Source organism: Pyrus communis, chromosome 2, assembly GCF_963583255.1.
Source record: "Pyrus communis chromosome 2, drPyrComm1.1, whole genome shotgun sequence".
In the NCBI taxonomy this organism is placed as follows: domain Eukaryota; kingdom Viridiplantae; phylum Streptophyta; class Magnoliopsida; order Rosales; family Rosaceae; genus Pyrus; species Pyrus communis.
Window position 1 is genome coordinate 33021723 of NC_084804.1, and position 72089 is coordinate 33093811.

General features: G+C 36.1%; 2 protein-coding genes and 1 non-coding gene across 4 annotated transcripts; 1 reads left to right on the top strand and 2 right to left on the bottom strand.

The window, feature by feature from the left end:
- Positions 1-4204: 4204 nt before the first annotated feature.
- Positions 4205-15327, top strand: LOC137725078 (uncharacterized). Its single transcript, XM_068463682.1, has 17 exons — positions 4205-4386; positions 4500-4619; positions 4968-6960; positions 7039-7326; positions 7581-8048; positions 8144-8203; positions 8655-9662; positions 9862-10035; positions 10502-11377; positions 11701-11799; positions 12047-12358; positions 12655-13071; positions 13189-13347; positions 13553-13651; positions 13928-14236; positions 14449-14784; positions 14899-15327. The coding sequence occupies exons 2-17, from the start codon at positions 4506-4508 to the stop codon at positions 15135-15137; spliced, it is 6951 nt and encodes a 2316-aa protein (XP_068319783.1). The 5' UTR covers positions 4205-4386; positions 4500-4505; the 3' UTR covers positions 15138-15327.
- Positions 15328-16098: 771 nt separating this feature from the next.
- Positions 16099-22974, bottom strand: LOC137725596 (cellulose synthase A catalytic subunit 2 [UDP-forming]-like). Of its 2 annotated transcripts, none has more exons than XM_068464336.1 (15): positions 22688-22974; positions 22198-22465; positions 21526-21721; positions 21200-21435; positions 21005-21107; positions 20725-20908; positions 19985-20251; positions 19510-19855; positions 19145-19282; positions 18912-19037; positions 18563-18775; positions 18179-18446; positions 17817-18013; positions 17365-17715; positions 16099-17217 (listed from the first exon to the last, which is right to left on the bottom strand). In XM_068464336.1, the coding sequence occupies exons 2-15, from the start codon at positions 22276-22278 to the stop codon at positions 16636-16638; spliced, it is 3288 nt and encodes a 1095-aa protein (XP_068320437.1). In that variant the 5' UTR covers positions 22279-22465; positions 22688-22974; the 3' UTR covers positions 16099-16635. The 2 variants fall into 2 exon arrangements, with proteins under 2 accessions (XP_068320437.1, XP_068320436.1); XM_068464335.1 differs by having other exon boundaries at positions 22676-22974.
- Positions 22975-42981: 20007 nt separating this feature from the next.
- TRNAH-GUG (transfer RNA histidin (anticodon GUG)) lies at positions 42982-43053 on the bottom strand. Its single transcript has one exon. It is a non-coding gene; the product is annotated as a tRNA-His (tRNA).
- Between the last annotated feature and the right edge of the window lie 29036 nt (positions 43054-72089).

Consider the following 72089-nt stretch of genomic DNA (forward strand, 5'->3'; position numbering starts at 1 on the left):
ACCACTACTGATGGACCAATGGTCTATTAGTCTCACTTATTTACTCTCAAACTTAAACCACTTTTGCAATCGATAGATCATATATGGTTTTATCACAAAGGCTACGGGAAAATTAGAAGTGAGACCATTTAATATAAATTGTGTTTTGTTATGTAAGATGACCGATGTGAAACTTTTTTTACTTTCTTTAGCCAAAAATGTTTCACTTACCACCGCCATCATTTATCGCACCACCCCTACCATCCCCCTCCCCCATATTACCACCATATTTCCATGATTGTCAGCACCACCACTACACCCCCCTGAAGTCACCACCATCACCACCATCACCATTATCGCCACCACACCACCCTACCATCCCCTCCCTTAAGGCACAACAAAATTTCGGCAACAAATTCCATAATAATAATTTCCATTTTTTTTTTTAATTCTCTTATCTACTTAGAAGATGCGACTATAAGACAGAAGCTCAGAGCAACAACGATAGATGAATACCTATGAAGACCTTGAAAGAGACTATAAGAAAAAAAAAATTGGAATACTTGGAGCAAAACTAAGCACAATGACGTTTTAGAATTTATACAACAGACCACACTTAGTGAAATAAAGTTTAGTAGTTGTTATTTTATTTTATTTTTTTGAGTTGAGGGATATTGTCGTTAAGTTAGAATTAATTTCCCACTGATGGGGTTCAAACCCCCGTTTTTATGCAAAGTGTCATTCCTCCTCACCACTGTGGTAGAGAGCCACTTGTAAGTTTAGTTGTTATTGTTATTTAAATTTGGGTAAATTACACAAAACTACCTCAACTATGGGTCGAATGACAATATCATACCTCATCTTTTAAAAATGACAATGTCATACCTCATCTTACGAATTTGTGCCAATGTCAGACCTCCATCTGTTTTTCTGTTAATTTCTTTGTTAAGTGCTGACGTGGCTAAAGACGGGGCCACTCATTAATCCAACTAGATTTAAAAATAATTAATATATTTTTAATAATTAAATATTAAAAAATTAAAAATTAATTATTTTTATATAAAATTGTGGGATCCACCTCTACAAATCCTTCCCCACCTGTCCCCCCAACCTACCTCCACCACCCTCTCTCTCCTTTCTCTCTCTTCTCTCTCCCTGCAACCTGCATCCCTAAAATCCCAAAACCTAGAAACCCTTCCCACCCATCCCACCCCCTCTAACTTTCCTCCACCACCCACCCTCTTTGATGCCAAGGAGGCCAACGATGGCTTCACTCGTAGCTCCTCGAGCTGGTCCATGTTCATGTACAAAAAAAACCCGTTCGTCTTCCCCACCTGAGCCCACTCCCAAATCAGACACACCCTTTCTCCCCATCTGAGCGCACCCCCAAATCAGAGAAACTCATCTTTCTCTCTCTAATCCCTGCACCATCTAGATAGGAAGGGTGAGGTCGAAGTCGATCAGAGCCGCCTTCTCGAGATTTGGGAGGTTTGATGAGATTTTGGGTTTTGAGATTTGTAATTGGTTTTAGGATTTTGGGGATGCATGTTGCCCATAGAGAGAGAAGAGAGAGATGAGAGAGAGAGAGAGAGAGGGAGAGGAGAGAGAGAGGGTGGGTGGTGGAGGAAGGTTGGGGGGGGGACGGATGGGAACGGTTTCCGGTGGGGAGAATGGGATCTGGGTTTTTTGGGGAGGGGGGACATGGGTTGATAGGTGTTTTATTGGTTTTTTGTTTTTTTTTAATATTTAGTTAATATTTAATGAATTTTTTAAATATTGAATTATTATTTTTAAATAGGGATCTTTTGATATAGGTGCCTCAGTTTTGAATTTTCTAGATCAAATATCTATGCCTTTTAGTAATTTGATTAAACTTTTTTTTTTGTCATAATTTTTGTGCTATATGCACATTAGAATGTAACACATTTCCTATAATCTAGCCTTTTGATTACACTCTCCTCCGTTAGAGATAACTGTAAATAAAAAAAAAAAAAAAAAAAAAGGTTAGATTCAAGTTATTTTCACAATAATTCTACAATTTAGCAATAATTATCTACGATTTAAGATATTTTTTTTCCAAAATAGTTTAAAATATTTTTAAATCCTCCAAAATCAAACGTACTGGAATAAGTTTTTCTTTTAGTACGATAAGATAAAATAGGATTGAGAATAATATAAACGCACCAATACACAATGTGTACAAAATAAAACGTACCAAAATAAAAATAATGTACCAATATTAATAATATGTATCAAATCAAACGTACCAAAATTGCAAATAAACGTATCAATTACTGATTTTTGTAAATTCAAACGTACATGCATATAATATATACGTAATGTATTGTACCTAATAATAATTCGTCAACAACTATACTTAAAAAAAAAACAGCAAAAAAATTATAATTTCACAAAAGGAAATTGAAAAAATTACATGGATCTTTATGTCGATCACCAACTATTTGAAAAAGAAAAAACCATTTGGAAAAAGAAATAAGATTAAATGTTTGCACAACAAAAAACAAAACAGTGATCGAAAAAACATATTTGGAAGAAGAGAAAATATAGTTTAATTACTAATATCACCACTAAATAAGGAAAAGTGCATCAATACAGATAAAATGATAAATTAAAAAATTATTTTAATTTAAAAAAATAAAGGTGACTATTGTTCAAAGCGTTTTAATCAAATTTTAAAAAGGCACAGATGTTTAATCTAAATGATATAGAAAAATTGTAGAGGATTCTAATTTTCTCTTTTAAGTTTTAAATATATTATTAATTTTTTAATAGAAAGTGGGCCTCGAATCAAGTCATGTCAGCATTTAACTGAGAAATTCACGGCCAAGCTAACGGAAGGTATAACATTGGACCAAATTCTAAAAATGAGGTATGACATTGTCAATTTTAAAAAGTGAGGTATGATAATATCGTGAGTCATAATTGAGGTAGTTTTTTGTTATTTTACCCTTTAAGGGGGCGTTTGTTTCACCTTCTTAAGTGGGATTGGACTGGCTAGGATTATTGTCCCATGTTTGGTAAGCTTGGGGACTAACTTAAATGAGACTAGCTCGGACTCGTGTGGACTATCTCCCTCACTAGGTCGTCTTAGTGAAACCCCCCGAAAACCACGGGACTGCTAAGACCTGCTTCGTCTCCTTTGTGTAGCTTGGCGTCCTCCCTTTGCGAAGACTTTGCTTCGTCTGCGTTGCGCCCTCTCTCCAACGAGATCACAGCACCACACCAAGACGGGTACGCCGCGCAGGTGGAGACGTTTCCGACGGACTCGCAGGTCAAGAGCAAGCTCTGCCAGGTTATTCTGGTGGTGCAGAGGGCGCAGGGCGATCCATTTTTGAGAGACTAGTTGCAGACGGAGGCACCCAGCAGGACTCGGAGGCGTTGGGTGGGGGGAGGAAGTTGCCGGTGCGGCGGAGGTACTCGAGGTCGACGAGACGAAGGCCCTGGATGAAGTACTGGCATCTGGTGTTGAGATCGTAACGGCGGCGGTTATGGGAGACCATTCCCTCATCTCAAATCCGAGAGAACTACGACAATATTCTCGGCGGCCCAACCAAATTGCAGCTGCATAGAGCTCCAACAATGACTTTTGTGCTGCAAACCTTTGAGGAAGGTCCCGCTCTTGCCGTCGTCCGATTCCTCTGATATGTAATTGTAGGAAGTTGGTTTTGATTTGATCTCAAAGTATGGAACTGGGTTTCGAAGAAGAGGAAGAGCTTTCAGAAAAAAGAATTGGGTTTCAAAGAAGATGAAGAGCTTTCAGAAAAAAGAAGGAAAAAAATGAGAGAAGTAAGAATAAAATATTAAAAGAGATATAGATAAATTAATATAATATTAGAATTTATTAATTATCCTACTTCTTAGTCCGACACTGCACCAAACGCTTCACTAAGTTAGTCTAGCTTAGTCTAGTCTAAGCCAATCCAACTTAGTCCCTGCAGCTAGTCCAGTCCGAGACAGTCCGGTGCAACAAACGCACCCTAAATTTCTTACCCAAACCCAGAATAAGCCAGAGTCATTTGAAACTCTTGTTCAAAGCAACCTATAGCCACATGACACCTGTAATATTCACTTATCAAAATTACGATCGTTTCCCTCTTCGTGTTGGAAAGCGGGAAACTCGTTCCATTTGAATTCAAAACAGCAGAAAAAGCAAAAACCGGAATTCAAACCGATTCCTTTTTATCTAATTCGGAAAATGAAAACGTCGACATCCAAAAGGCGAATTCAATTTTCTCGACAACCAAAACACGCAGACACCTTTTAAATCCTCCGTCTTTGATTGATTGATTACATTTATCTCGCGCTTTCTTTCTTTCTTTCATTCTTTTCCTCCGAAACCTTCTGACTTTTCTGGGAGGCCAATTTCGCATTGGCAAAGAAGAATAGGTACCAGTAATTGTTCCTAATTGTTATTCCATATATTAATTTTCTGCTTTCTATGATGTGGGTTTCAATTTGTTTTTCCAATTTTGAATCCTGAATTATGAATGCGTGATTAGAGAGAGATGGATTTCCATGCGATGAAGAGGAAGCAACTTCAATCACTTTGTAAACAGCACGGGATTCCTGCAAATTTGAAGAACACTGAAATGGCCAGTAGGCTCACTTTGCTTCTCAAGGTAATCCCGTCTTAAAGAGAAAAATTTCATCTTTATTATATCCATATTGTATGTTTTCATCTTTCTGATTATTTTCTTTAGTCTTGTTTTCTGTTTGGATGCCGAGAAAATTATTGAGAGGAAAATTCTGGGCTTCATGTTATATTTTCAAGAAGCGCTCAACTCAATTGGGGAAAATGCATGTGTGTGTAGGGGTGGTTTATTGGGTTTGAAGTTATGAATATAATTTTTCAATTTGTTATTTGGAGGTGATGTCTCTCCTTTTTATGTACTTTATGATGTGGTTTTTTGTTTAATTCGGTAACATTTTTCATTTTTCAATTTTTTTTTGTTTGTTTGTATAAACAGGAAGATGAAGAACCCATTGAGCCAGTCTGTAAAGATATAGAAGAAAATGAAGGGGAAATTGATTCTGACCTTAGGACAAAGAAGGTGAAGACAGTGACCTTCAGTCCAGAAAATGAAACTTTTTACTTCGTGGGTACGGATAAAGACTCGGATTCGGATTGCAATTACAATCCAAAGAAGAAACAGCCGCGAAAGAGGAAGACAATGTCTGTCAAGCAGGTGTCAGAGAAGAATAAGCATGTTGAGGTTTTCGAAGATTCTGAAGGACTTGAATTATCGGTTGATATAAATATTGTTGAAATACGAGGTAGAGCTACAAGGTCCAGGGCGCAAAAACCAGTTGGAGGAGGTGCAGAAGCAGTTTGTTCACCTCTTCACAGAAAGAAGAAAGCAAAAACTGGGGTGGAGAAGGTTGATGTTTGTGATAAACCACCTCTGGAAGTTGAGTTAAATGAAAGACTTGATGGTAATACAGAAAATGCAAATTTGAGTCGTGGGTTGATTCAAAGACAGTTGAGAGGCAGGGTGGTGGTGAGTGAAGATGGTGGAAATTTGAAGGCTTTGAGGAAGAGTCTAGCGCCAAAGGGTTCAAAGAAAACCAAGGAAAATGAAGGCAGTCATGGGGTTCTTTTACCAAGTGAGACTTCAGAAGACACTGTTCCTGCAAGAAAAGGAAATGCAACTAAGGTCAGGGTCTCAAGTGTTTTGAATGAGGAACCAGTAAAAATTGATCTTGGTGGTAGGATCACACGCTCGCGGACTCAGGTGGAAGGGAAGAGTTCAGGAGTTGAAAGTAAAACAGATGGTCTCAAGGTTCAGGAAGTGGGTCAAGAAGTTCTTCAACTTGAAGAAACCTTTCAGGGCAAAAATCAAAAGTCACTGAGGCGGAAGTCTATGAAGAAGAGTGTGGACAGTGATAACAATGCTGGCGAATCTATTGGATCTTTTCAGAACATAAGGAGGTCAAAACAGAACTTAGCTAGGGATGGAGACTCTGTATGTGGGCAATTGACAGATACTAAATTTGTTGGTAGGAGAAAGACGCCTAAAATGGAGTTTGTGGGAAATTTGTCAGGCCAAGAAGAATGCCAAGTGGCTCCTCAACTTGAAGAACCATCAAAGGGCCCAAGTACAATGTCGAGGCGGAGATTTTCTGGGGTCCAGAAGGGCAAGGAATTGGCAAAGGTTGATACCAGAAAACGGCCAAGGAATACAGTTTTGGAAAGAGCTTCCAAAGTTGAGCAAAGTGTAGAAACAATAGAAGAAGGTGTTGTTCTCCTACTCAATGGTCCTTTAAGGAGGTCCAGACGCAAGACTACATTGTTTCCCTCTGCTGATTCTGATGATAGGGAGCTGAGAAATCATGAAGCCGTTGGAGCGGTGAAGCAATCAACAGAATTAGTTGCTGTAAAATATTCTAATGTTACTAAGCCTGTAAGGCGGTCCAGTCAAAATGCTAGTGAAAAGTTAATAACAGAAGACTTAGATGACAAGGGTGAAATTTCTGATGGAGTTAAAAATGATGGGTTTGTGAAGAAAATTCAAGAGCCAACATTGGAAAACGGAAGTTCATATATTGTAAATGAATCAACCAAGAGGAGGGAATCGTATGCAAAGGGGCAGCCTTCCTGTTTTGAAGTGTCTTCTCTATATCCTGACAAGGATAAAGTGATGGAAATCTTAGCGCATATGAAGGAAAATCATCCCTCAGAATCTGCAAGATTTCAAGGTATATCTCAAGTCCAAACGGCACAGGATGTAGCAATTAATACAGTGGGCAGTGTTATGGTGGATGATGTCATCAATGATAACACTGCTGCAGAGTATTTGGATGATCGTTCTTGTCTATCATTGAACAGAGGTGATACTGGTCATGATAACTTCGTTAAACGAAACCCAGTAGACTGTCCAGATAAGCCCAGCAATGCAGGGTCTTCCAAATTTACCTGTCTTGGTGATGGTCAATCACCTACATCTAAACCAGATTGTGAAGGTAAGGGTGTTAATGTTGTTTTTGTTGAATGGATGTTATAATTAATTTTGGTGCTTAATGAGTTCGTCTAATTTGTAGGTGAATGTTCCAAGCTGTTGGACTTGGAAACAGACAAGTCGTTGACTGTTGAGATGATAAACCAAAGAAATGATGGAGTGGATGAAAAACCCATAAGCAAATTTGAGTCATTCTCTAAAAGCTTTGAAGAAAATGAAAAACCTATAAGCGATGGGCAGCCAGTCTGTACGGATTCAGACGGCAATACTGCTGAAGCTAGTGCAGAGACAATTAGAGAATTATATCAGGGTGGAATTGTGACCAGTGATACTGCAGTAACTTTACCAGCAATTTTTTTAGTAAAGAAAGGTATTCCATGTTTCATTTTATAATGTCTTAATTCATTTTCATGCGTATGGGGATGCCTCTGTTGTTAACTGGTATTAATGAATCACACCATTTGAGCATAATTTCTCTATATCACTTTTATGCTATTGGTAATAGAAGCATTATTTACTGGATTTATACTTGCTCCAAAAGTTGTACAGCACCAAAAGATTGAATAGTTTTCAGTTGTAGTTGGTTGTGATAACTAAACCCCTTTTATGCTGCGTTGTTTTCAGCTGGAAGTGTAGATGGGAATCAGTTTGAAGCTCAAGCTACTACTGTTGGAGAAAGCAATATAAATTGTATTGGAAGGGTAGACTTTCCTAGTTATGCGACTGAACACCCTGATGAAGTAACTTCTTCCAAGCAGGTGAAGCTCCCATGTGCTCATGAGAGGGCTAATGCTTTTGTGCGGGAAGATAATGAATCTTTTAAAGCATTAGATTTTGAACAAATTGTTGTTGAAGAGTATGCTAGTGAGGGCATTGAAAGAAACTCCAAGTTGGATGATGGTGTACTTGACAAGACAGATTGTCAGGTTGCTGAGGATAAGCAGGAGGTCTTTGTTGAAAGCAATGAAAATGTTTTTGGAAACATTAGAGAGAAACATGGGCATGACCTCTTTGGTGGTGACAGAACCAGTCCAATCGCCTTAGAAGATAGCATTATGGATAAAGTTGGAAGCGACTCAAAAACTGAAGATAGTAAGGCCTTCAACAAACTCCCTTTGTTATACTTTTTCTTTGTGTCAAGGAATTTGTCTGTCATAATTTATGTACGTTTGTTTTCTTTGTTCCAGCTGCTGGTGAACTTGTTCAAAGCTTTTCTTCCTTCGAGCTCCCTCATGTAATGAGCAAGGGTCAGTACAAGAATTTTTCTCCAATACATGATATAAATGTTCTTGACCTTAGACTTCCACAACTAAGGTTCAGTTAAATTTTCTCTGTGGCCTTGATTACCAACACTAGTGCTTTTACTTTTTTTTTCTTTTTTCCCTCTGTTTATGATCATATATAACAAATTCGTTACTAAGTTGGAAACTCTATCTTTGACTTATTGGTTCATCCTTAGAACAGATAGAGGAGAAGGAGATGGAAATTCTTTCTCATTTCCTGTTAACTTTTATCTTTAGGGCATTATGGACAGTCATGTCAACTAAGTTGGAAACTCTATCTTTGATGTTATATATTGGTTAATTGTTAGAATGGATAGGCGAGACTGATATTCTTTCTCATTTCCTAAAAAATAGTGTCAATTTAGTGATAGTTATCGAAAAAGTTATGCGATACTAATGATTATTTAATCTGCAGTAGGGGATCAACTTCAAGATAAATTCAAATTACCAGTTGAAGGCATAAATCTACATGAAAGAGATGAGGCATTGGTGCATGGAGACCAAAATTTATCCTTTAATTTGGTTGGTGTTCTGGAAGAGCACACATTGCAAGCTCATACGAAAGTTTTTTCAAATCCTGAAAGTTCTATGGTTGCCATGATTGGCGAAACAGAGTCGGGGTCTATTTCTAGTTCTGACTTGGCAAAAATGCAAGATGTAAATGAGAATGAATTTGAAGTTCCTTCAAGTACAGCGGTGTCTGTAGACGGTGAAATTCTACAATCTGTTCTCCAACTGGATCAAGTGAATTGTGGTAATCCTGACATAAACAAGAAAGCTTCTGAAGTAAAGAAGAGACGTCCTTCTTTGGCTTCAGAAGACTCTATGTACACAAATGACAATGCTAATAAGGATTCTAGTGGTGTCCTTGAAGAGCATGCAGTGGCAGCAAGTGTGAGAGGTTGTTCAAATCATGAAAGTTCTATGGATTCAAAGGTGGATGAGAGACAATCAGGGTCTATTTCTGATTTTGATCTGGCAAAAATGCAAGATGTGAATGACAACAAGTCTCAAGGTCCTTCAAAAAGGTTCTTGTGTGTAGACAGTGAAGTTCTACCAAAGGATGCTTCTTTGGAGATGAAGAGATGTACATCCTTTTATTCAAATGACTGTATCCACATGGATGACAATACCAATATGGATGGTAATGCTGGAATATTGGATAGTGCTGTAAATTCTAGAAGTACGAATTCAAAAACTGAGTCTAATTTAGATAATGTTGGTGATTGCTTGGTTGGAGGTGAACCGATTCATCAGAGTAGCTGGGGTCATGGCATTATTTTGAGTAATGACGTTGAAAGTGACAGAGTGCCACAAATCGAAGCTGGCTTGGCTGGAACCAATGAGATAGCTGATACGTACAGTATTAGAAAAGTCAAACTATCTGCCGATAACGATTGTGCCAAACCTCAAATGCGTTCAGGTGGGGCCTTTGTCTCAGTGTTTATTGATTCTTCATCTTTTAGTAATTTTTTTCAAGTTTGATTTTAATGGACATGGTCTAGCACTTTGTACATAAATATGAAGTTAGGTGATAATATGACATGCCGATTTTGGTTGGGAACTGATAAAGATGAAAGTTTGTGTCTGTAATGCTTTTTGTTTATTCTTATCATTTGTAGGAAATGAGAGTCTAGATGAGGGTACAACCTTTCAAGAAGACAATGGTGCGTTAGAGAGTAAAGCAGAGGCCGGTATAGTTGATAAAGCTTTCTTGGGTACCATGAATGGCACAAATGTGGATATAAATGCAACTTTCAGAGAAAATGCTGAAGGGCTACCTTATTTCCAGAAAGGTATTGTAAGACTTGCTAATTTGACACATATCATTATTGCGTAGTCAGAAGACTCAGAACCAGCATTTATCTGATTATAGCAGACTAATGTTCTACCTAACATGTTAACATTTTATGATGCCGATTATGAGAAGTGATGAGCTTTAAAACCTGAATAAATTTTAGGAAATGCCTCTTCTTTATCCATTGTAATCACTTCCGAACATTTGTTACTCAGGTTTCTACCAGTTTCTTATTTAAATTGCCTTGATGTTGAAATAAACCTGAATATATTTTAGAAAATGCCTCTTCTTTATCCATTGTAACCAATTCCGAACATTTGTTATTCTGGTGTTTTACCAGTTTCTTATTTAAATTGCCTTGATGTTGAAATGTTAGAATGACACGCTGCTTGATGATATTAAATGAACTGGATATCATTTTAGCTTGATTTATAAGTATAAGCATGTAGATCTTGGATTTGCAGATAATAGGGCTTTAATGCATGCTGTTGAGTCTGAAATTTTCACTCACTGGGAGATGAATACAGTATTTGGGAATGCAGAACAAGATGAAGCTAAAAAACCGGATGAAAAGCAACTTGCTAATGCTCCACTCACAGAAGAGCTTATTTTGGAAGATAATGCAAGATGTAGTGAGCAAGATACTGCATCTGCTATTATCCAAGAGTATATTGATCGTGAGAAAGCTATGGATGAATATTTTCAGGTCAAGAGTTCTAATGATTCCACCCGTAAAGCAATATTCACTGAAGCTTCTAGGACTGGTGACTCTGTTTATGCTGGTTTAGATAAATGCAGAAATTCTGGAGTTGAAGAAAAGGGAGCTTGTGTAATGACCAGTGGTTCAGCAGGTTCCAATATGGCGTTTACCGAACGGGTGGTGGAGTTTTATAAGAATGTCCCTGCTTTGAGTGTTTGCATTGATGTTGCAAATGGGAGATCAAATGAGGTTTCAGAAACTCCATTGCAATTAGATGAATTCAATTTTGGAAGTGTTGGAGAGCTGGATAAACGTGCTTCTGTTGCTTCAGGTGACTCCATATCCACAGATGACAAAACTGCAGAAAGAATAGCAAATGTCGGGAAGATGGAGGTTAAATCTAGCTCCAAGGAGTGTCCTTTCAGGACTCACAATAGTGAAGTTGATGATACTGATTTCTTGTATGGCCATAGAAATGGTGAAGTTCATTCAAATGAAGTTAAAGAAGTAATTGGTATTCAGAATGTTGATGATGCTACTAAGTTAGTAGAACTTAGGTCGGATGGTGGCAATTTATCAGAAGAAAGAAACTCATTATATGTCAATTCATTTTCTGTCAGCATGGATCATTTTGGGCCAGGTAAGTGTACTTTGTGAACACACCATGTTTCACTGCCCTATGAGTGGTCTTTGCTTTGTGCTTCTGACATTCGTTTGAACCTTATCTACTGATGAGTTATCATCTAACGAACACTTTCTATGATAATAGTGGTTTTGAATTATGTACATTTAAATTATTTCTTGTAGCTATTCTACTCCTCCTGTCATTGTTTAGAGTGTATTGCAGTCAATTATCTATTCGTATTTGTATTTTCTTTATCTTTTTCTGTACTGATAATGCAAACATTTCGATATCTAAACGGCATGATGCTTAATGAGAGAAAAATATTTTACTGTCCACAGACAATGGTCCTGAAAGGAGGGATCTGCCTATGCAAGGTGAAAATTTTGGAATGGAAGAAAGAGTCTCAGTTGATTCTCCCGTTACTGCTTCTAGTCATGGTCAGTCCTTATTTGCACAAGAGTGAATAAGCGGCTGCGAGTTAATAGTTGTTTTCGTTTCTCAAGAATTGTATTTTATTATTCTTATATTCATTTCCTAAGCCAGGTAGCATAGAGTTGGGGGTTGTGGGGGTGGGAAGTGTGGTGAAGGTAGTGCCTAAGTTTGTATCCAAGGAGTTCATCTATATATGTTCTGGTTATTAAAAAGTTTCATTTCTAATTGTTTTTGTAATTTTGGGTTGAACAGAAAATACAGACTTGGAGTTAAATGTTGGCTCGCCTATGTTCACCAGTCTTGAGATCAAAGAGATTTTCCGCGATGATAAAATAGATGGCACCGTGAAATCAGAGTCAGAAATGCCAAATGTCAATTCAATGATTGAAGATGGTAGTGATGTGAAGAAAAGGAAAGAAAGTGATTTTGGTACTGCACAAGTTGTTGCAGGTCAACATGATAATCCTAAGTTTATATTTGAAGAAATTGAGGAGCTAAAGCCAGCTCGAAAAAAGGATACTCAGTGCCATGGCGGTTCTCCTATTAGCGATTTTTCAAGTTGTGGTAAGTGTTAAGTTTTAAACTTCACTATAATATTTTAAATTAATTACAATTCCAAGAGTCTAAGCTAATACAATTTTAATGAAGAGCCCAACATTTGGAAGTCTATAGTCTGGGAAGTTACATTTATTGCACGTGAACTTATATTTCCAGTTAATCTTTTTAGCTAAGCCTGGTTGTAAAATTGAAAGGAGGATCTGTTGCAATAATTATTTTTCTGTATTTTCGGTTATATAGGGCTTTGGTGTTAAAAGTTGAATCTGTTGGACTGACCAATTTTGAGATGCAAATATTGTTAGGAGATGGCACAAGAGATGAATTTCAGGACCTCAATGCAGTGCTTATAAAAGACAATAAAGGTACTGAGGATGTGAAGGAAGAAGAAGAAAAAGTTCTGGAAATTCCTCTGGTGTTTGTAGAGCAATGTGACAATCTTGATCAAACAATGGGAGAGGAAGTTCCAAAATCCACATACACTTCTGTTTCAGATGAGAACGCCTGTGTAAATGAAATACCAAAGGAGAAAGATGATGAGACCGGTAGTATTGAATACTCTAGTGTCCACAGAAGTACAGGCAAAATGTCAACTGATTTTAAGATGACTGGCATCAATTCTTGTCCTTTTGATGTGCCTGCACCAAGAAGTGATCTAAACCCTGACGTTGAAGGTACTGTGGATCAAGAACCCACATATGCAAGTTCAGCTTTGAGAGAAGGTAAACATGTTTTGCTTTTTATTTTCATTTTGTTGGCACTAATTAAGCATTTATTCACTTCATCAAATTGCATAGCAATCCTTTCTGATACAGATTCACATTCTTCTGCTGCTTCAGGTGATTCCATATCTGCGGATGACAAAACCGCAGAAAGAATAGAAAACTTCAGGAAGATGGATTCAGAATCAAGTTCCAACGTTATCCATTTTGATTCTCAGGAGCAACTTAATTTTGATGCTCTTCCATTAGCTATTTCAGAAAATTTTGATGCTTCAGGTGACCTTACTTTCTCAATGCACAACATTTCACTGACCTGTGTCCTTGCAGTCTGCATCTTCTTTTGAATTATGTACAATGTATTGCTACTTGTAGCTATACGATACCTCTTATCATTTTGTAGAGTGTATAACGGTTTATTATCTCTAACTGATTTTCTGCACTCTTTTATGTTTATTGACAGATTTTCTTTGCCTCTTTACAGGAAATGATCCCGAAAGGAGGAATTTGCCTATGCAAGGTGACAAATTTGGAATTGCAGAAAGAGTCTCCGCTGATTCTCCAGCTATTGCTTCTAGTCATGGTTAGTGCTCATTGCATAAGGGTGAATAAGTTACTGCAAATTAATTGTCGTTTTCAATTTCTATTACCTTTTATCGTTATATTTTTATTATCACTTTTTATACCTGGTGGCAAATGATGGGGTGGGGAGTGGGGTGCAAACCATGCGTTGGTTAGAATCCAAGTATTATCTGTATATCTTTGGGTTGGTTTCTTTTAAAACAATTAATCTTCATTCAGCTGAAATCGTTAAAACATTTCATTCTCTAATGGTTTGTTTATATTTGATGTTAATCAGAAAATGAAGCCTCGAAGTTGAATGTTGCTGTGCATTTATTCTCCAGTTTTGAGATGGAGTTTTTCCGAGATGACAACATAGATATCATTTTGAAATCAGATCCAGAGATGTCAAATGTCAATTCAATGATTGAAGATGACGAGGATATGAAGAAAGGGAAAGAAAGTGATGTTGGTACTGCACCAGTTGCTGCAGGTCAACATGGTGATCCTGAGCGTAATTTAGAGGAAGTGAAGGAGCTAAGGTCCGCCCAGAAAATGGATAGTAATTGCCATGCCGATTCTCCTATTACCGATTTTTCAAGCTGTGGTAAGTGTTAGTTTTAAACTTCATTATTAATGTTAACTACGATCCCAAGACTTTAGGATATTAGATATAATCGTATAAGACAACTATCCTTTACTTCAATAGCCGGAATTCGTTGTTAATTGGAAGTTTATAGATTGGAAAGCTACAGTTACTGGATGTGAGCATAGATTTCGAGTAATCTACTGAAACAATTATTTTTACTGTATTTTCAGTTGTACTAGGGTTTATTGATGCCAATGAAGCTGGTGAGGACGTGAAAGAAAAAATAGAAAATGGTCCGGAAACTGCAGGAGTTTCTGCAGAGCAACATGGAGATGGTAGGGAAAGAATGGCAGAGGAAGTTCGGGAATCCACTCTTTCTCCTATGTCAGATGAGGACACCTTTGTAGGTGGACTAAAGGAGGAAGGTGATGAGACTGGTGATATTGATGCTAAGATGAGCGGCATCAGTTCTGGTCCTTTTGATATCCCTGCAGCAAGTGATCCGAACGCTGATGTTGATACTGTGGATCAATGTCTCACATCTCCACATTTTGTTTTGAAACAAGGTAAGCGTATTTTTCATCATTTCTCATCGTCCTTACCCTCTATGCGTTTATTCGAACTCTAATTTACATGGAAAAGAAAGCTAATTGCTCAAGCTCCATGCTCGTGTTTCTCAGATAAGTCGGAATCACCTAGGAAAGAACGTTGGAAGCAAGATATGAACGAAAGTAAAATTGTTTCTTGTGCCGCAAGGTTGGAGAAGAAAGAGAGTTTGATCCCTAGTACTCCCAAGAGTGTGGTGAATACTTTGTATATGAAGGAAAATTTCAGAAGCACAAAGGTTGATCGATTTACCAAGTCGGCAGCGGAAACTCTGAAACCTCGGAGGGCATTGGAGGATCTCGGACAGAAGTAGGCCTGCTAGATGTCTTGCTTTGTTTCTTCAGGTGAAGGCTGAAGCATACCTCATGCAGATAGATATTCATCAGTCTTTTGGTAGTCTACAATATTTTGTGTGAAGGAACATGTTGATGGAACACCTATTTGGTATGGTCTCGTAATGGATTGTTATGATCGAACTTTAAAAGATGATCGGAACGATTGGATCCGAAACAAGGTTTCCAATTTCCATTCCAAAATTTTAGATTAGATTGGTTTGGATCGAATCGTAGTTTCTAAATTTGGAATCGAAGTAATTTCGGAATTTTTATAACACAATCTAATTTCATATGTTTTACAAAAAGTTTCATATATGCATTTATTCTTATTAGAGAATGAGTACATGAATAAAATGCAAAAGTTAATTACAAACTACATAATATTAATAAATAATTATAATAAAAATGGGATATATTTTTCAGTAGAATGAAATTCAAACTTTTTGAAAAAATTCAAACCAGAAATTCGAATATTTTCAGAATCGTTAAATACATTCCAATTTTAAAAAAAAATGCAAAGCTGACAATACACATGAATAATATAAAAAAGTTAATTTCAAATTACATAATTCTAATAAATAAAAATAATAAAAATGGGGATTTTTTTTTTTTAGTGGAATAAAATTGAAACTTACAGGAAAAATTCAGATAAAAAATTCGAGAATTTTTAGAATTGTTAAATGCATTCCAATTTCAACCTAAATTATTAGGAATAACTTAGATTGACACAACGCTGGTAGTGGCAGCAACGGTAGTGACAGTGATATGACTTGATGGTAATGGTGTTGGCAGTCGTACTCAAGAAAGATGTGAGTTTGCACATTCCGCCACAATACCATACCATTACACAAGCTTGAAGTGCAAATTCAGAATCATTCATGAAGAATCAAAGATTGAATTGAAGCACAAGTGAAACCTAGGAGGATCCGACAGATAGTAGGACGTGAAATCAAACATTTATTGAGAGTTTGAGTTGTTCTAAACAAGCACACATACAAGAACTGCCTTGTTTGGCAAAAACATTCTGGACATCTCAAAAAAATACATACGACCTGCGATAGCAGCAGCTATTCTCAATAATTACTGCACAGAACGACGACGTTTTAAAATATGAAACCCCTTATTCGGAAAGTGAATATAAATTTATGAAATCAATACTAAACCCCTTTATCTTCTCATTGGATTACAGACAGACCTCAAATACAATCCCCCTTCCAAAATCCATGTATCAAAGAATTAATGAACACTTTGCAAAACAAATTCATGTGTCAGATCCAGTCCCTTTGTATCTACACGCCACCAACCGGCCACGATTTGCTCTAACCGCGAAGATTTATCCTTTACGAATACAAACTGTTTGAAACAACTTTACCTTCCTTCGGTCGCGCACTTGGAACTTGGATCCTTTTTTGGTTTTCTGTCCAAACAGCTTTTCTACGGAACTCACTGTCTAAGCCTTCTTCTCTATAGCGTATCTCAGTTACAATCCAGCCCGCAAACTTCCAGTACAATGCCACCTTTATTCACAAATGGATTGATTCGCACCCACAGCAGGGAGAATATGGATGCCAGAAGAATTGACCACACCACAATGATGGTCGGAAGCCTCTCTTGTCTTCCCACCAAACCTTTTAGGAACGGGTATAGATGGACGATGACCCAAATGGCAAAGAACAGCCTACCAAAGAGAGGACCCCATGTTTCGTAACCATTGTTGATGGCATCCGAAATTCCAACTACGACTCCAATTATGTTTATGATCAATAAGGTCATGGGCGGGATCAAAAGTGACGTCCACTTGAAGAGGTATAGGTCGGAAAACTCTCCATCATCTGCTGCTTTTGATGTGACAGTGAAGTTTGTGTTCACACCACCCAAAACCTTGAGCAGACCCTGGATGAGTGCGAAGAAGTGTGATGACGCACCTCCAATCACCCAGAACTGTTCATTCCTCCACCAGTCGTGGATGCCAACATGTCCCCACTGCATCTCAAGTATGCTCGTTGCAGCGATGGACAAAAAGAGAGCCATAAAAAGGATGCTGGCATAGTTGCTAATCTGTTAATCAGTGAAAGCCAATATTAGCTGAAAGCATTGCAACAGAAATCCAGCAAGCACAGTAATTCAGGTTTGGCCTTTTGAAAAATATGTTCCCTGAAATTTAAAGGTTTTGTTACATATGTATATATGTGAAGGGAAAATTACCTCAGGGACAATAAATTTCCCAGTAAGGAGACAGACAGCTGGCAAGGAACAGTAGGCAAGCAAGGGGATGGATGTCAAAGGATAAACAACTGAGTTTATATAAGAAAAGCGCTCCAACCATTTCAAACCACACCCATATCCATACCAAATAGGACAATGCCTGCTCAACAAAATTTCAACAGATCCCAAAGCCCACCGAAGCACCTGGTGAAGCCGATCTGACAAGTTAATAGGAGCAGAACCCTTGAATGCAGGCCTCTTGGGCATGCAATACACGGATCGCCAACCATGACAATGCATCTTGAATCCTGTTAGTATATCCTCTGTAACAGAGCCATAGATCCAACCAACCTGGAGCGTAATTAAGATTTAGAAAACAGAAAAATGCCATACATCGAATTTTAATCACCCAAGTCATTCACTAGTCAAATTTCATAAACAGTTCCGCATACCTCTTTCCCCCATTCCGATTTATCTTCGTAGCCACAACTAATGACGTGGATGGCTTCTTTCAAGAGTGATGCAGAACTTGTTCCCTTTGGAACTCCACCATCTTCCATAAGTGTCGAGGCAATGAAAACCGGCGACTGTCCAAACTTTTTCTCAAATTTTATTTGGGGAATCAGGGATGCCTTTTCATTATCTATTCCTGCAAAAGGTTTCAGTAGCAAAGTAAATGTCTGACTTTAAGACAACCAACAGCATACAAAAATCAAAGTAGTAATCGACATTCACAAGTATATTGAGCAAATGAAATTCAAGATTAGTCTGTAACAAGATAAAAACTACGGTAGCCATGGAAACAACTCCTTACCTTCAATCCCCTCCTGAATATTTTCTAGTGCGTGTATCTGCTTTGAGGTATCCTTGGTCTTCTTCTTTTTATCGTTTGACTTGGATTTCTTGTTTTTCTTTCTAGATCCACAACACATGCAGCACCATTTTGGCCAACAATTACAGGTCTTCCCTGGTGGTTTTTTCTTGGTAGGAGCATCAAATCCATAGAGTGCCTGCCTTCGGAAGACACACCCAGTTCCGACGTAAATGGGCCCTTGGATCCCATCTAAACCTTTCATATTGATCTGCATTCAAATTATGAAATAGATTTAGCTTCTGTTACAAAAAAATCATGTTTTTGAAACTGCTGGCACACCTACTTTTAGATTATAATAAACAAACAAACAAACAACGTCCTTACATCAAAGAATACAACGTTGCGATTTGAGTATCTATCGTGAAGATCAATCCCATCAAATCTTTGAGGAAACTGCACGTAACAGATCTTCTTTCCTGACTGGGGGTCCATCATGAAGCACATTGCTTCACGAAGAGCTTTGCTGTTGTTTATGTAGTGATCACAGTCAACATTCAGTATGTAAGGAGCATTTGAGATGATTGCTGATACCCGCACCTTGATATAGTCAACACGTCAATAACAATTTGACAAATCAAAAAATAAGAGTTCTTAACTTATATAGGAGGTGTATGTGTGTGTGTATATATATATATATATATAGAGAGAGAGAGAGAGAGAGAGAGAGAACTACCAGAGAATTCATAGCTCCAGCTTTCTTGTGATGGTCAAAACCCGGTCTCTTTTCACGAGACACATAAACCAGACGTGGTAATTCATTTCCTTCTACATCACGAACCCCATTTTGACCAAGGAAAACCTGAAAAAAATGATAAATCTTAGAAATACTAAATAACGTATAATGTGTATAGGAAAAACACTCGGATTTGCTCTTCAACATGAATGTATTAATGAACTGCCCCTCACCTGAATCATCCCAGGATGATCCCTGACATTATTTCCAGGCCATGGAGTCCCGTCCTGCATTGTCCAACCCTCCTCAGGGACTTTCTGCGCTGTTGCGACCAACAAATTTATCCGAACCTTAAACTCTTCATACTCCCTCTGTACCAAAAAAATGACACCACCAGATCAGAAACGTCATCATCCAGCACCAAGCAAAAGTCCCTCTATAATTTAGGCAAGGAAATATTATGAAAAATATTTTTGTTTGGGTATGAAAGCTTAGAAAAAATGGTTGTCTTTTGTATCAACAGTCAGTGACACCTATCCTGATTCATTTTGGATTACTTATCAAAGAATAATACAAATACATGAAGAAGGCTGTTAACCTTAATGGCTCGACGTTCCCTAACAAATGTCGGATCAACTTTGTCTCTCAGATAGTCAACTTTTTGAACAAAATACCACTCTGGGGCACGGGGTTCAATGCTGTACTTCTTGCAGAATGGAACCCACTTTCGTGCAAACTCAGATGTCTCTGAGAGGGCTTCAAACGTAAGCATTGCAGCACCATCATCTGATACGTAACATGCAACTTTGTCAACCGGATAATCTACAGCAAGGATGGACAGAACCGTGTTTGCTGTGATAAGTGGAGGTTCCTTCATAGGATCAACAGTACTAACAAACACATCTAGATCAGCCAACTCAGATGGCTTCCCTTCTTTCTCATACCTAAACAAAAAATTTCACAGTATTAGAACAGATATTTCAAAAAGCTGCATACAATTGAGAAACGAGAGAGAGAGAGAGAGAGAGAGAGAGAGAGAGAGAGAGGAGAGAGAGAGAGAGAGAGGTGGCTACCTCAGTGATAATCGATCAAGGTATGTTTCTCTCTCAATTGGATACCACTTAGGAAACTGATCCAATATCCATGACATGGCAAACCAAATCTCACATATTATAGAAGTCAACCAGAGTCCATAGGCATTGTTGACCGGGTGGAGAATTCTATAGTGAAAAAAGAGGCCAAGAACTGTAAGACGGAGTAAGATTACCATCCTATAAGGATTTATCTTGCTCGAAGAAATAGGCAACTTCCTCGAAAGCGGCTGCCTGCCTTCATCCATCCTGTAAAAACAGATAGTAAAATCATCAGCCTTCTTTGGTTCAAACATAATTATAACACTTAGTAATGACGGAGCTTAAGTTTTAACCTTATGCCAACAAGGACAGTAATATTGCACCACTTGGATTCTCCACTAACATGCATGACAGTAAGTTCTTTTCGTCGAAAACTTATTTCCAATACCTACTAATGATTAACCAATTATATTCTAAACCCTCCGTTTTGATTCATATCAAGTAACAACATATTCTTCCCTCCCCAATTGATTTAAACAGGATAAATACAAAAATAGTAAACTAATAAAACACATAACCAATCTCTAACACCTAAATAATACAATTTCACACAATAAGATCTAAATCATAATAACAAATCAAAACTGAATCTAATTCATATAATCATTTCACATTTAACTTTATGAATAAAATAACAGGATAGTCACAGGAATATCAACGTATTCTAAATGAACACCTACTTTGGTAAATCAGGATCATCCGGCTCTCCGTTATTATCTCCACCATTATTTCCTCCTTGGTGCTTCACCACCTGAAGTTTTTCATTTTGCTTCTTCTTCCAGTCCTCCATTCTCTCCTTCCATGCAACAGTTCCATAACCATACACAGCTAAGTCTTTCTTAGGATCCATGGGCCTCGGTGGAACTGCATCATCAAGGCCACAATCACTCGATCACACTCTAAGAACGATTAAAGCATATTCAACTGCCACAAAAATTGTTGCGAATTTAATGAACTTACAGGACATAGAGGGATCAGAAGATGGCATTGGATGAACTCGTTTTCCACGACTCATAAATGGAGGAACAATAAGAGCATGCTTATCAGAGGCAATTCCAACATCCTTCACCAAACAAAAAAAATTCAACTTGTCAAACAGGGATCAATTAGTGCAATTGCTGACAAAGAGAACATGAAGCAGTTAAACCAATTCACCTCTTGGCCATAGGTCAGCAAAGGGATCTCGGAAGCAACAGAGGCAGAGTCGAACTCTGCTGGTGTGCTAATCCCTGAACCATTGATGTGGGAACCCCGTCCAATGTTAAGGCGAGCAGCCAGCACTGCCTCAGCAATGCTGTGAGGATCTCTCCTCTCATTGCTTGCAATATCAAACTCATTCTCCAAATCATCAATGTCATCCTCTTCTTCGTCGCCTTCAACTCTTGGACTCCCTATCAAAAAGATGCATCTTCAGCATTCCTTTTTCGAGAATCAACGTGAATGCTCGGAATTAATATTGCGGAAAAAGGGGAAAGACTCACCTTTGATGCGCTTGTATCGGGTTTTGCATTGTGGGCAAGCTTGATTGCCCTCGCGTCTTTCGTACTCATAGCAAGATCTACAAACGGGGAATGCGCATTCATTGCAAGCAACAAATGGCTCCCCATCCACTGTAATCTCAATCTCATCTCCACAGATCTGGCAAATCTGCCCACTGAGTTCTTTAACAGATGTTACCTGCAATTCGTAAAGTTCCAAAACGTTACCAATCTCTGTCAGATCAGCAAGATTAAAACAATAAACAAAACAACAAAAACCAAGAGGGCAAGAAATCCTAAAACCCTAACTGGTAGCTGATTTGCTACAAAATTAACTGTTTCAGAAACAAAATTGCAGGCTTTATAGAATGGAGACCCCTTAAATCCATATATACTGAAAGACCCTCAACCAATTAATGTAATTGCGGCTTGTAAATCTCAGATGAAAGAGTAATTTTGCTTCAAATAACTATCAAGAGGTAGAAAATAACAGAAACCCAGTAGAATTTCAGGATCTAACAAATGTAGGGAGAGAGGGAGAGGGATAGAGGATGAGCAAAAGGGCATCTGCAAAATGTAGAAGTGTACAGATTTGGAAGGCTGTTAACATTTTGCAGTAGCAGAAATTGAGAGGTTGAGTGGGGAAGGGAGAGAGAGAGAGAGAAAAGGACTTACTCTTGAAACCTCATCAGCATTGATGAGAACAAACTCATTCCTATTGTGAGAACCTGCAATAAGCCTTCCTTTGGTATCCATAGCTGATAGCCCTTACTCACACTACACAATCTGAGAGCCTTCAATCTCTCTCCAAATAGATAAGAGAGAAAGAGAGGAGAGAGAGACAGACCCACTTCAGAGGACCATTTCCTCTGCCTTTCTTCTTCTTCTCTCTCCCTATGCGTGTTGCTTAATTTGGTCCTCCCTCTCCCTTCTCAGGCACCCACTACAAGAAACAAAACCCCCACATTACACAATGAATAAAAAACACGGCTTTACAGACAGAGTAGAGAGAGAAAATAGAATGAGTGATTATAAAAAAGGATGAGAAATTAAATAAATTAAAAAAATAAAAATAAAAATAATAAAAAAAGGGTTTTGTTAGTGAGCAATGAATGATTCTTTTCTTGAGAGAGAGAGAGAGAGAGAAATGTACACAGAGAGAGACTGAGTCGTCTAAGAAATTGGCTGTCTTGAAAAGAAAACTCGGTGGCTTTCGATCTGTGACACGGTTTGCTTCCAAATTATAGAGAGGAGAGATTAAAAAGAAAACTTTTTTCACTTCTAGAGAGAGAAAGAGAGAGAGGAGAGGGAGAATCTGGAAGTGGGGGAGTTGAAATTCAACACCAAAACACAGAAGGGACGAGATAGGGACCGAAACGAGAGGAGGGGTAGAGAGAGATGAGAGATCAGGTTCTTCAGTACATTGATGAATATATAACTGGATATACTCACTCTTAATTAATTAACCCAAATAAATAAATAAAAATTGGGATTTTGGGTGGGCCCAGGATTTGATTATGGAGGCCAAGGCAGCAGTGGTGGTGGTGGGGCGGAGGGGGTGCCCCACCGGAGTGTCGGTGGCGGAGCAGGGAGGAGGGTGGGGGAAGGGGTAGTTATGTAAAATCATAGACAGAAAAATAAGAAAAGAGTTGTTGGGTTTTTGGTGTGTGCGTATGCAACTGTCGGTGGCTTAGGTGGATGTGGTCCGATTCGATTCGATACGAGATATCTCTCTTTCTCTTCCCACTGTCCGTCACGGTTTCGGTCATTCGGTGTGTTGTCAAGATGAGAGAGAGAGAGAGAGAGAGAGAGAGAGAGAGAGAGAGGGTGATGAGGAAGAATAAGCTGAGCAGTCTCTTCTGTTTGACAAAAGCACAGTATTACTTGGGTGAGTGTCACGTGCGACTCGTGCAGCTGGTGACCGAAAAAGGGTAAGGTCCGGTAAATTCTCGCGATAAATTAATGAGAATCTGCTCTGCTCTCTAAAAAGAGGTTAACAAGACCAAGTGGTGGCCATCTATTGCCTTGCTGTCTGTCTACCTTCCTTTAAATTTTTATTTTTATTTATCAGATACATTAAGAAATGTTTTGTTTATAATGATTTTTTTTATTTTATTAAGTCTTGTTTATACTTTCTTTGCTTGGTTAAGGTCGTTTGTAAACTTTACCTAAATGAGAGTAAATTTTATTTTATGCAACAATAGTCGTCTATATAAGTTGAACTCATAATATTTTTCATGAACTTGACCAAATGAATTTACCATAATGAGAAAGCGAGTTTGTTAGGCTCATAGATAGAAAAGCACATTGACACTTAGGCTTGACGCATCAAATTAATACCTAAGCAATCCAAATGGAAGTGTAACGTTCGGCTTGACGCGTCAAATTAACAAACTAAGTAATCTAAATGTAAGTGCAACAGTCACACGTACTTCTAATGAGACATTTTAGATTGTGTTCAGTAAAAAATTGAAATCAGTTTGGCCTGTATCAGCAATGGCAAGAAGCGTTATGAATTAATCTATCCATCTGAAATACAATGCGGAGTTGGCAAGCTAATGAAACCCTTCTCTATGTCTATGCCCTACTTTGTACACCCTTTTACTTTATTCTGCATCTTTGCCCAAAAAAAACCAATATGATTGATGTTTTTGTTAAACGAATTGTATTTTTCTTTAAGTGTTATCATTGTCTATTCCAAAGGAAATATTGGCTTATTCCTTTACAAGTAAACATTCTTATATTCATACTAATCACAGTCCTATATGTGTGCATAAAATTTTCCTTTATATTTTTTTATCAATTATTTTATATATAAGTCAAACTGTTACTTGAAAGAATGAGAAAATTGAGGAATGAGCCAACTACGGTATAAATTTGCATATTTGATCCACGACCAAAAGGAAAAATTGTTTGCATCTTTGATCTAAACTCATTTCATCTCATTAAATTGGATGAGTCTTAGCGCCAGTTTGAGATTGTTTTGCTTTAAAATAAAGCTACATTTGTTCTGCTTTAAAAATAATCTGTTGTAATATAAAGTAGTTGAAAATTTGATAAATTGTACTTTAAAAAGCGTTATGTATGAAAAAAATTGTAAAAGCATTAGTAAATTTTAATATAAAAGTGATTAATTGTATATAATGACAGTAATAAACATGATCGTAGGGATGATGTCGTGGCACAGGCAATGGTGATGGTGGTGGTGGTAGCTGAAAGGGTGGAACATAGTGGTACTGCCAATAATTAGGTGAGACCATTGGAGTGTAGACCTAGCATTGGTGGCAACATAAGTTGTGGTGATTGTGATGGTGGTGGTGACAGCGGCAACAGTGGTGATTATGTGATGGTGTCATGTTGGTGGTTTGCAGTCGTAGGTGGTGGCAAAGATGGTGGTGTAGCAGAGGGCACGACAGTAGTGATGGAAACGACAATGGTGGGGGTATGGTGGTGGTTAGGGTTGCAAATTGGCTCGAAATAGTTCAAAATTGTATCGGGTTAAGCATGTGTTTGGCTCATCGAAGCTCGGTTTCGTGAAAGAATTGAAAATACTCGTTAAAGGCTTAACTCCACTTTTTATGAAAGTAGCTTTTCAAAGCAATTTTAAAAGTTGTTGTTTGAAGGTCATTACTTTGAAAATAAGTAGAATATTTTATTTTTACTAAACACTTTTTATGCTTAACTTTGAAGTAAAACAGTTTTTTTTTGTGAGAAAAACAATACCAAACGGACCTTTAAACTGCCACTTAAAACATACATTTTTTTGGGGACACTTTGGATGCAATCCTTAGCTATCAATATTTTTTTACTGAAATCTTGTTAGTTCTTAGTTTTTGATCGAAGTCCCTGACATTAACGTAATAATGTAAGTTAGTATATTTTTTAAATTAAAATTAAAAATTGACATTTGTAATTGTTTATATTAATGGGATTTTAAATAAAACCCATAATTTGTGGGATTAAAAATAATAAGATATAAATTATACTCTCTATTATATTGTGTGCGTGTATATATATATACATATATATAGGTACATTCACCAAAATTAACAAAAAAAAGTTATTGTACCAAAACATGGGTACATTCTTCAAAACCACATAAAAAAAATATCAGGCTTAATAACATTAATAAATTTCTTCGATCAAACTTGATATGGATACATTCTCAAATCAGTGAAAAAGAATGTACCCATATAAGTTTATAAATGGATTAAAAAATTTGAATGGATTTTATATTAAAAAAAGGGTACATTTTACATATAACAAATTGGTATATTTAAGAATAGGTACTTTTTAGATTTTTTTTTTTTAAAAAAAAAAAATTGAAAATTTATATGAATGGGTACATTTAAGATTAAAAATTTGAGAATCTTTTTTATAAAAAAAATTAAAAAAAATAAAACTAATAGGTACAAACTTAATCTAATTTTATTTTTTATTATGTTGGAAATGTTTGAATTGAAAATTAATTAGGAATTTAATAAGGTGTGAGTACTAACCCCTAAATTAATTACTAATTTTTATATTAAAAAATTATGTAATAAACATGTAAATTCATTATACATTAATACTATAGACTTCAATCAAAATTTGAAAATTAATAAGGTATCTGTCAATAAACATTAGGAAATAGGGACCGGATACTAAATTTGCTTTTTTTATATTTTATTTTATTTATCAAACTTAAAACCTACAAGTGATGAACTTTTTTTATCCATTAAATTATAATCTTCTTTAATAACGAAGTTATCATCCAACATATGAAATATAATTGAAACGGTATATATAAATAATTTGTGTAAGTTAAAAGATAGAGAAAAAAATATTATAGAACAAAAATATTGTTGTGAAAAATTAATAACTTAAGTGATTAATAACATTTATTCGTGCATCAAATGTATTCAGTTGAAAATATAAATAAAAAGCAAAGAGACATATAAATAAGGGGCATGCAAATGCGGAATTAATTTCTTCACCTAAAGACTGCCGACTACGTACGAGCATTCTGTCAACCTTTTTTCTAACTTGGCAGAAGGACAATTAATGTGATAATCTAACTTGAATAAGGTTGGTGGGTGCTCAATTCCATTATTCTTTTTTCATAAATTACCTCAAGTCAACACCGTATATCTATATTTAGTCCATACCACTTTCACCCTCCATCATGACTCAAGATCATGATGGTTCTTTCATTCCTTACCATTTTAACTTTTTTACGAGTAATATTAGGTAGACTAATTTTTTAGATTGTGTTTATAAATCATGTGATTTGTTATTAATATAATATAATATAAAATGTGATCTAATTGAGTAAATTGTAGTAATGATATCTCAACTAAAAATTCATGACCATTGGTCCATTAACTCATCAAAACATGCAGTTATAGTCTTTTTCGTCAACTCCGTTAGAACTTCCGTCAAAATGAGTCACATGTCATACACGTGAGGCTGAATCAAAGGGCAAATATTTAAAACCAATGGTGAAAATTTGTATCAACGGTTCCTCAACTTTAATCCAATTGAAGAAATTGTCCATCAACTTTAACCAAATTAGAGCGATTGTCTCTCAACTTTAACCTAACTATAGCAATGATCTTTCAAACATGGCTCATTTTGACGAAATTCTAACGAAGTTGACAAAATGGACCATAGCTACATGTTGTGATATGTAAAGGGACCAATGATCATTGATTTTTAATTGAGGGATCATTGTTCCAATTAAGTTAAAATTAAGAGACTATTGCTACAATTTTGTCGATTTAAATTGATGGTCTCCATAGCTTAACCCTTTCTATACTTGTGAGGAACAATTAAAATTCATTGTACACATTTTTAAGGAAAAAAAGTTACTAGTTTAAACAGATAAATGTACCCATTTGGTAGTTACTTGTTTAAAGAATGAATAGGGTAGTTTAGTAGATTAATTGCGTTGTTTACTTGGTTGTTTTAACTAATTTGGTGGAATCTTTTTTTTTTTTTTTGGGTCAAATTCAAATGTAAGTTTTGCTATGCTCGCTCATCTGTCTATTTTTCTTTTTTACTCACTTTATAGTTTAAATATAAATAATAAATCAATATAAAGTGGGTGGGTAAGAAAGACAGGTGGATGAGTGCTACACAAGAAGAAAAAGTGAGCCTGACCCACCGTTATCGCAATATAAATGTCGACGTTTTTCATTTTATATAATTTGACTTTTAAGTGTTATACATGTACATATATACAGGTTCGTTAACAAAAGCGATTTTCATAAAATGAGAATTAGTTATAAAATCCACTTCACATTAAATTTAAACGATTCCATATTTTTATTTTGTAAGACTCGATTCATAGGTTATCCTCACAACTAATTCCTATTTTTGAAGTTCGATATCGTATTTGGATCAAATTCTTTTTACAAATACGATAGGCCTTACTATGAAAAGAAAATTAAAATTGGCTAGATCTCTCCCAAGTATATTGTATTAAATAGGAATTGATAATTTAGTTGACAAGGGACAAAGAGGATGGATGCTAAGTTGAAGTAGTTAGGCATTGATCAAATTGTATAATTTGTGTTAGCAAATATATTTGAGGTGATATATGTTGGTATTGGGTCATAGTCATAACAGAAAGATCCCAATTTCCATGTCTCACCTCACCTCTCTAATAACTTGCAAATCGGAAAATGAAAGGTAACCAGCCACTTCCTTTGTGTCTTTACACCTCTTTTAATTTAATTGTTGGTTGATCCTTTTTCCTTATGTATTCCATTCTGGATCTTCTTCCTTTTGCACCAAAAGGTTAATAAAGAAAAACTAGTTAACTTACACGTAACAACTTCTTTTTTTTTTTTGAGCAAATAACAACTTTTTCTTATTTTATATGTTTTTATCATGTCTAAATTTGATAGTTAATTAGTACTAAGTCAGTTAATTTCCCATACAAGAAAAACGAGTTTCCCATAAAAAAGACAACCAGTGGTGGATCCAATATATAATCTTGTGGGTCTAATGTAAAAGATTCAAGCGTGCACATCACCCAAATTTTTTTTTTTTTTTTCTGTCTTTTTGTTGACGCAGTTAGTCAAGCACTTGGTGAGTATATCGTTATCTAGCTAGTTCTATTAACAACTTTGAAGGCATCATGTTGAGCATCACTTACCAAGGCTTGCCGAATTTTGCCCAAAAGGCATTTCGTTGAACAATTTGCCCTCCCCACCCCCCCCCCCCCCAAAAAAAAAATCCGCCCTTGAATACACCATATAAATATATGATTCTACCACTAATTTGAAATTGTTATTCGCACTTCCAAATAATCATCATGCACTTTTATTGAGTTATCATCTCACTTTGTTCTACATACACCTAGAACTTTCATATGCATGAATAAATTAATGATATCAATCACTTATGTCAAAACTTTTGACATTCACAACGTCTATGAAATTTAGTGCATTTGGCTATCATGTTGAGTTTCCGGCCATATTATTAGTATAAATTTAAAGTTCATATATGTAAGCACAATATATCCAATGATGTCCCAAGTTTAAGAATTATTTGCATACTACAACCCGAAACTTGTAATGTTTGACATGTAGTAAGCATCCATATGTTTAAGCTTCTTAGGCGATCTGTGAACTTGTTCTATAGACAAGCAATTGTAGATACACCACATGTCTAACACGCATAGCACGAGATCATGCTAACCTTAATGCCATATGCAATGGCCTTTCAGGATAGTTAATGTCCAGTTGACTTTCCAAACGACTAGGAACTTAGTTTAAGGACCAAGTAACTATGGATACAAGTTTCCCTGTCCTAAGATTTAGGACATTGCTTCCATATCTTAAGTCCGATGGACTCATTCATAGTATATTATCTCTATAATATAATGTCCAACTTAAGAATGAATAAAAACTTGTCATTTTTATTTATTAAAAACATGAAGTTGTTAAATAATGTCCAATATTACAAATTTGGCTTTTAAGGCACAACTCCAACATAAAATACCTACAGGTACTTAGTATTATCACCATATGACGGTCAGATATGCTATAATGACATCCAAAGAGCAAATCTAACGGTTAGGTGATGATAGTACTATTTACTTGAGAACTGTAGGCAGTCCCCCTTTTTTTTTTTTTTTTTTTTTTTTTTTTGTTGATACATAAGTATATTCACACTAGGAGGTGATGAAATAAATTGGTTTCAAACTCGTAATCCACAATATTCGAATCTAAGACTTATCGCTTACAAGTAAAAAGAAATATCACTCGAGCGTAGTATTAAATGGCAGTCAGTCCCGAAATTTAGATGAATTGTTTGTTTGTTTTTTTTTTTTTTTTTTTTTTGGGGGGTCAACCAGATGAGATGATCTTCAGCAACTAACAGGAAGTTGCCGATTGAGTTGTACAATACTGTGATGTTCCAACAACTATGATAAACATTTGTTTTTCCTTGCACACTTTTGCTACATATTAATTCATATTTTAGACTCGTGGAATGTCATACTTAATAATGCACGATTCCCAGAAAAAGATTGAGGAACAAATTATGCTTCTGAAATTCATGATATTAACTAAGTTGACAAAATGGGTCGATCTAAACTAATACGAAATGTTATTGAAAGGAACCCTAGCTACTATAGTAATAGTGATCGTTTGGAATTTTACTTATTTAAAAAGTATTTCTGCTCATGACTAAAAGTGCTTCTAGTAAAAGCACATTGTAATTTTTAACAAAAATACGAGTGTGCTTATTGAAAATGCACTTAAAGTGCTTTTTAGAAAAAAAACTTATAACATGTGCTTTTTCCAGAAAATACTTTATCTGCTCTTTTGTACACAAAGAGACTTCTAACTTTTTCTGCCAAACATGATAAAAAATATATTGCATCGTCCTAGGGAAAATGATTTGTGTATACTTTTTTGTTCTTAATTATGTTTTGTATATTCATATATAAAGCTGACTCTTAATTTTCTTTTGTTTTGTTCGATACAAATGTCAGAAAACAAACTAGAATGTGTGCTAGAGAATTAAAAAAAAAAAAAGTTGTGTGAAAATGGTTTTACTTGAGAGAGAGAGCGAAAGAGAATCCATGGCATGGAAAATTGGCAATAGAGAATAATTTTACAGAGATAAATATATTGAAAAGTATATCCATGTGTAGATGAAGGCGTCACATGTGCATATAGTTTTACTTCAAGAGGCCGACTGCATATTGCCATATGCATGCAGCATGCTTTGCTCCAAATGAATTAAACAATTAGCGCAAGTGGGTTATTTCATTCGGATGCTTCTCTTACAGCGCTAGTCCCCCATCCCATTTATTTTAAGAAAAACTAATGAAAAATTAAAAAAAAAAAAGTAATTTTAATGAAAAATGATAAATAAAAGTGTAGTGAATAGTATCAGGAAAAAATAAAAATGCGATTTTTCTTTAAAAATGCGATTTTTCTTTAAAAATGAACGGTACTCCAAGTGTTTCGTTAAAACTCCCTTTATTTTATTGTTCTTGTGACCAAACATATATATTTGGGAGAAATATACAGGTAACCTATATATGTGTATATATATACACAGTACTGCACGAAATATAAAAATAAAAATAAATAAGTACACGATCATATATATTTTGCTAACTTTTTATTTAATATCCATGACAGAAACAGATTACACTTTATTAAAACTGGAGAAACTTTTTAAGATGTTGGAAAATGAAAGGCTGAAACTGAACCATGCATGTCCGATATTTCGTGGGCTCAATTATTGATGATACATATCCAGCTGATGATACACACAAAAGTTCATATAATATAAATGATAATTTGGAATTATTAGTAATAATCACAAAATGGCGATGTTGATCACTGGAGCTACCGACACTCGGGAGTGTTCGTTACTAATTATATTTTAATATGTAACCACTGGATCAAATGCTTTGCATTTAGCTTGGAGTGTAAATATTTTAAGCTGTATAATTATATATACTTCTGGTTAGTTACAACGTCTCACATTCGGCTTGTGAGAATATACGAATGCCGATATATAGATTTTTATTTCCTGAATAATGATGCCTAATTGCTACTGGCCGAATTAAAAATGAGATTATATATGATATATGATATACAAACACACACATAGATTTTTTTTATTTTTTTTTTACATTAGTTAAAGAATAGTATGACTGGTTCTTTTGTCAAAAAAAAAAATAAATAAATAAATAAAAAAGATTGATTGTTACTGAAAACGACAACTTTGGTTTTGATTAGCTGAAAGGTCGTTAATGAGCATAAGTACACGATCGTGATGATGATGATGACGAGTCGATGACGACGGTAGTGCCTTGTTTGGTTTGGTCCATGAGGTCTGCCTTGGCTTTTAGTTTTTGGGGGTATCGACCTCTATGTCTGTAGATGAAGCCCTTTCCGTCCCCCATGTTGAAAGCTTGTTGCCTTTTAATTTGGCTTGATGCAGCAAGCACTGCATGTCTTGTGAAACATAACCATTACCAACTAATATCATCAAGGCCAAGACCCGAGGCTTGGTTTTGGTGACGGATGTATATTGGGACTAAAATGGTCTCAGGATAATACGAAGTTCATAAAATATACATGTGAAAGTCTTTTGAATAATCTTTAAATGTTTGGTGTAGGTCTTTTTTGTGCCCATTAAGTGTTTAATGTAATGCTTATTATGCATATCTCGACAGCATTTGACAAGTTGCATAGAGAGCACTCAACAAATTCTCTCAATAACACTTATCAAATTGCTTCGACATCTGCTGACATGTGCACAATATAGTTTGGATGAGGACAACAAACCCACAAAGTATTTGACAAAATGCCTTAGTGTATAAACTGAAATTTTTTTGCGCGCTTCACACTGTTTCTATTAAAAACCCTTGACCTTTAACATTAGGACCCAACGTTCAAACGCCTATGGACATATTTTTTGGATTGTCGACTCTACTTTGTTGTACCGTTTAATCCAACGGCCGAATATATGTTGTCTCCATTTGTGGTACAAAAGGTCCAAAGCTGTATGAGAAATGGGATTAGTCTATGATCAATTTGTGCTGGAATACATTATATATTCAAATAAAATACAAAAATATCAAGGCCAATGTTATCGCTTCCCAGATTTATAAGGTGTACGTAGCATGTACTCCGACACTACCTGTGTACTACATATGTACGTAGACCAAATAAATGTACGTTAGTTTGTCACAGGCCATACATTGATTGTTTTGAAGGGAAATAAAGAAAATAATTACATATATGATTTTTAGTTTGAAGAAAAAATTATTTTCACTATGACTAATACCGGTATGCTTGTCCACATGTGAACAAAAAGTACATAGTAAATTGGAAAAGACATGTGAACAAAAAGTAAATAGTACATGGGAAAAGACACCTCGACAACCACAAGTTTTCTAAGAGAATCTTCTTCAGATTTTCTTTACGAGGATTCTCATTAGATCGTCTTTGTGAAGATCATATGAATCGTTCAAGAACATTCGTTCATCGTATATTGTATGATCATTTATCATCAGATACTGTTTATATTTAATTTTTAAAAAATCACAATAATTTCTGACCACACAATGTACAATGAACGAATGTGATTTGAGAATTCCCGAAATTATCACAAAGATGATTCGGCAAGAAACCTCACTCTTTTTTTAAAAGGACATTTCAAAAGCTTTGTTGGAAAAAAAATCTATTCACAGATTTAATTTTATTTTTTATGTACTTTTGTTTTTTTTTTTTGTCAGAATTTTTTTTTTTTCATTCGATCCGACACATTAAAAGTATGTTAAATTTTTCTCTAAAGTATTTGGTTTGAATTTTTTTTTTTCTCTAAATTATGATTTTATCAAGAATATGTGAAAAGGCCAACACTAAAAGATATGGTACCTAAATTCCAAGTGTTGTGGGTTCATCGCAATTTTATTATGTTTGTGTGCGGATGAAAAAGTACTTAAATTCGGAACACTTTTCTATTTAAAGGCACTCTATTATTGCCTCTTATTCTTAAGGAGGTGATCGGGGTTGCATGGTGATACCCGCAAAAAATAAAGGGCCATTTACTCTTTTAGAGGTTTTCAAGTTATAACATTTGAATTTCTCTTTAATTTATAAGTTAAGTATTCCATATGATCGACCTCTTCGAGTTCGTTGCTAACTTGTTTCCAACCTGTGTTTCAATAACGAGGAAAGCAATCAAGCTACTTGCACTTGTCTGACCCGATCGTTTAACGGTTCTTTCTAAGAGATGGGAATGCAAATAAAAAACATCACTTGAAAAAGCCTAACAACTTGACTGTTGTCATAACAATAATGACATTTTGTCAATGTTCACGCTAGAAAACTCTTAAAATACTTTTGCCGTAGAAACACTTTTCACGTCAAAATAATTAGAATTAGCCAATTTGAGATTTTCTTTTCAGGTTTGAATGATAAAGTGTATGTCAATTATTCATATTTTCTAATGTGGGGCTCATTATTCAACATTTTTCTTCAATTGAGCTCTTGAAATCTTTTTGTTTTATAACCTATGGTTGTTGAAGTATTTACTTTCTTTCTAATGTACTATAATTAAAACAACTCGCGTCTCCTTAGATCAATTCTACTTTATACTAGTTCTTACTTTCATTGGTACATAGTTAATGAATAGTAACTTGAAAAAAGAAACCCATAAAGCAACTGCCTTTTATGTCACTATAATTATATTTTGCAATGCAAGCATCAATAGTGATGGAGGAGAAATAGTGAATACTTAGTATGAAAGAAAAGGGTAAAGGAAAAGAGATAAAAAATAAATAAAAAAAAGGGGCAAAAGCTAGTAATCAATAATTGTTGCAAAGAAATTGTAATAATATTTGATTTGGTTTTTGGGTTGGGGGGGTGGGGGGGGGGGGGGGGGGGGGGGGGGTGGGGTGTGGGGTGGTGTGACTGAGGTGGAATGGCCTTTTAGGCTTTAGCTTTCTTTTGAGCAACTCAACCCACTGAAACTGCATTTGTCCCACTCTTTTTGCAGAGGTGGTGCATGAGCACAACAACTGAGACTTGGGATGGTTTCCACTTCAAGGGAAACAATCCTATTGGCGGAGAATGGACAAAGTTACTTATTGCTTATTGTTTTAATGGCCAATGACTACTCTTGTATGAGAAATGTTAAGGAAACTCTCTCAAAGTGTGACTCTTTATGAACTCTCGGACATCTCAAACTTTAACGTCAATTCCAGTGCCAACGTTATAAAATATTGTGTAACAAATATAAGATGGCAAAAAATCGTTCGAGAATCTCCTTAACATTTCTCATATTTCTAGAATTCCATTGCCCAACCCTCCTTTCCTTTGTATTTATTCTATTTGTGTGAGTCATCAATTGGCATTCTTCCATGCTGCATTTCTAAGTCATTTCTTATTGGGTAAGCTTCTTGATCACCTCCCAAACAATGCATGTTAGTTATGATGGTTATCAAATACATGGCAAGTCACCAATCGAATGATAAGATGTTTCATATTCCCTTTAACTTCCAACGTTGCACTCATCACAAGTAAATATGGACAAACATACGAAGACATAAAAAGATAATCATAAATGTTTGGCTTTTTAGTTAAATTGTATATGAAATTAACATAATTCCTCAATTTAATTCATAAGATTTGAAATCAATAGAAGTGGTCCCTAAATTTGTCTACCATCAATCACTTTGATCATTTTGCGAAATTTTTTGTTAAATAAGGACCAAAATGACAACACTCTCAATTTAATAAACAATACGCCAAAATGATTTGATAGAAATTGAGGGTATTTTTATCATTTAACTTTTATTTAATGTAGATTTATCACGGAATGACCAAAATGGTTGATAGTGGACAAATTCAATAACCACTTCTATCGATTTCAAATCTCAAATATCAAATTAATTAGTTATATCAATCTCAGATACCATTTTAACCAAAACGCCCAAATATTTATAGCAACGCTTGGTGGAAATAGTTACCTAGTAGCTTGATCTTTGCCACCATTAGCGTATCTATTCGGACAATTCCTACTCATGTTGAATAAGTAGTGGGAGACCCTCAGACCCATCAAAACTGATCTTCCCAGGTTTATACGTTTGAACATTGTGTAACTCCCAGCTAGCATTTATATAATAAAGTCAAACATATTATTTCTACTAGATGACATTTATCAGAGTAGTAAAAAGTGATAATGTTTAAGCATTATTGTACGTGTCAAATTCTTATTCTCATAAAATACTTAACAAGTAACCTTTAACGCTATCGTTTGTTCAAAAAAAAAAAAAATGTCCAACTTAGTCAATTAAACTAGGTTACTTGTGAAATAACAATTGACTTGGGGTTCGGCAATTAATCCTAAAAACCCTAGGTAAAACTGGATTAATTATAATTAACCTTGCAAATTGCACCCAAGCATTGACTGCTAAAATCTAGAATACATACATAGGTTTGCAAATTGAAAGTAGATTAATTCTTAATTATTTGCATCGGATTCTTAATTCTTTTCATCTGTTGTCGGGGCCGGTGGCTATCATTGGCTAATTAGTCCATCAAAACACGTGCCAAATACGAACTAGTACTCCGCTACTCTTATCATCATCATTCATCACCCAATTAAACTACCATAAATTAAAGTAAATTGACCACATTAAAATTTTATTTCTTTTTAATTTTGATCAAGATCTTTAAATATTAATAAACGTTATTAATTATTATAATATATATATTTTTTATTTCTAAATATATTCATTTAGTGTTACAAATGTTACATTTGGTATATTTATATTTAGGCAAGCTAAATTTTTTATCATATATTTTTATTTTTAGTTTGTACCCATTTTGACTTTGCAACGCTTTTTTAATTTGTATCAATTTTCTTTTCAGTTTTAATGTCACATCCCGGCCCGAGCCCCCACAATATCCTGGACTTGACTTCACCGTAGCACGATATTGTCCGCTTTGGGCCTCGACCACGCCCTCACATTTTTGTTTCTGGGAACTCACACAAGAACTTCACAGTGGGTCATCCATTTTGGGATTGCTCTCGCGCGAACTCATTTAACTTCGGAGTTCTGACAGAACCAGAAGTCAGTGAGCTCCCAAAAGGCCTCGTGCTAAATGGAAGTGGGAATATACATATAAGGCTTACATGATCCACACCCCTTAGGGGCCCGACATCCTTGTCGGCACATTCACACCACGCGGTAGAGTGGCTCTGATACCAAATTGTCACATTCCTTCTTGGGCCCCCACCACATCCTGGGCTCGACTCCACCGTAGCATGATATTGTCTGTTTTGGGCCCCGACCACACCCTCACGATTTTGTTTATAGGAACTCACACGAGAACTTCCTAGTGGGTCACCCATCCTAGGATTGCTCTCGTGCGAACTCGCTTAACTTCCGAGTTCCTACGGAACCAGAAGCCAGTGAGCTCCCAAAAGGCCTCGTGCTAAATGGAGGTGGGAATATACCTATAAGGTTTACAGGATCTACACCCCTGGGCGATGTGGGATCTTACATTTAATTTGTACCCCATATATTAATTTCTTATTGTGCCTATACTTTTTAAAGTTAAAGTTATATTTGCATTTGTACCGAGTTAAATCTCTTAAATAATGTTAAGGACCTTGATCAAAATATTTAAACAAACAAGGTTTCAGTTTAACAATTAAGTTAATTAGGGACCAAAACCAAAATGACCCTATTTTTTATTTCTTAGCAATAATAATAGGACAGTGATATTCACACACTCATTTTTACTTTACACACTCTTCTTAATTTTGACTCATTGATTTTCTTCAATTAATTCGATATGACGACCAGAAATTGAGATGAGTGTGTGAAAAGTAAAAATGAGTGTGCGAGTAACACCACCCTAATAATCACACAAAAGTTAACGTTTATTTACAGAATAGCAAACTTGAATACTGAAACTTTGGTGGGCTTGGGATGTGAACTGTAGTGAAATGGATACAAAAATGTATGTAGTTCACCCCTCAAAGCTAGGCTACGGCTATTGTGTTATACGAATTCTATTAATTGCAAGACTAAAAATAGCGCTCCGCTCATACATCAATTCTCTCTCTCTTTTTGTCCGACCCCATATTAGAGGCTTTCACCCCTTTATATAGGCTCTTAGTGAACCCCTCAAACTTGGTCCTCCATTTAGCATTTAATGCACTGTCTACGTAGACTAGCTTACTAACACTTTTTTATTTGCCAGCCAGATATTTGGTGGTGAAGTGATAGGTGTCTAGTTAAGATAGCTCGCATTCCCAATGTAAAGCAAACTAAGCATCACGGTTAGCCTCGGTTATTGAACCCAGTCTCTCTGCGCGCATTCCAACTCTCTTTATGTCCCTGCTACCGACTTTGGGTCGCCAAGTGGCTTGATTGACGTCTAAGTAGACCTTTCCTTGGAGACTTGTGCCATAAAGTTATCAGTGTGCTCACATACTCTTGGCGGTTGGCAAGCCCTTCATATACCCTGGTTAGTCGATGTTTGCCAGGCAATTGGCTTTCGACGCTTGGACGTATTCCTTTTTCAAGGCCCTTGGACCTTGGGCCTCTTGGCCTTCCATGGGCTTTGACTTTGCCTTGGGCTCTTCGTGACTTCTTTCCATGCCGACACCTTCACGTGTGCCTAAAAGTGCACAACATTAACAAAGACCACAAAAGATTATGTGGCACCTCCACTGGCTGTAAGATTAGAGGAATGTTAATAATCTTCTCACTTTTTCATTTTATTTCTTTTGTCTCATTTTTATCTGTAGTGTTTGCTGATCACCAAAATCATCTAATTTTTATCCACCCTTTAAAGGTTAACTATGTTTTGACAAAACCAAAAAAGAAGAAAGATTAACTATGCAAAACTAAATTATAAATTGTTTATTCGCTGCATAAACATTATTACAATTATAGTGTTTAAGTAAGAAACATGATTTGTTTATTTTTTAAAGAACTGTTCGATGGCTAAAAGATTTCGAATGTGGTTTATATTTTGTATAAATGATTTCTAGAGAGTGACTCTTCCTTTTGCCAATTGTTAGAGGCGATCTGAGGTAGGGATGGATAAAATATTGAAAATCACAAACCTTAACGATTTTGTACCGACAATAAACCTAAAAATGAGAGGGAAGAGCATTAAATTTGAGTGAGAAAAACTACAACGGTACTTGATTTCTACTATAACACTAACCCTGCTGACTTAAGAATTAATAGTTTGGATCACTGTGAAAAATAGAAAGAGAAAATTGGTAGCACTTTTCCAATTAAAAGTCCAGCAGGATAAAATTAAACTAATTCACAATCATGGATTTTCATGATTGCTTGCTACAATCGATAAACAAAGGTTTTGTTGAATCGCATTGAAGACGCTTTTGCCGGATTTAATATGACTATAAACCCCAAGCAGAAGAAGGATGCCACGTGGAAAAGAAGCCTACACAACAACACGTATTCTGTGGGTCCCGTAATCGCAATCATAACGGTGGGTCCCTCGCCAACAGGAAAACTTTTCTGACTCTTGATTGATCGACACAGCTGGCTGTACCTTATTTTGTCCGGTGGAGATTGGAAGGCAAAAAGATATGAAAACCCGAAAATAAAGAAAATATAAAAATGAAAATCATTTATTTATTTAAATTCGTCGAGATCGTAGTAGATACGAGTTGATCAGACAGTGCCAGAGGTGCCACGTGTATTTAGACCCGCTTGCCAGAGGTGGCAGTGGAATTGATTTTGTATCTGTAGCTTTCAGAGTAGCTGTCAGAGCAGTAAGTGGACCCAAAAAATGATTTTCCATTAAAAATAATAATTTTTTAATTAAAAAATAAAAATTTGTTCTCATCGGGTTGAGAGCCTTGCGGTGTCGCTTCATGTGAAATGCTATTTTGTCGGTGCCAAAAGAAAAATTAAGAGAAAAGCCCGCGCAATTTTGGAGCGAAAATTAAACGAAGGTGTGCCTTCAATTTGTACGAATAATAAAATTCTTGTTTTTTAAATAATTAAAAGTGTTTTTTTTAGGTTTTAAAAAAGAATTTGAAGTGTTTTTTTTTTTTTTTTTATAAGAAACACATAACTATACTTCTTACAAATTTTTTTTTTAAGTATTTTTCGAGCTTATAAATATTTTCTCTATAAACGCTTTTACTCATTTTAATAATTTTTCTAAAGAAAACATGTATAGTTGTTGTATTTTTGGTGCATATTTGCCATCGCACAAGACAAAAATTATTAATTTTGCTGATGATATGAGGCATAATCTATTGTCTTCGTTAGATTATAGAAGAGTGTTGAAATGCACTTACTGTCTGCACTGGATGAGCTACTTTCACAGTTTATATTTTCTTGGTGTGACATAGTTTATGAAATCTTTTGGGGAGATTTGGTTTATTAACTTGTAATTATTGCTTTAACGAAGAGGTGTATGTGTAGTTCTTTCATAACTTGTTGGCTTTTTGATACGATCAAACGTCCGTAGTAGATTTTGTATTCGACTAACTTCTAAATTAGTGATTACTTGCCGATGAAATAATCGTTTTGATCCAATGAGGAATTAGCAATAAAATAAGTTTGTGCAGCACTCATTTTTGGTGAGGTTGTTGATGAAAATAAATTCACTTGTTGCTTGAAACATTGAAGAAAATGATACTTCCTTTTGAATTTTATACGTTTGGTATGGTGATTTAACAAGTACCCATTAATTGCCACTTAGTATTACGGTATAGTAGTATTCCTCTTTATTTGTAAGTGAGAGGTCTTAAGTTCGATTCCCGCCAAAAGTGAATTTGAATCACATTATTGCTAGCTTATTGTGAGGCTAAGCACATCCTCTCCCTTTAGTCTAGATAACATCGATTGTTCAAAAAAAAGAAAATAAAAAAACAAGTGCCCATTAACTAGTTTGTTAAGCTTAATCATATGATTCAAATCATGTTTTAGTGATGTAACAATTAGTGGATTATTTGTGCCCAACCAAGCCCAAAAACAAAACCTATATGTAAAGCCCTAAATCCTCAAAGCCCAGCAGTTCATTCCACCAGCGATCTTTGTTCCTAAAACTGGTCAATAATTTATTACCGACACAAAAGAATAAATTTGTCAATGGTTCCGTTACATGGTAATATAATACGGTTTCAATCATTTGAAAAACATTTTTAATTAAGTTTTTAACTAAGTCGAGTTAATGAATTTATTTTATCAATGAGTAAGTTTATCAATCATTTTAAAAGCACTTTCGAACAACCTTTTATGACATATTTAGGCTAGTAAGTTTAATGCTCACTTGAAAAGCAATTTTGATATATGGATTTATTTTTTTATTAATATACTTTAAAAGCATAGCAAAAGAAAAACTATGTTGTTTATGCATATTATACACGTGAAATGATAAAATCCCATAATAACAGTATAACTTCTATAAGTTTGAGATGAGAAAAAAGACTCACATGCACAGATACACTACAACGTTAAAATCACAAATCAATGAAATAAAAATGTGTAAGTATTTGTATGCATATTCTCGTTTAGCTGGTATGAGATCTCATAACGATATACCTGCGTATGTAAGTTGCTATCCTGAATTGCATGAGTAAAGTAATTAGTCATGGTATCTCACTGGACGCATTGCCATGCTAGTAACGTTCACACATCCAATAGCAAACTAAAAAGAAGAAGAAAATTAACATAAAGTATGGATCGACAATGACATATTAACATCGCTCTTGATTATTTTTTGTGCACTTTCATTGAATCTAATTTGCTTAAAGATAAATATAAACATTTCAACGGTTCATAATATAGACTCGTGATTATTTAATTTGACTTTTTTGCTTCCTCGTAAACTTTATGCTTTGAAATTATAATGTTGTACCAACAAGATAAGGGTGCCTTCATTACCATAAAAATCAAAATCAGAAAATGACGTGTCACTCATTCCTCACTATTTGTTCTTTTGTTGATCAATAAAATCGATCACACGATCAATTTTGCATGTAAATAAAAATGTTATTTAATTGAAAAGAACAGAAAAAGTGTTCTTTGCAACCAAATGTGTTTCACGAAATGCATCAGTAGTGGTGGATTGCTTTAATAAAGAGGTATTCGTTTTCAACTTTTGCATTTTGGGTTCGAACTCTTCCTAATAATGTTATCGTTTTTAATAAAATAAATTATTTTCAACACATTAACGACTACATCTCTGTCCCATATGAAAGATGTGACAAATGAACCAAAATCACCTATGTGACAAATGGGTTCATGAATTGTAGTCCATAACTTTTGGCAAATTTGGGTCCTTCACTAAGGAAATATCTAGGGCAAAACTCGCCACTTTGGCAAAAACTATAGCCAGTAGTATCTACAAAAGTCCATGTGTACATTCTGTGTTTGTTCGATAGATCACCTAATATAATCTCTTATATGAACAATAACGACTTACCTGCGAAATAAACAATTACAATATCTACGTATTAAGAAAAAAAATTTATACTGTACTTTTTTTTTTTTTTTTTTTTTTTTTTTTGCTTTTGGCCGATATTAGCCATATATGAATTTATTATCACAATTTTTATTTTATTTTTATAAATGCAAAGATTTTTATCTGCTCTAATTTTTGAAAGAATGATTCAAACTTATGTTCAAGGAGACGGACACATTGTCCTCCCATGATTTGGTAGAGAAGAAAAACAAAGGCAGATGATCTAAATGGTAGAATATATATATATATATATATATTTTTTTTTTTTTTTGGTCAAACAATAGATTTATTAGATTAGGAAGCCGACGAGGTTCAAACCCACACCGTGGTGCAAATGTAACATCCCACATCGTCCAGGGGGAGTGGATCCTGTAAACCTTATATGTATATTCCCATTTCTACCTAGCATGAGACCTTTTGGGAGCTCACTGGCTTCGGGTTTCGTCAGAACTCCGAAGTTAAGCGAGTAGCGCGCGAGAACAATCCCATGATGGGTGACCCACTGGGAAGTTCTCGTGGAAGTTCCCAGGGCGTGGTCGGGGCCCAAAGCGGACAATATCGTGCTACGGTAGAGTCGAGCCCGGGATGTGGTGGGGGCCCGGGCCGGGATGTGACAATTTGATTGTTCTCGCACGCTACTTGCTTAACTTCGGAGTTTCGACGAAACCCGAAGCCAGTGAGCTCCCAAAAAGTCTTGTGCTAGGTAAAGATGAGAATATACATAGGCTTGCATGATCCACTCCCCTGGATGATGTGGGATATTACAGCAAGGGTAACACTCCTCTCTATCACTAGAGGGGCACTTGCAATGGTAGAATGTTTCTTTGTTTTCCTTCTAATCTTTATCTTAGGATGTTTTTTTAATCAAAATTTAGATAAAAAGTTGAACAAAAAAAAAAGGAAAAAAATAAAAGAGTGCGGAAAAGGCAGAACACAATTTAGCTAAAAAAATGCAAAAAATAAATGTGGCTGCTGGGATTCGAGCCCAGGTCTCCACGGCCACAACGTGGAATTCTTACCACTAAACTACAGCCACTGATGTTAGGGAACCTAGGTTAAGTTATTCTATTATAACCGTTATCGTTCTAATCCAAATTTACCTACGTATTCCAGGTCCTGAAAAGTTTAGGGGAAAGGCTACCTCATCTCAAGGCATACCACAAGTCTCTTTGAGGACTTATATAAGGGTTCTAGTGAAGATAATGATCCTTATTGTTCATTTACCGCTAACGTTGTTTTTATATGTTTTTTTTTTTGTTCGTCAATTGTTTATATATGTTTTGAGGTTGACATACAATTGGCTTCGCTCGGCCTGATCGAGCCTGATCCTTCTAGTTCAAGTACGTACAATCTTTCCGTTTCTATTCCATTTTCACCCCTAGACCCTGGCTGGGAAGCAACGCTTCCGATGGCTTCCGATGAGGACGAAGGGGTCTTTGAGGAGTAAGATGAATCCCCATTAGCCACCTCAACTTCCTCTGCATTTAGAGTGGTAATTTTTACGTACGGAATATATAAAACTATTGTCTTATTGAAATTCAGGACATTATCTTATTTTATTTGTTAGGGACTTGATGCGATTAATTCAAAAGAATGGACGCGTAGTAGCCTATACATGTCTTCATATCAGACTGTTGAAAACTTATGCAGCCACTCGGTACCCATGATCTCGAGTCTAGCTGTTGCAGAGTTTGCTATGAGGAATATAACTCAAAACATGGTTGAAATCTCTTGAAGATTATGACCATACATGACAGACGATTTCCGCACATATTGGGGAGGGGAGAGTAGGGTACTAGTCATCCAGAGAGTACCTTTATGAAGAAACAACAAAAAGAAGCCCTTTCCCACTAAGTTAGGATCTTTATGAAGAAACGAAACGACTAAATGTCCAACTTTCTTCGAATGCAAACTTATACTTGCTGACCTAAAGTGACAAACAAATAAACCATTGCAAAAGCATTTAGTAGAAACTCAAACAGTGGCATGAATTCAAGCTGTACAACCAATTTAAATTTGTAATTAGATTCATCCACACATATGTTCCCATCCAAGATTTTCAAAAGCTTGAGCTTACAACGGTCTGACTTACTGCTTGAGAAAATACACCAGCACTAGAGATAAAAAGTTTCCAAGGCAAGCAAATAAACTAAGACATCAGACATTGCAAACACGGGCAGTTCGGGCAGTTCCAAGCAAGGGGCGTTGCAGCACAACAAATCTGCAACAAAAGAAAACACAGGTTATCAACAGAAACCGCTATATTAGTAAACGCTAATTCGTTAGATTATAATCGACAGCAAGAGTGAGAATGTAACTTCCTCTTCAATCTATACAATGAATAAAAGATCTGATTTGAAGTTGAACTATTTCATCAATGAAAGCGATGGGAAACAGGAATTCAACTCATCTTTTACAATGAGACTTCAAGTACATATAAAAAAGACCACACTAACCATGTTAAATTGAAGAAGAAGAAAAAGAAAATCCACAAATTTATTAACATCAACCCGCAATGTTCTGTTCTCAGCACTACAATCACATGACCTGTTCTTTCTTTTAGTGAGAAACTGCCTCGGTCTTGTCGAGTAAGAGGAGGCTCTCTTGATAAGAATCAAAAGAGTAATACTGATACCTGGAAACCCCAATATTCTTCAACTGCTTGCTCTCAAGGTCTAAGGAAACAAAATCATGCTTTATTATATTTATTTTACCAAAAGTGTCGGGGTACCCTCGAATCAGAAACAGCAAGACTTCGCCACTCTTCCTAAAACATAATGCCCTCGGTAGAAGTCTTTCTGGACCTTGTGGACCGACAGACTAATCAATTTGGTCCATGACTCCCTTATGCCATACTCTCATTACCCATATATCAAGACAACGATCTTTAGTCCTGTTTCTCGTTGTGAACAGAGCAATACAATTTTGGTCTACCGACACAGACAATTGCAGTCCCAACAAGAAACTCCATCTGTAACTCTCTGGCATCGGTAACTCGCTAAATAAACCACTGCCCACATCAAAGGTTACTTAACGACGGTTGGATGACCATATAATTAATTTAATCCTGGTGATTTATTTTCACCACATGGTCTCTTATATATTTTATATTACTATCTTCGGCCGTAGATTATTTGTAGGTGTTTTATATTTCTAGTAGATGCTAGAAAAATCAAATTGATACAGGTAGAGAATTTAGCTAGTAGAGGCTAGCATACACTACACGCTATGTGATTAATTGAATACATGTATGATTTCTGAACTATTGATTGAATGATTTCAGTTATTTAAATCGATTTGATTTTCATTTACTATTATGGTAGTAAATATTATTATATAGTTTTCCGACTTTATATGTTTTACAAAATGGGCGTTAGTATGTTCAAAATGATTTTACTTGATACTTAATAATGATCCACTCACACTTTGTTTTGCAACCCCCCTTCCCTCCTCCCCCAAAGTTCTAGCAAGTGCAAGGCGTGCATTGAGGAGGACTAATGGGCTTAGTCATAGTGCGGACATCCTAGTTAGTAAGTAGTTTAAACTCTGCTTATTACTATGAATTATTTTTGATTACATATATATAGCACGACACATATTTTGTGGTTTACTGTTGTGTGTATTACTGTTATACTCTGATTGATGTGACATCCGATAAAAATGAAACTTAGTTCTAGAATGTGTTCCCAAGTGGGGAAGTTGTGTAGGGAACCTATATGGTAGATTAAATAAATTTTAAATGAGCCATTTGGTTAAAAATATTTCACATCACAATTTCCTTACACTTGGCTTCATCATTAGATTGATGGTATTTCGTCAACTTTACTGTGGGGCAATATTATCAATTTAGTGTCGGCCAACACATTTCCACCTTTAGTTGGAAGGCTAATCGGGTCGGGATGTGTCAAAAATGATCTTGACCTCTCCATTATCCCATGGAAACACAAGTTTGGGAGGATTAAGAAAAGAATAGAGATTAATAGTTTTGTTTTATTTATTTATTAATTTATACTCAAAACAACATTTGAATGAGTTTAAATCTTTTCCTTGATTAAGGTAGAATTCGCTATTTTTGTTGGTAGCTACTTGTGATCTCTATGCTTATTGTTCTGTGTGGATTGTTACAAAACACTCCAGAGGGAACAATTTTATTTGATCTTGGATTGGTTAAAAGAAGAAGAGCACGTGGTTTTCTCAATAGCAAAAATTCGTTCAACTTATAGAAAATACTACTGGACCAACCAAGCAAAACAAAACTAGAAAAAAAAAAAAAAAAAAAAAAACTAGCAGGAGAACAAGGTAGTTGTAGAGGTAAAAATACTTAAAAATACTTGCAAGAGAACAAGGTAGCTGTATAAACGGCTCAAGTAAGGTCGTTTTCCGCAGAGATTGAATGAATAATTTATGTAAATACCAAATCTTAATTAATTATTTCAAAACAAAGATTGGAAAAGGTTGATTTTATGACCTAGAATATTAAAAAAGAATTTTAAATTAAAACAATTAAAGAATCCAATTTGAAAGGGAACAATCTTAGAAAATAATGATAAAAGGACACTAGGGTTCCGCCGTCCCCTTAATAATCTTATGTAGTTTTACCAATTACTTATGAATTACACATGCAACTTTGAAGGTTAAGTTTTCGTTATGCATATTCTGCTTGTGGCATTCAAGCTAGAACGTATATCAAACATGCAATCCATCTACGACATTCAGATCAAATATAAACATGCATGACTCATTATGCTTTGTGACAACCCTTTAAAAAGCCATGCAACCCCTAAGACGTGGCATTCGGCCTAGGTGAAATTACAACCATCAATCACAAGAAGCAATACTTAATCCTCCGGTAGCTAAGCATTAAGATATAAAGACAGTTTAAACACAGTGATTAATAATTGAAAATATGCATGCATAATATCATAAACAATTAAATAAAGACTACATATTCATGCTAAGGCTCAAGGCATCGCCCTAGCAAACAAAAATTAGTTACAAACAACCATAAAACAAAAGGAATTTTATTGAAATAGAAAAAGGATAGAAAACACCTTCAAATACAAAATGTCAAAGCCTAGCTAAGTTCTCCAAATTGATGCGTGCCGTTCTCCCCTAATGGCTAAATAGCCTTATTTATACTATTAGAAAATAAAATCCTACCTAGAAAAGGTGTTCTAAAAACTAGGAAACAAAATAGAATAAGATAAATAGGAAATAAAAGGTTTCCTATTTGAACTAAAATTTGGACTTCTAAAAAATTAGACTTTTGACCAACCAAATCAATTCCAATTTGGTTCCAAAAGGTCTCTCTTTAAAGCTTCAGACGTTCTTCAGAAGGAATCTTCCTCAAAATATGCCATTTTGACCTCCAAAATACCCAAAACGTCCAGAAACATCAATCTGGGAAAGCTATGCGTTGGGCTTTTATTTTATCACCACGGTCAAATGGCTTGGTAGAAAAATCTTGAATTGTGATACAATAATCTTGAAAGACTCACAAACATTCTCCAATTGGAATAACTCCAAAATTCATCCGTTTGGTCACTTTTTGCTCTAGAGGAAGTCGAATGTCCTACATTGAAAATACATAACAAAGTATCAAAGTTCTATCAAAATAACCAATAAATATAACTAAGAATAGGGGAAAATATATGGTATAATATGGAATCATCAGGTAGTTTGTAAGTTAAGTTAAAATTGTAGCGACACTATTAATGTCTATCCAAATGAATAGCAATGGTAAACAACTAACACAAGACATCTACATGCCCGTGACTAGAAAAAAGCCCTCTTGCATGCGCGAGCGCGTGTGGAGAGGCGAGTGATTGAGATTAGATGTACAGGGAGTTTGGAATTAAGGAGAGATCATATAGGGTGTTGGTGTCCTCTGAGTGGAAATCTATGTTCGGTGCTGCGAAGGTGACTCATATGGATCCTAGCAAATCGGATCATAGTCCAATTATCCTCTCAACAGACAAAAGTCTTCCTAATCATAGAAAGCGTCGCTATGGTTTTCGATTTGAGGAGTTTTGGGCTAATCACGAGGATTGCGAAGCTATTATTAGGAACGCCTGGGACAACCCTGTTATCGGGGTTCCAATGTTTCAAGTGGTTCATAAGATTAAGGCTACTCACTATTCAAGTGGCAGCAAGTTGTGTTTAAGGGCCATCAAGAAGAGATTACCATGGTTAGAGCCAAGCTCTTGCTTAGCTGTTAACGGAGGCAGCAATAAGGAAGATGGTAAATTTGTTGGATCGACCGGATATCTTGCTGGGACAAGAGGAATCTTATTGGGGCCAGAGATCCTATGTTTTTTGGTTGTGACAGGGTGATAGAAACTCGCGTTTTTTTTTGTCACCAAAGGGCAAAGAATAGGAAATATAAAAATTACAGCAAGGGTCTCACAAATCAAGCCGGTGCATGGGTGACGAATGATAGGTATGTTGAATCATCAGTGCAGAACTATTTTGAGGATTTGTTCAAAGGTTCGCGTTGTAGTGGTAGTGATGAGGTCCTCAGCTCTATTGGCACTAGGGTCACGGGGGAAATGAATCACTCTTTGACCTTGCCAATTTCTGTGGAAGAGATTTGGGTCGCTCTTTTCCAAATGCATCCATCAAAAGCTCTGGGCCCAGACAAAATGTCTCCCTTCTTTTTCTAGCATTTCTGGGCAATGGTCAGGAATGATGTTACCGTGGCTATCCAATCTCTATTCTTCTTTGGAAAAATTTTAAAGCAAATTAATTATACCCATGTATCCCTCATTTTGAAGGTCAAGGTGCCTAAGGATGTGACCCAGTTTAGGCCTATAAGCCTTTGCAATGTCGTGTACAAAATTGCGTCGAAAGTGATGGCTAATCGGCTTAAACTTATTCTCACTCAGATTATCTCTCTGGCTCAGAGTATTTGTTCTCGGTAGGCATATTTCAGATAATTCTTCGCTTAGTGAGATCTCCAATTTCTTATGAAAGTGGCGTCGGGGTAAGAAGGGTTTCTTTGTCTTTCAAGCTTGATATTAGCAAAGCTTATAATCAGATTGAATGACAATATCTACGGGTTATCCTTGCTAGGTTAGGGTTATGTCAAAAATGGATCAAGTTGGTTATGACATTTATGTCTTCTGTTTCATTCTCTTTTATCGTTAATGGAAGTCCAAAAGGTTATCTTATGTCAACTCGGGGTTTACAGCAAGGGGATCACATATCTTTATACTTGTTCCTGCTATGTGCAGAAGGCCTTTCTGCTCTTATTGCCAAATGGAAGGAAGAAGGAAAAGTGCAAAGGATCTCCACATGTTCTGGAGCTTCGACAGTTAACCATCTTTTCTTTACGGGCGACAACCTTCTTTTTGTTGTGCAAATGAGGAAGAATGTTCATAGATTTCTAATATCCTGTAGTTTTACGAGTGTGCTTTGGGACATAAAGAATCTCCTTAAAAGTGAAGTCAGATTTAGCCGGAATATTAATCATACGGTCAAACAAAGGTTGGCAGGTTTGTTGGGTGTTCAACAGGTGGACTGTCATGAAATGTATTTAGGCATGCCGACACTAATGGGTAGGGACCAAAGCAGATGTTTTGCTTATATGAAAGAGCTTTTCTAGAAGAGATTACAGAGTTGGAAAAGAAAGATTTTGAGTGCAGCCATGAAATAGCTTCTTGTTAAGAAGGTTACTTTCACCATTCCAACTTATACTATGAATTGTTTCCTATTGCCTAAATACTTCTGCGATGATTTAAATCAGCTTCTGGCTTCTTTTTGGTGGAATGATTGTGATGGAGAGAAGAATCCACTAGATGTTGTAGGAAAAGCTGTGTATACCAAAAATTGATGGGGGACTGGGATTTAGGAATCTACATGCTTTCAACCTTAGTTTGTTGGCTAAGCAAGGTTGGAGAATGTTGATGGAGCCCCATTCTCTAGTTGCAAGAGTGTTCAAAGCCAAATATTATCCCAATGGGCCGTTCTGCAATACCACTGTACATGCCTATGCGTCGTACTGTTGGAAGAGCATTGGTGCAGCGACAAAGGTAATCTCTCTAGGATCTCGGTGGCAGGTTGGGAGTGGGAATGCTTTGAGGATTTGGGAGGATCCATGGATACCTCTGCCATCTCTTTTCTGGGCGTTCTCTTCTAAACAGTGGATTGCCAACTCCAATTCATTGGTAAGCTGATTGATCCATTGACCAGGTAGTGGAATGCCGAGTTGCTACAATCTCTTTTCTCTGTGCTGTAGGTTAAATCTATCAGGTATATTCCCTTAAGCTTTCGCTTCCATGTTGACCGTTTGATTTGGCACTACAACAAGCGAGGTATGTTTCAGTTAAAAGCACATATCACTTTGCAAGGGATTGGGTTTAACCGAGGCCTGCTGAATCTTCCTCTTCTTCGAGGCAAAATCAGGATGTTGGTTTTTGGAAAAATTTTTGGAGAGCAAATGTTCTGCCTAAAGTAAGGATTGGGTTTTAGAGGCTTTGCAAAAACATCATCCCTACCAAAGTGAAGCTAGCTAGGCATCATATCACAACTAATCTGCCGTGTGCGATGTGTAACCACTAATAGGAGTTGTCTCTTCATCTACTGAAGGACTGCCTCTTTGCTAAGTGTGTTTGATCTCCTCCTACTTCGGTATTTTGCTGCGAAACTCTGCTCCACTGTCATTTCTATTATGGGCAATGGAGATTGCGGAGTTGATCCAGTTTAACAGTTTTGGGTCTTTCATGATGGTGTGCTGGGTCATTTGGGGCGCCAGAATCTCTAAACTTTGGAATAAAAGTTGTGACCCTCCTAATCCTGTTCTTGCTCGGACTATCTAGTCATGGTTGACTTTTGTGAAGATAAGTGCTGCTCCACCCTCCTGCAATCCACCCATTCTCTCTCAATTAAAATGGAGTGCTCCTCCTTCTGATCGCCTCAACATGAATATTGATGGTGCGTGGAATGCGGAGAGGAACTTGGGAGGTTTTGGTGTGATTATTCAGAATGACTTTGGAGGTTTTTTAGCTGTTTGTTCAGAATGACTTTAGAGGTTTTGGTGTGATATTTTTTCACCCCTTCAAACGGAGGCGAGGACGATTAGGTTTGGCTTGATTTGGGCGTATGAAAGAGGGTTTACAAATATCTTGTGTGAGTGCGACTCGCTTCAGATTGTCGACGCCCTTCGTGTTTCTTCAGTCAATTTATTCTTTATTTGGTGAATTGTCAAAGACATTTAGATGCTTATCCCGATGGCCACTAAAGTTTCCTTTACCCACATACGTCATCAAGCCAATGTAGCGGCCCATAGGCTAGCTCGTCTGGGTCTTAGAGTGAATCAAAATTGTGAAAGGGTTGGGTTCCCTCCTAGTATTGTCATTGATGTATTAGTTGAGGATTGTTCCTTGCCTTAGTTTTCTTGGCTGTTTTGCCTCATTGTATGACCTTTTATTTAATGACAACTACTATCGTTTCCTTCAAAAAAGAAAAAAAAAGAAAAAAAAGAAAAAAAAAGGATTACAGAGGAATGAAGTTAAAGGAAGGGATATAATGGAAGAATAAGGCGTTTTGGGTGGAAATAGGAGATTAAATTCCCATTTTCCTTTGTCTAGCAATGACTGTACGTGTGGGAGTGAAAGCTCCCCCATTTTTTTTTATTCCCCACCCCCCCAAGTTGCCACCTCAATTACTACGTGGCTGTCTGAGGTTTAGCCACATGTAATTTTTTAATTTTTTAATTTTTTTTTTCTTTTGGTAAAAACAACTAACCTTAATTTAAAAACACGGATTTGTGGCCCATAGGTTCGGGGCTCGGGTTAAGGGCTAATGGCCGAAAAGTTTAGGCTGGCTTTTTCGGCTTACAGCCCTTTTTTTTATGGCTTTTATCTTCTTTCTTCTTCTTGGGCAACCGGCCGGAATCTGGGCTTAAAATGTCCGGGATAAATCCCGGTTCGGACTAGCCAAACACAACACTAAACCTAGCCTTTCAATATGTCAAATCAAAGCTCGGAGAATAAGGAATCAGAATATACCTTTGGTTTCCTCGACCGTGGCCGGAGGTTGCCGGAAAACGGCTCGAAAGCTGTCGGAAAATCTAGGAATTTCCTCCCCGTGTGTTTTTGCATCGAATTGTCCCCCAAAACTCGTTTTAAAGTTAAAACAACATACAGGATTCAAAATAAGAAGGATTTGAAGGTCTCGAGGCTCACCTTGGTTTCGTTGAGTTCTAAGCAAACTCATCGGAGTCGGCCATGGTAGATGATCACCATCCATGTTTCTGTGCAGTGAGCACAGAGTTGAGAGAGTGAGAATGAAGGGGTTTAGAAAACTAGAAAGGGACGGGTGGTGGTGGTGGTGTGGTGCGATGGAGGTGGTGAAGCTCGCCGATACGGCGAGGTGTGGCGGTCTCAGTTGCCGAGAAGGAGAGAGTCCTGGGTTAGAGTGAGAGAGACTGTGAGGGATAATTGAAGAGAGAGAATTGAGAGAGTTTGAAATAAAATAAAATAAGAAAAAAAGAAAAAAAGAAAAAAAAGGGCTGTAAGCCCAAAAAGCCAGCCTAAACATTTCGGCCATTAGCCGTTCTGGGCCACAGATCCGGCCCAGCCCATTTCTGATTTAGGGTTGGATTATTATAAGGAATATTCCTTATGTTGGCTTTTTTCGAAGATTTCTCGAAAACCCTCCTAGGCTAATTTCGATGTCCCGAATCCGTTTTTGGCATCCATTTAGTGAAATTTCAAAGTTTTAACATAGTTGACCACCGGGGCATCTCTGTTGACTTTTAGGGTTGATTGTTGACTTTTCTGTTGACGTTTTGTAAAATTTACCAGGGACCCTTCTTAGCGTATTTTGACGCGCTGATTCCGAATCCGCTATCCATTTATTCAAATTCAAGCATTTTAATTGAGTTTTACTAATGGATCTCAATATTATGATTATGTGTGACTACTATTGGAGATCCGGATTTCCCAGCTCAGAAGAATGTGACTTCGCAAGTATCTATGAGTGGGTCTTTTTCCTTTTTATAGTATTGTTTGGACTCAATTTTATACTATCGACTCGAGCAATCGAGGTCGTAGAATAAGTAGAATTTTGAGCCATTGGATTGAAAGAAGATTGAGATGATTGATTAATAATTTGTCTAGATATTATTATGATTTTAATAATCATGATGTTATCTGAGAAATTATTGAAAAATTATTTTTAAAGTGCAGAGATATTTAAGGAGTCCAAAAAACCGAAATACTATCGGATCAAAGATCGAAGATAAGGCTCAGTTTGGATTTTATCCTAATGCATGTTTTTGGGTTGGCAAATAGATATTAATTGGCAGAAAGATTAATGCGTGCGTGGAGGAAAAGTTGAAATGAAGGAGGACTTCTCTCTCTGTTTATGCGAGTCCGCTTGGGATATACCACATCAGGAGAAGCCACAAGTGAAGAGTCGTGCATGGTAATAACTGGCATCAGGATAGCATCAAATCCGTTTAGATTAGGTCACGGCATGATAATTCACTATTATTATGCATGGCACTTGGATTGGACCATTAGTTTGGATTGCCTCCAAATAAGGTAGGCGTTGATTGGTTTTAATGCAATTGCATGCATTATATCCACTGGAGCTGCATTATCATATTTTTTTAAAAAAAGGAAAAAATCCAAATCAATGGGATTTCATGCATTATCACATCACAAAAAAGTGGGAGTGCCTACATGAGGGATTATCTAATATTCTTAGGAATATTACTTCTGCACGCGGGATACTCACGGCAAGTAACAAGTAATGAAGCGTACTGGCACTATAAATATAGAGGCAGTGGCAACCGAAGAAAAAATTTTCAACACACAACTGCCTCGCGCAAAACCTCTCAAACATCTTGAGATTTTTTATTTTCTTTTTTCCGCCGACACATCTTCAGTTTGGATAAACAGCACTGTGAAGGCAACCGGCGAACATCTTCAGTTTGGATAAACAGCACTGTTGCTGTAGAATCAGCCGTTCCCGAAGCACCTTCAGTTTGGATAAACAGCACTGCGTTGAGGCCGACTGGTTATCTATCCAAGTCTCGGTCGAGAAGGATTTTCAAATCCTTATTGGCAGAGGTCATCTCATTAGCCTTCTCGGAAAAGTGAGGTGTTACCAGGTTACTACATTCGGCACCCTGAGAGCCGAATTTGATATTGAACTTCGTAGAACTAGCAGCCTTGTCTTCAGGCTCGAGAATTCAAAGGCCGAGATTTGTTCCTTCCTCGGCCGCAGTCGCAAGATAAAGAAGTCAGCAACGCGCTCAACGCAACATCAACAAATTTTACTCCTCGGCCAAGCTCGGCCGACGAGTTGGCACGCCCCGCATTCGACCGAAGGACGTAGTTAGCTTATTAGTTACTCGGCCTGCGCGCCACGTAGGTTTTGTAATTTTTAGAGACAACAAGTATATATATATATGATTGGTAGTTTCCATTTATGCAATTGAAAAAGAATTCCTTATGTACGCTTGGATTTGACTAAAGTTTATAAGAGTTAGCAAAATGACGGAACTTATGAATTATGCTACATCCTACGGGATGCACAGGTATGGTATGATTATTGATGTCATAATTATGTTTACGGCTATGAATGATAGTATGTTGATTAAAATTATTGAATAGTTATGACATGCTTATATTCATATAGTCTGCTCATCATTGCTACACCAAGTGTTAGTGCTCAGCCCAGGGCCAGGCTAGTCTTTCATGTGTTGTTCACATCAGCACCGCACACTCGCCTTGGATCCAAGTAGATGCTAGTCCTGTCGTACAGATTGCAATAGGCAATTCCGACTCGTATGTGACAGCAAATAACGCTAGTCTTTACATGATTGTAGCACTAGAGTGTATATTATTACACCTAGTCCTGTCGTACAGGTCACATTAGGTGACTTCGACTGGTGTGCTAGCATAGGTTGTTGAGCACTTCATTTTACTTATATTACTGTTGAGATTTTGTGATTTTGGGATGTCATGCCTTATTTACGTTTTGCAGGCTACGGTAAGTATTTTCGCACTATACGTAGTATGTATATTTTGGAAACTATACATGTTTTACGGCAAGGGGTTATAATGTTTTCAAAGGGTTTTTATTAAAACTTTATTTTCAGGCCCAGTCACCCTTGTTTTTCGCCCCTCCAAGTTTAGTAGCTGTGCTCTCGTGTCGACGAGGATTATTGGCAAATCTTGGTGTAGATGATTACCTTCAATGGTATAATTTCTCACCTTATTTGACTGTACTGTACTGTACTGTACTTATGCTCTGTCATCACGTGTGAAATGGGTTCATTCCCGCTCACAGTGTATTCTTATATTTAGGCACTTTCAGGTTTAAATTTATTCACATTTTCCACATCACTACACTTTATGGCTTCATCACCTTCCAGGTGTCGGCCAACACAGCTCGATTCGAAGTCTTTGTGGACATTTTGGGTCGGGGGTGTGTCAATTCTAGTTTTTATTCTATTGATTGTTAATGGGACCCATGAATTAAAAAATTAAATTAAAAATATTTGACTCATTCTTTGTTTGCTGTAAAAAAAGATAGCTAGAAAGTAAGGAGTCAAATATTTGACTCAGCTGCCACATCATATTTGGCATATCCATTAAAGAACACCTTAATGTCTTTTAATCCTATTTGGCTTGTTTGACATCTCTTTTGGAGATGGTCTAAAACGTTTTTTTTTTTCAAAAAAATCAGTCATTGAATTATAAAAATCTGCCAATTACATCCTTAATATTATATTTGGAACTATTATATTCAAATTTTCGTCAATTTAAGACACGTTACTTGCATGTGATACACATGAAGTGTAGATTGGTAGTTTTTCACAAAGAAATAGTGTATGGAGTTAATTTTGGAAGGTAAATTTATAGTTTTTCATAAAGAAAGTGTAAATTAACTTTGGAGGGTAAATTAGACGTTAAATTCGCAATCTATATGAAATGTTAAGGCTTATAGGCAAGAAAATGTTGGTGTTACATTCTAAAGTGTGTCAAGTGACTTAAGTTGATGAAAAATTGAATAAAATAGTTTTGAATATAACAGTAGGGATGAAATTAGCAATTTTAAATGAATTTATGAACTTATTTTACCGAAAAAATAATTCAATCATCTAATTTTTACTTAGGTGATAATTTAGGATTAAATTGACACTTCACCTAACAAATTTTTAAAAGAAAAAGAAAGCAAGAAAAACAAATGTTTTTGTGGTTTTTAGATAATATTGAAAGCAAGCAAATAAGCAAAACGTACAGAAGGAAATAAAGAAAGAAAACATATTTTTGAAACTTTTAATTTTTATATCTGTTTCTTTGTAGCAAATAAGAAACATAAAAAGAAAACAAAGCAACCTTTCGGGCAACAAATAAAAGCCCCTGTCGGGCAAATGGGAAAAAGATAAAAAAGGGCAAATAAAAGGGAAGCTTTGTGCGATCAACACAAGGATTTTTGTCTTTTCCTTTTCATCATCTAGGAGAAGCCAAAGATTCAATTCATATCTTTGTCTTTTTGTAAAATTTTCAAAGAAAGAAAGATAGACAAAGCAAACAAGTCTTTTTGTAAAATTTTCAAAGAAAGAAAGATAGACAAAGCAAACAAAAAGCCGAAGGAGATGGGAATTCAAAAGTTTCCTAACTTTTGACTGCAAAAAAGCTTCAAAGACCCAAGTTGCTGGCAAAACAAAACACCCAGTAAAACTCAAGTTTAATGTTTTAAACTCACCCTAACTTGCTTTAACCTTTGTGCAAATATAAGTTTTAACCCAAAACTCATTTCTGGAGCATATTTAGGCTATGATTCTTCCCTGGGTTAATGGGCTGGCCTCCCATATATGTCTATTTTCTTTTAGTTTTATATTTAGAAATTTATTGAATTCAACCACGAAAATCTAATATGCTCAAATCCAACGCTAGGAAAAAAAAATAAAAATAAAAAATCTAATGGTCCCAATTTAAATCTAACGGCTAAAGTAATTAAAAAAAATTTCTTTCATGTGGTTCATATTCTTTCACAGTGTTCCACAAGTTTAATGATGTCGGCTTAGTAATTTTTCAATATTTGTCGGAATCTAAATAGTTTTAGGTTAAAATGTTCATAAAATTAAATTAGGATAGTCTATATAATTTTTTATTTAAAAAAAATTGGCTAAATAGCCAAAATGGTCCCTAAGATTTGCATAATCAATAGAAATGGTCCATGAGATTGAAAATCAATAGAAATGGTCTCTGAGATTGTCTACCATCCATGATTTTGGTCCTTCCGTTAAAAACTCTTTAGACAATTTTCAAAGCTTCGTAACTTAATTGTTTCTTAACAAAATTCGACCAATTATATATCAAAATGAAGATAGGAAAGTGTAGAACAAGATTATACCTATTTGGAAGCCCAATGGTTGCCGGAGATGGCCGGAAAATAGCTTGAAATGTGACTGATCCACGAAAAAACTAGAAAACTCGTTGGAAACTGGGTAAACTTTAAACGTTCTTAACTTCTTCAATATTCGAAAATGGTTAGCCACTTTCAATCCATTTTTTCGGCCAAACCACGGTGAGTTAGCCATCGAGAAAGGTACCATTATCTTCATCTCGTCAAGAAGTATGATTTTCATTTTTGAATCACTCGATTTCGTTGAGTATTGAAGAAGTTATGAACGTTTAAAGTTTACTCAGTTTCTTGCGGATCAGTCACCTTTCAGGCTATTTTCCAGCCACTTCGACAACCATTGGGCTTCCAAATAGGTATAATCTTTTTCAACACTTTCCTATCTTCATTTTGATATAGGGGGTGTGATATCCACACACCCCATTTTACTTCTCACACACCTTTTTAATTTTCGGCCGTCAGATCAGATGAATTGAAGAAGATCAACAGACATAAATTATCAAAGGGTGTGTGAGAAGTAAAATGGGGTGTGTGGATAGCACACCCCTTGATATATTATGGGTTAAATTTGGTTAAGAATCAATTGAGTTACGAAGCTTTGAAAATTGTCTAAAGAGTTTTTAATGGATGGACCAAAATCATGGATGGTGGACAATCTCAAGGACCATTTCTATTGATTTTCAATCTCAGGGATCATTTCTATTGATTATGCAAATCTCAGGGACCATTTTGGCTATTTAGCCAAAAAAATTATTTTAAGAAAAAAATTATCCTAAATTCATTATTTAATAACAAAAAATTTAACCTAGAAGGGTTGGAGCAGAAAAGCTGTTTTTGGGTTAAAAAGTTTAGATTTTAACCCAATGGTTGGAGATGGTCTAAGGAGGATAGAGAAATAGGCTAGTCGGGCTAATGGGAAAAACTAGAGAATGCGTTTTCTAAGGTGCAGATGAAACTTTGCGGACTGCGCATGCGGACTATATGTAGGCCGTTGGATGAAATCTAAACGGCTGAAAACCAATCCATCAAAATGAGCTTAGAGTGAAACCAGATCATAAATGACCAGTCACTAATTGAAAATGGTACCCGGCCATCAGTTCAAAATTTTTGGAATTTAAATTGTCCCCCCTGGGACATCAATAGTTACCGTCTTAAATTTGCCTTCTCCACCCAAAGCTCTCCATCTCATGCCAACCCTCAAACATTTTTCTCGTCGAAAAGTTGCTTACCGACAATCGTTGTTGTGCTGTGTTTGTTGTCTCCAACCTCGTGCACTTCCATACAGAAGTTTTGAAATTTAGGCAAGTTTGGTTCGAGGGTGAGCAGTCGGTTACACAGAAAGTACGTGGTGCTTGCTTGGTTCGAGTTAGGTTCAGAGTCATTACTTCCCCAATAGTCGACGTCATATTTTATTCCCCAAAGTAAATTTAAAATTTGGTGAGTTGGTTGATGAAATTAGTTGAAATTGGTGGAGGTTTGTGAATTTTTTGGGAAATTTCAGTGGGATGTGGGTTTATGAAATGTTGCTGACAGGTTGCGTATAAGGGATAGATCATTCAGTTTTGTTTTGTTGAAGTTATATTGTTGAGTTGGGAATGATTTGTGTTGATGAAATCTTGGTTAATTTTATGAATTAAGTTGATATCACTTAAGTCATGAAGGTTTGTTCACTGTAGATATATTGTTATGAAAACTTGTTGATATGTTATGTTAATGTTATACATTGTTGAATTTAGTTGTTATGAAGGTATATATAGTTCAAACTGGTTGTGTTGAATGTTTGTATTGTTATATGCACAGGAGATGGCAACTCAGGGGTTTAATTACCAACAAAAGAGGAAGAATTGTATAAGGGAATAGTTAACAACCTTTCTCAAAGCAAGCCATGTGCTAGGAGTCATGTCTCAAAAGTTTAATGATGCACAACTTGCTGGCTTTAGGGCAATATGCATTGGACACTTAGAAGAGTGTCGATAAACTAGCCTTTAGTGGCCAATTAGTGCATGAATTGTCGCTTCATAGAGTGGCTAATAAAGGGGCAAAATATTTAGAGGAACTCAAGTATTTAATAGGCTTCCAAGTGACCCGGTTCATAAAGAAGGACTTTTGCCTCATTATATGGCTTCGTTGTGACGAACCCTATGATATAAAGGTCGACCCATCCAACATTAAGCTTTTAAGTATTTTCTTAAGAAATTTGGTTTTGTTGGAGAGAGTAACAAGGGTAAAGGTAGAAAGCGCAAAGGTAAAGCGAAGACCGTTCACAAGAAAGGTAGCAAAAAGTGTTGGAAATGTGCCCTAAAGCCAATCATATGATGATACTTTAAGGACATTTCACATGCTAAACTAATCTAGTTTAATATCAAGGGCAAAGATTATTATTTAAAGCTATCTCATATAAATGTTATATGCTTAAACGATGAGTCCAAGGAATATGTAATTGGGAGAATGTGATCTAAAGGAGTTAAATTCATAAGACCATTCTCTTTCATATACATATCCTAAACGTTCTTGATCATAGGATTTCCAATTGGGCATTGATAATCCATTAAGATCAGTACATGCTATGTCTTCTCTTAGGGAGAGTGATTGGTTTCGAGTCATTGGTGTGACTGACACCAAGACAAGCATGTAGGTGCTCAATAGAGAATGAGTCCACTGAACACGATCAAGAAGGAGTTCTCATACTTATGTCACATGAGAACTCATGGTTGGGATAATGCAAAGTAGTCATTTGACCTGAGGCATCATAGTTGTCTTGTGGTTAGGTCCTTGATCTTTGACTATGTCAAAGTCACTCTGTCAGAGGGTGTCCACGACATAGTTGGGGTTAAGTCACTTAGCCATGGAGGCAAGTGAATGCACAACAAGGGATCTCTAACCTTCAAACCGTTTGAGGGAGAATACTTTATGATATGATTAAGAATCTCTGGCCAGAGTATGAATGAGAGTTAGAAAGTCGTTCCAAATCACATTCAAGGTAATCATAGGAGTAAAAGAATCACATTGGATAGTAGACATGAATAAAATATCAAACCAAATAATGTGGTCAAGAGTATTGTATTAGAGAAAGACCGTATTGCATTGTAATCCTAAACTGAATAGGTACTCCACCTCTTCTGATTAGCTTGGGTAGCCATGACATACTGTTGGGTGTCACTTATGGTTTGTGGAAGCCCTAAAGGTGTATAATCACTAAAGGGATAATTGAAAGTATGTTTCAATTCACAATCAATTTGAAGAGTTCTAATCGCCCACTGCCTCGCTAAAAAGGAACTTAATGGATCGTACATCGTGTAAGGTAGAGATCGGAGAAACAACGGAGATGAGTAAGGATAATTAAATGGTTTAATTATTTATGGCTAGAATTAATTAATATGTTAATTAATCAAACGAATAAGTTCATTATAGACCTCGGGTTAGTTTTGGGCCGCAAGGCCCAATGAGATTTGAATGTCAAGTCCAATAACTCAAGTTGTATGACAACTTGAAACACAAAGGGCCTCAAAGCCCAAAGAACACAATATGGCTAGCCATAAGAGTGAGGGGTAGTGAACTTGGCTTAATTGCAAGTTTGTCACTCAAATGTGAGGTGGTATAAATGCATCTTTATAGCCATTTCATAATTAAGGTTTTCTAAAAGAAGAGAAGAGAACACAAAGCTCTCTCTTCTCTAATGAAGGCCGGCCACCCTTGAGGAACATAGCTAGCAATCTTTCTTCCTCTAGGTCACTCTTCTCTTCATCAATGCTTTCCTTGGTATGGAGACTTAGAGGTTCTCTATTTTGGGAACTTGGAGAATCCATTCATCCATCCTTGTCCAAGAAATCCATGGAGCTAAGAAGTAAGGAATGAAGACCCTCTCTCTTGAGTGCATACAAGCATGATTCCACCTTTTAATTGTTAATAGCATGCATAGATGTAGCTCAAATGAACTAGTTTTCACAAATATTTCCTTCACGTGGTATCAGAGCCTAGGTCTAGTGGTTGGTGAATCCTTTTGGGTTTTGTATTTTCATAGTTTATGATTTGAATGTCGTAATTGTTACAGGCTTTATTCTTGCTTCTTTGAATGTAAATTTTGTTAGAAAATTTGCCATCTCAAATGTTGTAGATGTAATGTAGTTCATATGAGCATGAATTTTGGAGCTAAAATTTGGTGCCATGTTTGTGGGGAAATTCGGCCAAATCCAAAGGGTGGATTTTTGGGTTCATGTTTGTCTTGTTAATAGTGTTTTAAAGTGACATAGGAACCCCTAAGTACCCTAGTATGACAATATGTTATTTCCCTTAAGTTTGAGAGTTTTTGGGGTGTCTTTGGGTGAAAAATGTTCATAAAGCTTTTATGGGTTTTCATGGATGTTCTTCATTATTCTTATTATGTTCTTGGCAAGAACAAAAAGGTTGGGAATTTTGATTCAAAATTTTTGGTTGTTTACATAAAGTCTTGATATATGATGGTTGGTGTGACTTTTCCATCAACAAGTCACTTTTGAAAATGTGTGTTTGAAATTATGTTAGTCATGGTTGGTGTACATGATTGGTACCTTGCTTTCACACCCATACCTATTTTCTTTCAACAACATACCCATCACCTTTTCAACCCATCACCTTTCACTTTGTTGAAAAATTTCAAAAGTTTTATGACACCACTCTCATCAAAAACCGGCCACCCCTATAATGGGGGTTACTTTTAGGGCTTTTATGCAATTACATAAAGTTTTGATACTTTTGTGTGTTTGCACTTTGACTTGAAAGTTGACGTTTTTACGTAAAGGCCCAAAATCACTAAAGGACAAATTGTTTTGCTCCTTTAATGAAGTTTTTGCATTTGTTGAAATTTTTGGGTTCTAGTTGTAATTACATGAAGTAGTGGACTTTTGTGTTTTTACAAAGTGACCTCAAAAGTTTGTGTTTTGCAATATAGCCCAATAGTTAAGGTTATTGCATTTTGGCCAAATTATTAGAGAACAAAATAGTTCTGTATCTTTAAATGAGAATTGGATTTTCATTTCATTTAGCTCCATCTAAATCAATTCTATGGATACAAAAACCAAATGACAATGTTGCATTCAAATTTAATTAGTTAAAGCGTTAATTAATTAAAGAAATGGTGATTATGAACCTAAGCCTACGATAATTGGGCTATTTGAAAGGCCGTCTCTCAAATTTGTTTGAACCATGGGAATGTGTAGATTAGATTTTGGTTGTAATTTGATATGATCAAATGTTGTAAAAGAGCATAAGCTCTTCTTTACTTTAAAGTAATTTGTTTTGATCAAATGTTGTAAAAGAGCATAAACTCTTCTTTACTTTGAAGTACTCCTTTCTTGTTCTATTTGATATGCATGAAATTGGAGTAGTAGGGTCCAACGCCCAATAAGAAAACACGCCTTAATGTGATTAAACATGTAACTAAAATCAATCACCATCCCTAGACCGAGATCCAACACTAGGCTCGTGTTGGATCTAATCAAAGGTTCATAGTCATCCTAAGGCCCTAAGGCAACTATATAGTCCATTAATGAATGCAAAGCTTATGTTAGTAGTACCATATACTCTTGCTTTGAAAACTGTTTTACAAGCATAGTGGGAGTATCATATACTACTAAATCAATCTCATGGACCAATAGTTGTGATATGACCAAATTGTTTTAATGAGATTAAAATGCATGCTTATATGTGATGAGGCCTAAAAACCCACAACCAAACCATTATTAAGTTGATAAGCGTGAGAGTGCTTTGAACACTCTTTTGTGGCCTTCCACCATGGTAAGCTCCAATCGTTTGTGACTCATACACCGGCTTCAACCTATAATGGGGAAGTTCAAAGTATGTGCTTACACCTAGGAAAAGTCTATAAACACATATGATGAAGTGAGTGTAGACAACGAGTGTGACCAACACGATATAATTCTGAGGTTGTGCTTGAACCCTTACATAAACTAGCATGGTGGGAATGACTTAACTAAGTGCAATGACACCAACATGATATAATTTTGAGGCAATCATTCTCTAGAGGTCAAAACAGATGGGTAATTACAAAAGTTGTAAATGGCTAAGAGTTATCCTCTCATCATTATTGTTGCTAGCCAAAATGATATAATTCTGAGGTGGGCTTGGTAATAGTGAGCCTCCCATACCCTACTAAGTGTTTCCTCCAAAACTCTCGACTTACGATGAGGGATATGGAATTTTTCAAAAATAGCGGGTGGTGCTATTTGATTTAAAGACCCATATCAAATAGCTTAAAATCAATCAATTTATATTCGTTATGTATTTATTTACCGATATATTTGCAAATGCTATCCAAAACTTGACAAAGAAAAGCCAAAGGCTTTAATTTCCGGACTTGGTACCGTAATCCCATAGATTGTCTTGAATGGATTGTATATGTACCTAAGTAGTCTCATCCTCACAATCTTCCTATTGACAATGTATCACTGGAAGAACATGTTAGATAAGTCTATCATAAAGAGGACAACACTTGTAGTGTCGTAATTCTTCCATTACAAATCGTTGCATGAAGAAATAAGAGTTGCTTTGAACAACCCTTAGTTAACGCAAACACTAGTGCTTGTTTCTTTGTTAAATGAAAAAGGAACTTGAGAAGTAAGCATAAGGGCATGGACACTTTATGTGCCATGATTCTTCACTTACAAATTGTTGTATGAAGAAATGAGAGTTGCCTTAAACAATTCTTGAAAGTTTGTAATCATGTTTAGAACATAATGGTTGATTGACAAAAACAGTCCATCAACATGGACTTATGATGACTTTGAATCATTGAGTGTTGAAGTGTTAAGCCACTTTAGGAGACGGAAACTAGGCAAGGACTTCACCTTTGAGTCCCTATCCAAATGGTTCACTAAGTTTATTGTAAACTATATAGTGAACAATAACCGCACGCTCTCCAAATCGTTTGATGTGTATAACACAATTGAAATAAGTTTCAAGAGAGATAGTGGGAGTTGAAGGGACCATGACTATTGTAGTCAATGGAGAAGTCAAATAAAGAAGGTGAAATAACTCCAACGGAACAATCTTTCTTTATGAATGGATGGACATTGGAAGGGGTATTTGCAAGAAATGTCTTGCAAGTGTCAAGATCACACATTTCGAAGGTGTTCTAAATTGTTCTTGAATAGTTCAAAACAATTGGTTCTTCTACTTGAATGAATGATTCCGTATTAGTAACTATGTTTTACAGTCATTTTAAAAGTGTGGCTAATAAGAAGTAGAAGACTAATGAGAGAAGGAAAAGTACTTCACATTTGGAACGTGAATAAAATATAGATCTCTGCGAAAGCAGATAGTACTTATTTCCTCATATGAACTACCAAAAAAATTGGAAAAAGAAAGATTGTCTTTACATTCCAATTTGAATAAGGAACTTAATTCTGTCACTATAATTTTAGAGATGGATGAATGTTTTGTTTGACAAAACATTGTTCTTTATTAATGAATGATTGGATTATTGTAATCTGATTGATTGTCTCTATAGTAGAGATGATATGGTAGTGTTAAATGTTTAAAATATAACGATGCCTAAAACCCAAAAGGTTGCAAGGGAGTAACTAATCCCACTGAGTTGTGACACCTCTAAAACATAAATTACAAGTTGGTCATAGATGGATGCTTTGGATTGTTTGATTCGGATCCAATGCCTTCTTGTTAAAATTGTATAGAGGCGAAATGTTCGAATCTTTATTCTTTTGAAAAGAAGAAATAATCACAAAGTTGCTGAGGTTAGTTCACTTAGATGTTAGTGGCACTTGTCCACAACATAATACTACTCATGTTGTATGACATTCACTGAAGATCGCTCTCGGTTGGACTATCGATTATTTTGAATAAACACAAGTCCGAATACTTTGGAAAAGGTTTCAAAGAATTCAAGAATGTAAGTTGATGAGTAAGACGTCTAAAGTATTTACCTCCTTAGATTTGAACCAAGGAAAAATAACACTTTATAAGAGTTTCCTTGAAAGATATCAAGGAAAATAGCATCATAAGATAATAGATTTCACCCTTAGGAGAAGAACAAACTTAAATAAGATTTAGTTCATTGGATGTTATCAATTACCCATATATATGATATATACTTCTAAGACAATATGATTGTAAATTAGAAGATCTTCCAAAATTTTCATGACTCCGTAGGATGTAGTTGGAAAGAAAGACAAGTCTTAATCATGTTAAGATTTGGGGTTGTGTGCTAATAAGCAATATTTGTTTGAGAACAATCTTGTGGGATATCCTTAAAAGTAACCTTTGGATATCACTTCTATAAACCAACTAACAAATGTTGTTTGTTGGGTAGTTCATTGTAATCCTACACTAGGATTGGCCTAAGATACAGCAAATGAACGAGAGATAAAACTCAAAGAATGAGTTCTTTGAGAGACAAGATGATGATCAACAAATATAACAACCTAGTTCCTACACCACAAGCTCCAAGGTAGTCGAGAAGGATTTATAGACCGTCTCAGTTGAATGGTTTGAACTTTATGACAATGTCTTGGACTTGCACCTCTTAATTTGAAAGAAATAAGAATGAAAATCCTTATGACTATATTGAGTGTATATACGACATATACTTAAGGAAATGATATAGTACCATTTGACCCTAAATAGTGAAACCTTCATAGCTAATTGGTAGCTTAAGGTGACTATAATCAATGAGATTGGTTGACTTGGAAGAAACCATCTTTGATGTAGTCTTGGTTTCTATTAATTCGAAGATTGCTAGCTACAACTAAAAGGTGATTCAATGTTTGGACATAATAGGGGTTTCCGAAACCATTATCAAGATAGTCTTGATAATATATGTCTAAGATTTGGAATCACAAGACATGTAAGTTGTAGAGATCCATCCTTCATAAATCTTAGCAAGCTAGTGGGAGCTATAAGTGTCTTATGAGACAAAGATCAAATCGTTTGATTTCTCATGAAGATGTAAATGAATCTTTTGTTTACTAGGTTTACAAAAGATTATTGGGAGTTAATCATATTCCTAAATTTGAAAATATATATGATATATTAATTTTGGAAATGAAGGGAATTCTTCTTCATTAAAGTTATGACCTTGAACATTCTATAACGATAGAATGTATATGGGAAACATAGTCTATATACATAGGATGGAAATCTATAATGATAGATTTCAAGATATAATTGGATTATCTCAAATCCTTATTGATAGACGATAGATGTAGGAAGTTTCTCGAATGATAAACTTCAAATGAAAGGACAATTCCAGACAAACTGGGAGTTGCTCTTCTGAAAGGGAATGTACCTTTTTGACTCCCAAAGAAGCATAAAGCGTAAATAGAATCCTTTATGCAAACATAGAAAGGTGATTTACGTATTTCATATTGTATGAAAAATGTTGATATGAGTTGTACCAAGATCGATACAAGACGATATCAGTGCAAGCCCAGGATTAGAACCATTTTAACTGTCAAGTGAGTCCTTAAGTATTTAAGAAATACTAAAGGATAGATTCCTTAAGAATGAGGAAGAATTAGAGTAACGCAATGGAAGCGTAAATGTATTAGATTATGAATCTAATATCGTATCTATCATTGGATGTCTCTTCATTAGGAATGAAGAGATAATTGGATGTCTCTTCATTATGAATGAAGAGATAATTGGATATCTCTTTATTATGACTAAAGAGATATTTAGTTGGAAATGTTAAAAGTAATGACTTTAGTGTGTTCCATCACGCATGCAAAATATATCGCCATATAGAAGCTTACAACAATGTTGTTTTGATGCGAAAGTTCATTTATGAAGTCTCCATTCGGTTCCAACCAGAAAGTGTCTCTAGTGTGCCCACACTACGACACTAATGGGGCGATAGCTTAAGCCAGAGAATCAAGGTCTCATCAAGATCCGAACTTAAATGAGAGACTGAACCACATGATTGAGAATCATGTATAATGGTGACGTCGTTATTCTCAAGGTTGCTTTTATGGATAACATATAGATATCCATTGTCTAGGCCTACTACTCAGCCATTTTTGAAATGAATTCAGAAGAGGTATCATCATTGATGACCAAGCTGATTGGCTCTAGTGCAAGTGGGAGATTGTTGGAAATGTACCATAAAGCCAATCATATGATGACACTTTATGGACATTTCTCATGTTAAACTAATCTAGTTTAATATAAAGGGCAAAGATTATTGTTTATTACACTTTCATACCTCAGGTTTGGGGTCTATTTTAATCCCTTACAACATCTTCCAAACATTTCACTTTCATACCTTAAGTACTATTTTATTTTAAAAAGAATACCTCCGTTACATTTTCCATCCATTGATCTGTTAAATGCTGACGTGGCTGCCACATATATGCCACGTGGCTACCAAATGTCTACCACGTGGCAAACAAAATAATTTTTTAATTTTTTTTAAAAAACCTTAATTTTCAATCAAAAAAAGAAAAAAAAAAAAGGGTAAATTACATTTTCATACCTCAGGTTTGAGGTCTATTTTAATTCATTACAACATCTTTAAAACATTTCACTTTCATACCTTAACTACTATTTTATTTCAAAATAATACCTTCGTTACATTTTCCATCCATTGATCCGTTAAATGCTGATGTGGCTGCCAAATGTCTGCCACGTGGCAAATAAAAATAATTTTTTATTATTAGTTCTCATGTGACAGTAGTCCTTTGATCTAAGGCACCATAGTTGTTTTGTGGTTAGGTCCTTGATATTTGACTATGTCAAAGTCACTTTGTCAAAGAGTGTCCACAACATAATTGGGGTTAAGTCACTTAGGCATGGAGGCAAGTGAATGCACAACAAGGGATCTTTAACTTTCAAACTGTTTAAGGGAAAATACTCTATGATATGATTAAGAATCTTTGGCCAAAGTATGAATGAGATTTAAAAAGTCGTTCCAAATCACATTCAAGGTAATCATATGAGTAAAAGAATCAAATTGGATAGTAGACATGAATAAACTATCAAACCAAATAATGTGGTCAAGAGTATTGTATTAGAGAAAGACCGTATTGCATTGTAATCCTAAACTGAATAGATTCTCCACCTCTTCTAATTAGCATGGGTAGCCATGACATACTGCTAGGTGTCACTCATGGTTTGTGGAAGCCCTAAAGGTGTATAATCATTAAAGGGAGAATTGAAAGTATGTTTCAATTCACAATTGATTTGAAGAGTTGTAATCGCCCACTGCCTCGCTAAAAAGGAACCTAATGGATCGTACACTGTCTAAGGTAGAGATTGAAGAAACAACGGAGATGAGTAAGGATAATTAAATGGTTTAATTATTTATGGCTAGGATTAATTAATATGTTAATTAATCAAATGAATAAGTTCGATATAGACCTTGGGTTAGTTTTGGGCCGCAAGGCCCAATGGGATTTGAATGTCAAGTCCAATAACTTAAGTTGTATGACAACTTGAAACACAAAGGGCCTTAAGGCCCAAAGAACCCAATATGGCCAGTTGTAAGACTGAGGGGTAGTGAACTTGGCTTAATTGCAAGTTTGCCACTCAAATGTGAGGTGGTATAAATGCATCTTTATAGCCATTTGATAATTAGGGTTTTCTAAAAGAAGAGAAGAGAACACAAAGCTCTTTCTTTTCTAATGAAGGCCGGCCACCCTTGAGGAACATAGCTAGCAATCTTTCTTCGTCTAGATCACTCATCTCTTCATCAATGCTCTCCTTGGTGTGGAGACTTAAAGGTTCTCTATTTTGGGAACTTGGAGAATCCATTCATCTATCCTCCTCCAAGAAATCCATGGAGCTAAGACATAAGGAATGAAGACCCTCTCTCTTGGGTGATTAGCCTTTGCTTATGCAAAGAGGAATCAACAAAGGTATAAGATTTCTCAACTCACTTTGTTTTGAGTTGAGTCTTGGTTCACCATAACTACTAGCCTTTGAATTTCATGGGTAAAGTTTTGTTTCTTGAGTGCATAAAAGCATGATTCCGCCTTTTAATTGTTAATAGCATGCATAGATGTTGCTTAAATAAACTAGTTTTCACAAATATTTCCTTCAAAAAGGTTTTGATGACTTGTGCCAAGCTTCAAAGGGCTTTTAAAAACGCAAAAATTAGTATGATGCATTGAAGATGAGGCTGGTATACTTCATCGAGGGTGTCTCGAAAAGGGCGAAGAGTAATGTGGTTGTGAACCTAGACTACTTTGAGCTCATAAATGACATGGATAGGTTCAGCAGTTGTTCATAGGATGCAATATCCTTTGAACAACTATAGGACAACCTCTCTTTGAAGAGGGAAAAGAAGAGTGGATGATGTGGAAGTAGATGAGGAGGAGGAAAAGGAAGAAGGCAAGGGAAGTAAGAGGAGGTAGCGATCCTATAGGGCTACAAAGGGTTTAGTTATGCTTTTTAGGTACTATTTGTTGCTTTATGTTTGCACCATACTTGACCAATCCCGAAACTACCAAGCACCAGTCAACGTCATACCTTTAAGGACCCACTGAGGGGTTCATGCTAAGCCACACCTATCGAAGCACAAGAGTTTTCCTCCAACCAAGAGGCCAATCATAGAACAATACATGTCAACGTCAGAATAAAGCTCACAGAGTCCCACTTTAACTGTGGACAAAAGTTGGAGACTCTCCTCAACTATAAAAGAAGACCATTCTCCTACAATTAATCTGAAATGTCATTTTTGTACTTAAACTAGTCATTAGAACTCACTAATGATGATTATGATGGAACCTATATATTTTGTAAACCTTTCACTATTAATGAGAACTCCTCTACTCCGTGGATGTAGCCAAACTTAGGGTGAACCACGTAAATCTTGTGTTTGCTTCCTTATCTCTATCTCTTTACATATTATCCTCACTAGGTGACTGGAGCAATCGAGCGAAGGTTACAAATTTGACACTTTATGTTGTTCCAAGGTCTTCATTGATTTTATGCATCAACACTTTGATTGAGTAGTAATAATGGTTAAATTATTATGGTTGAGTACTAATTCAGTGTACGTGCAGGTGTGGGTATACGAAATAATTCCCTAACTATAGAAACCATTACGCTATTACAAGATGACAGATCCGGTATCCACCCAAGAATTCTTCGGTGGTCGACAATGAAGAAGCAGCAAATTCATAAGTAGTTGCAGATGTACATAACTGAAAGCCAAAAGGTATGACTTATATTTGAAAATTTATGAACTTTTGGATGAATGTAAACATCTATGAATGTTTATGAAAACTGCAAGTGTGAGAAATGTAATTCTGATGAGTTGCGTTAAATGGTAGGCAATGGGATTCGGAAGATTTTGTCGACTGAATCAAAGAAGAACATAGGCTACAGGACATGGGGCAATGATGCCGATGTAGTGATGCCTGACACCTTCACTCCTGGTACAAATTATTGGAACAAAATTTGCACACCTCTGTGAGTAGTGGTTGAGCACAAATCTGAGCAACTTACAAAATAGTAAAACAACTATGAGCCAGCCAACTGCCGAGATGGGTGTGTCAGTCAAAGGCTCTCTGATAGTCAAGTTAGTGAATGATTTTAGACTCAAATAGTGGGCAAGATAATTCAAACGTTTAGAATATGGTACCATAGATGAACCCCAGGTGTATGTATTTATCCCATGGAGAGAGAGAGACAATTTTAGGATAGAAACCTTGTTCTAAGCCGGGAGAATCTTAGAGGATATATAAAAGTAGATATTGCACCTTTTTAGGAGTTTTGATTACTTGTGGTGCACGCAAATTCCTAGATTGTAGGAACTCCAAGACTTATAGGATTTGATTATGTCTATATTCGGATCAAGTCACATGTCTTGCGAAACAAGCATGGTCATCCAACGGAGTTGCTAGGACTTTGCCTAGTGCCCCGAAGTAGAATGATGGTAGCACCGCTAATCCATCTGGTACAGCTCCGCCCGAAGCTAATGAGTCCATGACAGGACTTTTGAGGTAACTATATTCGGATCAACCTTACTCCAACCTTAAAAAATCATGGTCCCATAATTGCCCCTAACTATCTGTCTAAGAGGCAACTTGTTTCCCTTGAGGATGAACTGTTATCCAAAGACCATGCCTTTCAGAGTAAGCTGGAATACGTACCATTTAGTCTGCAAATTCCTTTAAACGATACAACTTTTGGCTCTGAAGTGGTAGTGTTCGGATCCAAATGAATAACCTTGAACTTCGTGCTTCAGACCCCATAATGATGATGCATTGCGCCTATTGCACGAAAAATAAGACATCTACTCTGATATCCCGCTGTAAGTCATAACTGTCGGATCTGTTGACCCCTAGGTGAACTAGTTCGTATTCAATGGCTCCTCACTCTTTTACTCTTACTTCTTCACCAAATCCCTAAATTTCCATTATTCTTGCAAAGAACACTGCAGTTTTCTTCTTAGATTGCTTTCTTACCATCGGTATTTTTTCCTCAAATTTTAGTGAAGTCATGGCTTCTAGCTCCGTTGCCTAACTTTCTACTTTAGCTAACCCCGAACCTCCTATGGTCAGGGTCAATATGCATCATCTCTGTTTTGAGCATCTGATGGTATCATGCTAGACTGGGTTTGCCCAAGTTCAACGTACTTTACAACTTTTGACAGAGTGTTAAAACCTGCTATTATTTTTTTATCTCGATCTATGCTTTGGTGGCTCGCTTACATATCTAAGCTGCCTAGTCAGG

Bases quoted from the DNA above. Each gene is read 5' to 3' on its own strand.
- LOC137725078 (XM_068463682.1), top strand. From the start codon at position 4,506: ATGGATTTCCATGCGATGAAGAGGAAGCAACTTCAATCACTTTGTAAA. The intron at 8,049-8,143 runs GTAAGGCCTTCA...TCTTTGTTCCAG, and splicing joins CGACTCAAAAACTGAAGATA to CTGCTGGTGAACTTGTTCAA. The intron at 14,237-14,448 runs GTAAGTGTTAGT...CTGTATTTTCAG, and splicing joins TACCGATTTTTCAAGCTGTG to TTGTACTAGGGTTTATTGAT.
- LOC137725596 (XM_068464336.1), bottom strand. From the start codon at position 22,278: ATGGATACCAAAGGAAGGCTTATTGCAGGTTCTCACAATAGGAATGAG. The intron at 21,722-22,197 runs GTAAGTCCTTTT...TACGAATTGCAG, and splicing joins ATGCTGATGAGGTTTCAAGA to GTAACATCTGTTAAAGAACT. The intron at 18,014-18,178 runs GTAAGGAGTTGT...AACCTTTTGCAG, and splicing joins TATTCAGGAGGGGATTGAAG to GAATAGATAATGAAAAGGCA.